The sequence below is a fragment of the Rhinopithecus roxellana genome, chromosome 6 (genome assembly GCF_007565055.1).
Source record: "Rhinopithecus roxellana isolate Shanxi Qingling chromosome 6, ASM756505v1, whole genome shotgun sequence".
Lineage (NCBI taxonomy): Eukaryota > Metazoa > Chordata > Mammalia > Primates > Cercopithecidae > Rhinopithecus > Rhinopithecus roxellana.
Window position 1 is genome coordinate 78401958 of NC_044554.1, and position 72089 is coordinate 78474046.

At 40.5% G+C, this 72089-nt stretch overlaps 3 protein-coding genes and 1 pseudogene across 3 annotated transcripts; 2 read left to right on the forward strand and 2 right to left on the reverse strand.

The window, feature by feature from the left end:
- Positions 1–23581: 23581 nt before the first annotated feature.
- On the reverse strand, positions 23582–26453 carry C6H7orf25 (chromosome 6 C7orf25 homolog). The gene is made up of 2 exons (XM_010381574.2): positions 26205–26453; positions 23582–25228 (listed from the first exon to the last, which is right to left on the reverse strand). The coding sequence occupies exon 2, from the start codon at positions 25205–25207 to the stop codon at positions 23942–23944; it is 1266 nt and encodes a 421-aa protein (XP_010379876.1). The 5' UTR covers positions 25208–25228; positions 26205–26453; the 3' UTR covers positions 23582–23941.
- Positions 26454–31447: 4994 nt separating this feature from the next.
- PSMA2 (proteasome 20S subunit alpha 2) lies at positions 31448–46596 on the reverse strand. Its single transcript, XM_010381575.1, has 8 exons — positions 46491–46596; positions 41822–41898; positions 40979–41111; positions 39528–39650; positions 38292–38373; positions 36496–36569; positions 32361–32418; positions 31448–32273 (listed from the first exon to the last, which is right to left on the reverse strand). The coding sequence occupies exons 1-8, from the start codon at positions 46529–46531 to the stop codon at positions 32157–32159; spliced, it is 705 nt and encodes a 234-aa protein (XP_010379877.1). The 5' UTR covers positions 46532–46596; the 3' UTR covers positions 31448–32156.
- Positions 33041–35410, forward strand: LOC104676703 (annotated as a pseudogene).
- A 121-nt stretch (positions 46597–46717) lies between the features above and the next one.
- Positions 46718–52101, forward strand: MRPL32 (mitochondrial ribosomal protein L32). Its single transcript, XM_010381576.2, has 3 exons — positions 46718–46889; positions 49313–49494; positions 51569–52101. Exons 1-3 carry the CDS (start codon positions 46760–46762, stop codon positions 51821–51823), a joined length of 567 nt encoding a protein of 188 aa, XP_010379878.1. The 5' UTR covers positions 46718–46759; the 3' UTR covers positions 51824–52101.
- The last annotated feature ends 19988 nt before the right edge of the window (positions 52102–72089 follow it).

Below are 72089 nucleotides of genomic sequence, written 5' to 3' on the forward strand. Positions count from 1 at the left end.
CACCACTACACAACATATCCATGTAACACAACTGCACATGTACTTTCTAAATCTATAAAAATAAAAATAAAAATAAAATAAATGATCATTAATGATGGACCAATGGATACCTTCCAGAAGAAATGGAATCAGTCTTCCCCCTTGTGGATAACTAGCAAAAGTACCTTATTTTCCCCACTAAAAGTTACATGTTAGAGTTTTGAGGGAACCACAGGCAATGTGTTTTTTCCTTCTCATCTAAAGGTAATAGGAAGTCATTTTATATAAAATTTGTGAGCCGGACACGGTGGCTCATGCCTGTAATCCAGCACTTTGGGAGGCCAAGGGGGGCAGATCACTCGAGCCCAGGAGTTAGAGACCAGCCTGGGCAACATGGTGAAATCCCTTCTCTACTACAAATACAAAAAATTAGCTGGGTGTGTTGGCACATGCCTGTAGTCCTAGCTACTCAGGAGGCTGAGGTGGGAGTTTCACTTGAGTCTGGGAGGTCTAGGCTGCAGTGAGCCCTCCTGGAACCAGTGCCACTGAACTATAGCCTAGGCCATGGAGTGATACCCTGTCTCAAAATATATATATATATATATATATAAATAATAAATTAAATTAAATTTGTGATAAAGTAACTACACATATCTTTGTAATAGCTAGCTGGCTTTATGACTGGTATTTTAAAATACATAATTTTTTAAAAAGTAAAATGAGTCAAAGAGAACAAAACAGAGGAACATTTACAAGAAAACAAGGAAAGTGTGAAGTGAGGCTTCTATAACCAAGCAAGATTCCTTCACATATCCAAGCTATGGAGAAACAGTTTTGAACAAGCTGAAACTCAGGGGATGCTGTCCCACTGTCCCATGAGCTCTTTTTGAGAAACCTGACACCTGGGAAAACTGGTGAAACAAGATTCATAGTGAGTGTTTAATATATTTAACTGAAGATCTAAGACTAAACCAAAGGTAAGATAAGAGTCAAAGGATGATATGGAAACACGTTCTCTGACAAAGTTAGAAAAAAGCACAACCTAAAAAAGAAAGAGAAGGAAAAGCATAATTAGCTCACTGATTTACTTACAAAAGTTGGGAAATAAATGACATCATTTCAAGCTATAAAAAAAAAACAGAAGCTTAAATATATTTAGGTGCACAGAGTGAAAGCAAAGAAAGAGAATATGCATTATTATAATAATTAAAATTGAATGGCAGAGAAAGGAAGGAAAGAAGAGTTTGCAAAACAACTTATATTCTTGCTTACAGGAGAGCTCCAGTCAATATTATCTAAAGGAAAGAAGGAAGAATGGGTATTATAAAAAGGTCAGTACTAATACAAAAGTTCAAACATTTCCAATTATCAAAAACAAACAAAAAAAAAAACAGAACAGAAAAACTAAGAAAACAGAACACATGGTAAAAGTTTTTTATAACTCTTTTTGAAAAAATGAAGCATTTTTTAATGCCAGAACTGAGTATAAACATGTGGTGAGTGCTTATAATTTTATGTTGCCTTGGCATCCATCTTAAAATATGTTTTAACTTTCTCATACCAGAAGCAGGGCTCAGTCAGCCTTGACACCTTTTCTAATACTATTCCCCACTGGAATGGCTCCAGTCGGTGGCCAGAGATAAAACACAGAAGCATGTTTCTGCCTAGTTGGATGGGCTTCCCACCTTCCTGTTGCTTCCTTTCAAGGGACCACTCAGACATTTGTGTGCAGACTTAACGTGACCGCCTCTCAGTCAGGGGACCTCCTGGAACCAGTGCCTGCTTGCTTTAAATTCAACAATTAAACCTGTTTGGATAACACTCTGAACCCAATAAAGGTATTGGCCTGCGGGTCTCTTCTCTCTCTTTCTCTCTCTCTCTGCCTGTGCTCCTTGGTTGTGTGTGTGTGTGTGCGTGTGTGGTGTGTGTGGGTGTGTGTGTGCGCGCGCGCGCCCTCCAGGATCTGTAAGTACCAAAAACACTTAAACTTTCACACTGCGGTTGTGTCACTGAAGCAGCGCCCGAAATCTAATCCCTGAGCGTGACGCCGCCCCAAAGGGCCCCCAAAGCAGGTAGATCCCATGCTGATCCTCTTTTATCCTGGTCTCTCAGCGGCTGAGGACAGTAGTTGCGGGGCTAAACTGATAAAAAGTTTCATTCCAAACAATTGGCCTAGTCTGCAGGATTGCGGTCGCGGCTTGGACACCATCCCGGTGTCTGTGCCCCGCAGAGGGCTTGCTACCTTGCTGTATCAGCTGACCCAGTAGGTCTGGGGCCGCGCGCTGCTTGCTGGCGCTGGATCTCGCTGCTCGCCGCTACGCGCTACCGGGTCCTGCTGCCGTCCGTGTGGCCTCCGGGACTCTCCGGAATTGCAACGGCTGTAGCCGGCTCTTTGCCTGCAGCGCGGAGGGCAGGTCCCGGTGGTAGGAGGATGTGTTCACTTTGCAGAATCAGACCCCCTCCTGGGACCGTCGGGACCCCCGGTCGCCGGCCGCCATTGGATGATGCGTTGTCCCTGGAGCCGGGTGCGCTGTTGCGCGGCCTAGGGCCTAGGTGGTGGGCGGGCCTGTCCACGGCGAAGTGCACGGCGGCGCGCTACTTCCCAAGAACCCGCCTGCAGGCTCTCGGGAAGGAGCGATTTCTCCTTAGTCACAGTCAGAGAGGGTGATGCGACACTGGGATTCACTGTGTTCGTGAAGCGGAGCCAGGGTGAAAGATCTAATGGCCTAACCCTAACCCCAATAGGATTAAGTTCACCTGCGTCCCACGGGCCCCGCGAGAGTAATGCTGCCAGGCAGGCCCCTCCCTGGTGGGTTCCTGCTGCTGTCGCTCCCCGCTCCCCGCTCCCAGCTCCCCACCACCTCCAGAGCTCCGGTGGGTCACCCTGGAAAGGGAAGCCGCTGCCTGCAAGGCCAGCAGACACAGAGGTCACCCTCCAATTTTTCCAGTTAACATTCTGTAAGGACAGAACACCAGGAGGCTACTCCTAACACCAGGAGCTTGTCAGGTGAACATCCAGAGACAGGAAGGAAGAAAAAATTTTATTTTAGCCACCTAGAAATACAAGCCGTTCTAAAGATTATACTTTTAAAAAAGGGGTGGAGGGGGAGGGGGAGGGGGAGGGGGAGGGGGGAAGGGGGGGGGAAGGGGGGAGGGGTGGGGGAAGGGGGGAGGGGGAGGGGGGAGGGGTGGGGGAAGGGGGGAGGGGTGGGGGGAAGGGGGGAGGGGGGAGGGGGAGGGGGGAGGGGGAGGGGGAGGGGAGGGGGAGGGGGGAGGGGGAGGGGAGGGGGAGGGGGGAGGAGGAAGAGGGAAAAGGGGACTGATTATCTTGCAATCACGGAAGTTGTAGAGAGAGAGAGCTGGCTGCCTAGAGACACTGCGCCCTTCCCTCCTCCCTCTTTTCCTCTTATCAACCAGAGACAGAGACTAAGAATGCCTTCAAGCAACTAAAGCCTAAAATGAAAAAGAAAGAAAAGAGGGAAGGGGGGGGAGAGAGAGAGAGAGAGAGAGAGAACTGTTGCTGTAGGTTATTACAAGTCCAAGAAAAAAAAAAGAAATGAACTTTAAACTTTAAGTACTGCGCGACTGCCAGGTCTAGCAAACATGCTAGCCCTAGATGGCTTACTGATTTATAAACAGACCCCTAGATACAGAGGGGGAAAAAGGTAATTAAATAAAAGTTTTATATAATATTTTAACATAAATATATGTTGATAAATGGTGTCTATGATATACTTTTCATCTTTTGATACAGTTAGAAGTTCGTAATGCATATAGTAATTTATATATCAAGGAATTTATATAACAAAAAGATTAAAAAGGACACTTACTGGCTTTGTGCTTCTACAATGTCAGTTCTAATTTAACTTTAACAATTTGTTAAAATGCACTAACAAAAATTCATGGACTTAATATTGGGGTTCAAATTATATTTATACCTGGGGAATTCCACTAAACTTAAACACTCTTCCCGTGTAATCTTGAGCAGGTAACTGAATATAATATTTTGTAAATGAATATGCCTTGCATATTCATTTGTAGCATTGCCTAAATTTCCCACAGTTATATATCCATTGCTGTAAGATATTCTGTATTAGGCAGACATGCTCTGACACAATAAATAATAAGTGAAAATTAAAGTAAGTCTTTGGCACTTACAAATTGGCTTAATAAAATGGAACCCCTTGTACCCCCAGTTAAGATAGTTAATATGGCCCAATGTAAGTTGAAATGGATTAAGACTAATTCTAAAAAATCTATTAATAAAGGCGTGATTATTCCCACTTCCCCATTTAACAGTCCATTCGTTAGGGCCCCCATGTCCAATACCTAACATTATTAAAATTGCTGATTCTATTCAATCAACAACGGGTAAATATTTTGCTCTTGTGGATTTGGCTAATGTGCTGTTTCAATAGCCTCTTCACTGCAGTTTCCCTGCTCCTCTAAAAGAACACAGTCCTTTTCAGACCTCTGCAGCTGTGTCATCACACACAATCTTTAATTAATCTTAATGACATCCACCTTCTCCAGGAGCACTGGTATGAGAGTACATCCAGGACATTCTCAGCCAAGGAGACTCATTTAATACATACATTAATGATATTTAAGACCAATATTTCTTAGTACTTTTGGGTTTTGGTGGCAACATATTCCTCATTTATAAATTTTACTTCTAAATTAAAGTCTACAGACACTCCTGTAAGTGCTTTCTTCAAAACAAAACAAAAAAAAAATGCCTTTACTGTAGAGTCTTTGCAACCTTCTCAAATGCCTCCTGCAATCTCTGAATCCTTTAAGATGGCCATCAGTTGCCCCAGGATTTCTGATAGAAGATATTGCCCTAGTGGCTTCATGCTATACAGCATTAATACAACAGATGACTGGCCCCCACTAACTGGGCTCTCCCAGAAATAGAGGCTCTCCCAGACCCTGAGCCCATGACTCTCTATACCCAGCTGCCCATTATGCTTTGGGCCATGGAGACAGACCCCACAAGCTCAACACAGCTAATGAGGCTCCCTAAGACAGATGGGACAAACCTGGGTCTTCTGGTATATTCTACCCACAGGAGAGTATGGCTTCTCCTATTCTAAGCCCCTTGCCAGACACCAGGGTGCTGGAGGATGACATCCCTCCCCTAAACCCCTTGACTACTTAGGAAGCCCTGTGGATTAACTGAGTGACCAGTAAAGGGAATTCATAAACTGTGTGAATGGCACTGCCAGTCCCTGTGCATGGTGGGGCCTAGTGGAATGTGCTGCTTTCCATTCCTTAGCCAGGATGTCCCTAATAAAGGATGGGGCCCAAACACAACACACTTGGACAAAACTCCAGGCGGTCATCTTAGTGCTGGATACCCTGGTCAACGACTGGTCCTGTCTTCGTGTTTATTATAAACTATTAGGCCATTACCGAAAAATTGGCCCCTTCAAGGTTAAAAGAAAAAGAAAAAAGTCTCTGAGAATCTCTCACTTCACACTCACCCAAAACATAAATTAGAATCACACTTCTCCACTCAGTTAAGGCCACAATGCAAGGCCTTGCTAACCACGCCTTATTCCCTTCAGAGTCACGGTTGTTATTAATAGTAACCAAGGCACACAATTCACTTCTTAGAACACATCATGCTGGACTCCTGAGAAACATTCAATAGAACTTTCATGTCCATGACAGGTCCCAAATAACTGGTCTCAATAAGAGACATCATAATGACCTTAAACAACTCCTTTTCAAACTTCAATACCACAAATAAACTAAAGTTCTCTAGTTTGCCCCAGGGCTTATCCTACTTTTGTTAACAATTTTTTTAAATCTTGTCCCGCATCCCTTAAGGGCTGTAGGTCAGATCAAGGACATAGACTCTCCTGGGACTCATTAACCATACATTGTCCCACAGGCCTGGCAGCTGCTCATCTTATATGAAACCCATTTGAACCTAAACGTCCACCCAAACAAAACCCTGTCAGGTGCAGCTGCACACCATTTCTTTGATTGTTGGTCTTATTACTACCGGTTTGGGTGCTTTCATCGGTTTACAATCGGACACCCAAACCCTCCAGTAGACCATTGTTTCAACCAGTTATGACAAATGCTGAGGCCCACACCAAATCAAGTGGCTACCCATTAGAAAGAACACCCCAGTCTCACCTCTTGGGGGACACTGCCCCAACTCAAGACAGCGTTGGAGATGACTTTGCTCCCTGTACCAGAGATGGCTTCACTCCGGACACTCAAATCTCCCCCCATTGACACAGACTGCCTCTCCAAAAGCAGAAAATGCACACAGGACATTTATTATTTTTCTTCCTGAACTCACTGTCTGCCTGATCCTGCTATACATCTTACTCTCTGCTACCTCCACACTCCCATACCTAAAGGGAACTCGTAATACAGGTTACTAAAATGAATGAAGATTATTGCCTTTCCCAGGAGGTACCAGCCCCACGTCAGTCAATCCTGTGGCTCCCTGGGGAGATGACCACCTACTCCCTGAAATCTTTCCTACTAAGCCCCTCCAGTTTTCACCACAATCTATCACCCTGCATCTCCAAACATCACCACTATGATCCCTCTCTTCCCTTAATCTTGAGAAATCTCCAACACTCAACCACAACTGCCTTACTTTTGAATAAGATACCAAGGCACCAAGAGGTGAATTGAAGTGAATTTCATTCAAAATGAAACCTAAAGTCATATATGGACTTAACTGACCAATTAAACATCATGATTTTCAAATTTGATCACATAGCAAAACTCAAACCTGTGCTATAAAATAAGAGACGTATTTAAAATATAATAACTCCAAGGACTAGATTGCAGCTTCAGACAGAGCAGCATGCGGAGGCTTGCATTGTGAATTTTAGCTCCAGATCAACTGCAAGTAAAAATCAGCAATCCCAAGAGGACCCACAGACCCTCTGAAGGAAGCAGGCTGCTCCTGCAGGAGCCGGGAGACACCCCAGACACTGTGAGTGCCCCAACTGTGGAGTGGGAAAGGGTGACCCTCCTCTCTCAAACACATGTCCTCACCGGAGAAGCTGAAGTTCTGTTTGCAGAAGTTTCCGACGTTACCTGGAGCTGAGTCAGGTTAGAGAGCTGAGCGAAGTGCAGGGGTAGAGGAAGCAGCAGAAAGGCCCTGGGGAGCTCACTGGGTCCCCAAGCAGCCCATTCCTGCCTGGCACCACAGGGATCCATCGGGAGGGTGGCCAGAGGAACAGGAGTAAACCTCCACAGGGAGAAGGAATTCTCTACCTGAACTTTGTAACAATTTGAATGGTGGAGAAGCCTCCTGGCCAGAACTCAGTGGGAGGGCACAAACTGGGCATGCAGACTTCACAGGCCGGGAAGAACTAAAGTCCTTTTCTATCACAGCTGGGAGGCAGATAGCCTCGGGCAAATTTTCAAGCCAGTCTTGCCCTTCACCTGGAAATGGACTCAGGATGTTGGTGGGGGGTGCTGGTGGAAGTGAGACTGGCCCTTCAGTTTGCATGGGAGCTGGCTAAGGCCAGCCATTGCTGGCTTTCCCCCACTTCCCTGACAACCTGCATGACTCAGCAGAGGCAGCCATAATCCTCCTAGGAACACAACTCCAGTGACCTGGGAATCTCACCCCCTCCCCATCCCCTACAGCAGCCACAGCAAGACTGGCCCAAGGAGAGTCTGAGCTCAGACACCCCTAGCTCTGCCCGCACCTGATGGTTCTTCCCTACCCACCCTGGTAGCAGAAGACAAAGGGCATATAATCTTGGGAGATCTAGGGCCACACCCGCTGCTGGTCCCTCTCCACAATACTACATAGAGCTAATGCTTTCTGGAAAGCGCCACCTCCTGGCAGGAGGCCAACCAGCACAAAAATAGAGCATTAAACCACCAAGGCTAAGGACCCTCAAGGAGTCAGTTGCACTCTTCACCACCTCCAATGAACAGGCCCTGGTATCCAGGGCTGAGAGACTGATAGACTGTTCGCATCACAGGACTCTGTGCAGACAACCCCCAGTACCAGCCTAGAGAAGGTAGACTCACTGGGTGGCTAGACCCAGAAGAGAGACAACAATCACTGCAGTTAGGCTCACAGTAAGCCACATCCATAAGAAAAGGAGGTGAGTACTACTTCAAGGGAACACCCTGTGAAACAAAAGAATCCGAACAACAGTCTTTAGCCCTAGATCGTCCCTCTGACAGAGCCTACCCAAGTGAGAACCAGAAAACCACCCTGGTAATATGACAAAACAAGGCTCTTCAACACCCCCCAAAAGTCACACTAGTTCACCAGCAATGGATCCAGGCCAAGAAGAAATCCCTGATTTACCTGAAAAAGAATTCAGGAGGTTAGGTTTTAAGCTATTCAGGGAGGGACCAGAGAAAGGTGAAGCCCAATGCAAGGAAATCTAAAAAATGATACAAAAAGTAGAGGAAGAAATATTCATGGAAATAGGTGGCTTAAATAAAAAAACAATCAAAGACTCAGGAAAATTTGGCCATGCTTTTAGAAATACGAAATGCTCTGGAAAGTCTCAGCAATATAATTGAACAAGTAGAATAAAAAAATACAATAACACAATCCAACAAAGACAAAGAAAAAAGAATAAGAAAATATGAACAAAGCCACCAAGAAGTCTGGGATTATGTTAAATAACCAAACTTAAAAATAATTGGAGTACCTGAGAAAGAAGAGAATTCTAAAAGCATGGAAAACATGTATAGGGGAAGAATTGAGGAAAACTTCCCCCGCATTGTGAGAGACCTAGACAGCCAAATACAAGAATCACAAAGAACACCTGGGAAATTCATCACAAAAAGATCTTCGCCAAGGCACATTGTCATCAGGTTATCCAAAGTTAAGATGAAGGAAAGAAACTTAAGAGCTTGTGAGACAGAAGCACCAGGTAACATATAAAGGAAAACCTAACAGATTAACAGCAGATTTCTCAGAAGAAACCCTGCAAGCTACAAAGGACTAGGACCTTATCTTCAGCCTCCTCAAAAAAACAATTGTCAACCAAGAATTTTGTTTCCAGTGAAACTAAAGCATCATATATGAAGGAAAGATACAGTCATTTTCAAACAAACAAATGCTGAGAGAATTTGCCATTACCATGCCACCACTACAAGAACTGCTAAAAGGAGCTCTAAATCTTGAAACAAATCCTGAAAACACATCCAAACAGAACCTCTTTAAAGCATAAATTACACAGGACCTATAAAACAAAAATACAAGTTAAAAAGTAAAAACAAACACACAAAAAACAAAGTACGGCAGGCAAAAAGGGCATGATGAAAGCAACAGTACCTCACATTTCAATACTAACATTGAATGTAAATGACCTAAATGCTCCACTTAAAAGATACAGAACCGCAGAATGGATAAGAACTCACCAAACAACTATCTGCTGCCTTCAAGAGACTCATCTAACACGTAAGGACTCACATAAACTTAAACTAAAGGGGTGGAAAAAGGCATTTCATGCAAATGGACACCAAGAGTGAGCAGGGGTAGCTGTTTTTATATCATGTAAAACAAACTTTAAAGCAACAGCAGTTAAAAGAAACAAAGAGAGACAGCATATAATGATTAAAGACCTTCTCCATCAGGAAAATATCACAATCCTAAACATATATGCACCTAACACTGGAGCTCCCAAATTTATAAAACAATTACTAATGGGCTTAAGAAATGAGATAGACAGAAACACAATAATAGTGGAGGACTTCAACATTCCACTGACAGCACTAGACAGGTCATGAAGACAGAAAGTTAAAAAATAAACAATGGATTTACACTATACCTTGGAACAAATGGAATTAACATGTATATATGGAACATTTCATCCAACAACTGCAGAATACACATTCTATTCAACAGCACATGGAACTTTCTCCAAGATAGACCGTATGATAGGCCATGAAATGAGCCTCAATAAATATAAGAAAATTGAAATTATATCAAGCACTCTCTCAAACCACAGTGGAATAAAACTGGAAATCAACCCCAAAAGGAACCTTCAAAACCATGCAAATACATGGTAATCAAATAACCTCCTGCTGAATAAACACTGGGTCAAAAGCAAAATCAAGATGGAAATTTAAAAATTCTTCGAACTGAATGACAGTAATGACACAACCTACCAAAGCCTCTGGAATGGAGCAAAGGTGATGCTCAGAGGCAAGTTAATAGCCCTAAACACCTACATCAAAAAGACTGAAAGAGTACAAACTGACATCCTAAGGTAATACCTCAAGGAACTAAAGAAACAAGAACAAACCAAACCCAAACCCAGCAGAAGAAAGGAAAGAACCAAGATCAGACCCCAACTAAATGAATTTGAAACAAACAAAATACAAAAGATAAATGAAGCAGAAAGCTGGTTCTTTGAAAAGATAAATAAAATCGACAGACCATTAGCAAGATTAACTAAGAAGAGAGAAAATCCAAATAACCTCACTAAGAAACGAAACAGAAGATATTACAACTGAAATACAAAAGATCATTCAAGGCTACGATGAACACCTTTATGCACATAAACTAGAAAACCTAGAAGAGTTGGGTAAAAACCCTAGCTTAAATCAGGAAGAATTAGATACCCTGAACAGACCAATAACAAGCAGTGAGATTGAAGTGGTAATTTAAAAATTACCAACAAAAAAAGTCCAGGACCAGACAGATTCACAGCAGAATTCTACCAGATATTCAAAGGAGAATTGGTACCAATCCTTTTGACACTCTGCCACAAGATAGAGAAAGAAGAAACATGCCCTAATTTTTCTATGAAGCCAGCATCACCCTAATATCAAAACCAGGAAAGGACATAACCAAAAAGGAAAACTACAGACCAATATCCTTGATAAACATAAATGCTAAAATCCTTAACAAAATACTATCTAACTGAATCCACCAACATGTCAAAAAGATAATCAAGTGGGTTTCATACCAGGGATGCAGGGATGGTTTAACATAAACAAGTCAATAAATGTGATACACCACATATACAGGATAAAAACAAAAATCACATGATCATCTCAATAGATGCACAAAAAGCATTCGACAAAATCCAACATCTGTTTATGATTAAAACTATCAGCAAAATCAGCATACAAAGGACATACTTTAATGTAATAAAAGCCATCTATGACAAACCCAGAGTCGACATAATACTGAATGGGGAAACACTGAAAGCATTCCTTTTGAGAACTGGAACAAGACAAGCAAAGTTTCTGGATACAAGATTAATGTACACAAATCAGTAGCTCTTCCAAACACCAACAGCAACCAAGCAGAGAATCAAATCAAGAACTCAACTGCTTTTACAATAGCTTCAAAAAATAAAATACTTAGGAATATGCCTAACCAAAAGTCAAAAGATCTCTACAAGGAAAACTACAAAACACTGCTGAAAGAAATCATAGATGACACAAACGAATAGAAACACATCCCATGTTCACAGATGGATAGAATCAATATTGTGAAAATGACCATACTGCTAAAAGCAATCTACAAATTCAATCCCCATCCAAATACCACCATCGTTTTAAACAGAATTAGAAAAAAAAATTCTAAAATTCATGTGGAACTGAAAAAGAGCCCACATAGCCAAAGCAAGATTAAGCAAAAAGAACAAATCTGGAGGCATCACACTATGGAATTTCAAACTACACTATAAGGCCATAGCCACCAAAACACCATGGTACTGGTATAAAAATAGGCACATAGGCCAATGGAACAGAATAGAGAACCCAGAAATAAACCCAAATACTTATAGCCAACTGATCTCTGACAAAGCAAACAGAAATATGGAGTGGGGAAAGGACATCCTTTTCAACAAATGGTGCCGGGATAATTGGTTACCCACATGTACGAGAATGAAACTGGATCCTCATCTCTCATCTTATACAAAAATCAACTCAAGATGGATTAAGTACTTAAACCTAAGAGCTGAAACTATAAACATTCTAGAAGATAACATTAGAAAACCCTTTCTAGACATTGGTTTAGGCAAGGATTTCATGATACCCAAAAGCAAATGCAATAAAAACAAAGATGAATAGCTAGGACCTAATTAAACTAAAGAGCTTTTGCATGGCAACAGTCAGCAGAGTGAACAGACAAGCCACAGAGTGGGAGAAAATCTTCACAATCTATACATCTGACAAAGAACCAATATCCAGAATCTATAACAAACTCAAACAAATATGTAAGAAAAAAAACAAACAATCCCATCAAAAAGTGGGCTAAGGACATGAATAGACAATTTCCAAAAGAAGATATACAAATGGCAAACAAACATATGAAAAAATGCTCAACATTGCTAATAATCAAGGAAATGCAAATCAAAGCCACAATGTGATACCACCTTACTCCTGCAAGAATGGGCATAATAAAAAAATAAAAAAACAGTAGATGTTGGCATGGATGTGGTGATCAGGGAACATTTCTACACTGCTGGTGGGAATGTAAACTAGTACAACTACTATGGAAAACAGTGTGGAGATTCTTTAAAGAATGAAAAGTAGTACTACCGTTTGATCCAGCAATCCCACTGCTACCCGGAGGAAAGTAAGTCATTATTCAAAAAAGATACTTGCACATGCAGATGCATGTTATAGCAGCATAATTCCCAACTGCAAAATCATGGAACCAACCCAAATGCCCATCAATCAACAAGTGGGTAAAGAAACTGTGGTGTATATATATGTGTATATATATATACACACACACATACACACACACAATGCAATACTATGCAGCCATAAAAAAGGAATAAATTAACACTTATAGTGACCTGGATGAGATTAGAGACTATTCTTTATTTATTTATTTATTTATTTATTTATTTTTGATATGGAGTTTCCCTCTTGTTACCCAGGCTGGAGAGCAATGGCGCAATCTCAGCTCACCGCATCCTCTGCCTCCTGGGTTCTAACGATTCTCCTGCCTCAGCCTCCCAAGTAGCTGGGATTACAGGCATGCACCATCACACCCAGCTAATTTTGTATTTTTAGTAGAGATGGGGGTTTCTCCATGTTGGTCAGCCTGGTCTCGAACTCCCGACCTCAGGTTATCTGCCTGCCTCAGTCTCCCAAACTGTTGGGATTACAAGCTTGAGCCACTATGCCTGGCCTAGAGACTATTATTCTAAGTGATGTAACTCAGAAATGGAAAACCAAACATCATATGTTCTCACTGATATGTGGGAGCTAAGCTATGAGGACACAAAGGCATAAGAATAATACAATGGACTTTGGGGACTTGGGAAGAGTGGGAGGGGGACGAGGGATAAGAGATTACAAATATGGTGCAGTGTATACATGGGTGATGGGTGCACCAAAATCTCACAAATCACCACTAAAGAACTTACTCACATAACCAAATATGACCTGTACTCCAATAACTTATGAAAAAATTAAAAAATAATAATTCAAAGGCTAAAAAGTCAAAAACAAATAAAAAGAATGGAAAAAGGTATACTAGGCAAATTAATATTATATTCACCAGGAGGTCCTGATCTTAATATGAGACAAAATAAAAAGAGTATTAAGGATGACAAAGATAGATACTTTCTAATGACAAAAGCTATAATTCACAATTAGAAGTTAACACATTTTTATATACCAAATAAAAAGCAATTTGCACAAAACAGAAACTACTGAATATTCAAGGAGGTGTTACTATACTTTCTCAATAAGATAGATTAAATATTATATTCACCGGGAGGTCCTGATCTTAATATGAGACAAAATAAAAAGAGTATTAAAGATGACAAAGTAGATACTTTCTAATGATAAAAGCTGTAATTCACAATTAGAAGTTAACATATTTTTATATACCAAATAAAAAGCAATTTGCACAAAACAGAAACTATTGAATATTCAAGGAGGTGTTACTATACTTTCTCAATAAGATAGATTAAATGAACCAGAAAATGAGAATATATAGAAGAAATGAACAACATAGGCAGGATGCAGTGGCTCACGCCTGTAATCCCAGCACTTTGGGAGGCCGAGGCGGGCAGATCACCTAAGCTCAGGTGATTTGAGACCAGCCTGGCCATCATGGTGAAACCCTGTCTCTATTTAAAATACAAAAATTGGCTGGGCGTGGTGGTCAGCACCTGTAATCCCAGCTACTCAGGAGGCCCAGGCAGGAGAATCACTTGAACTCGGGAGGCAGAGGTTGCAGTGAGCCGAGATCGCACCATTGCAATCCACCCTAGGTGACAAGAGCAAAACTCCATCTCAGAAAAAAAAAAAAAAAGAAAAGAAAAATAGATGAACAACATAATCAAAAAGGTAGCCCTAAGAACACATGAAATGTTCACAGACAAAAATAAAAATGCAAATTTCCCTTAAACACAGAAAAAGTTTCTCAAGTTCATTCTTAAAAGGGAAAATGCAAATAATTAACTAATTAAATAATGCCATAGTGAGACAATACACTCTACTGATGAAGCTATGGAAAAACAGTCACTCTCGCACATTACTGGTGAGAATGCAAACTTAAAATTCCCAGTGAGAGACATTGGATAATACCTGGCTACCAAGACACCCTTTGATAACAAATTCTCACTTGTATAGATCCACTTTCACAAGGACAAACAACAACAAAACAAAACCACAAACGACGCACAAGCTATCCTACTGGCTTTATTTGGAAAAGCAAAAGATTGAAAACAATGCAAACATCCATCAAGATGGGGATAGTGGTCTACACTGTGGCCGACCCAAACTTTTGAGTACTATGCCCCTTTCATAGGCTTGATGAGGACCACTATCTCGAGGAGTGACCTCGGGCTTGTATTTTTAAATGAAAAAAAAAAAAAAAAAAGACAAATTGCTACCTCTTCTGAAGAAAAGGAATGGGGAAAAAAAGCTATTTGTATGTATGTGCTTTATGTGAGAAAGAAAAGAAAAAAGGAAAGAGGGAGAAAGGAAGAAAGAGAGAGGAAGGAAAGAAGGGAGGGAAGGAGAGTGAAGGGGCGAGTAATGAGTGCAGAGGGAGGGACATATAGAAACACTACATTTGTGACGGCAATTTTTATATAGTTTTTGCTTTTGAGCCACAAATTTTATATCCTTACATTTTAAAGAATAAAATTAAGTCAAAAAAGAGAACTCTAAAATTGAAAATAAACTAGAATAAATGAAGCTCACTGTATATCAAATCAGTAACATAGCCTCACCAAAAAAATACAAACCATATGACTTTAAAACAGTACTTGAACCTTATATCTGGGCTAAAAGGACAGAAGAACCGCAAATAAATATTCATATTGATTCAGGGACTTTATTGTAAGCCGTAATAATCATATGTTGAAACATTTTCATGTACAGCACAGCGTAAAGCAAATAAGTATGATAGGAAAAAAGATTTGAAGAGCAAGAGACAAAAGTTTGAAATTAATGTTAAGTAAAAATCTGGGAATGTTATATAATGTTACTTTAGATCTTCCCCATCAGTTGAAGATATTTTAATTAATTTGAAATATGTAAACATTTCCATTTTGTGCATTGCAAGAGCCCGGGATCAATGACAACTGAGTGGCACTGAGTACCCCTCGCCCTTGGACTTTTCTTTGGAAATGCCACAAACTAGGAAAGGCTCCCTGAAGAAATAGTGGATTCCAGGTCTCCGGCAGAAAGTACAGGCAACACTGAGACATCTTGTTCTGCCAGAAAGCATGAAATCAAAGAGCATGGGATTATGTGAAAAAGACACAGGAGACACTTGAAGGCGTTTCTAATGGCCAAAGTTTGGACAGTTAAAGCATCAAAAAGAATAATAAATAAAAGGGCAACATGAGAGATCCTACAGTGATGGAAATACTCGGCATCTTGACATAATCAACATTAATATCCTTGTGATATTATACTCTAGTTTTTCAAGATGCTCCCACTAGCAAAAACTGGATAAAAGGTACATGGGTTCTCTCTGTATTATTTCTTACAACTTCACATGAATCTATAATTATCTCAAAATAATAAGTTTAATTTAAAAAAGTAAGGTAATTGATGTGGGCATATTTGAATGCATAATAATTCATGAGTCCAATATAGTATTCACAAGATACAATCTTCTTCCTAAAAGGTTCATTTGATATTATTGGAGGTGATCATAACATGAATCCCTCACTCTGAAATCATTAACTGGAGAGAAAGAATCAAGGATACATACTACCATTCCAGAAGGGGAGCCAAATGGCCCCAGTTCCTAAGGGAAAGCTCTTCTTTATTGAAGAATGATAACTGATAAGTGTAAAGGAAATGATAGAATTGAGGAAATCACCATTTTGTCACTTGAATGGAATAATTGATTAGGGTTATAATCATCAACGCATGCTAAAATCTTAGGCAAAAGGGCAATGGGTAACTGAACATTCACAGTGGTGCCAAAGCATACTTCACAGTTTACTTACTAGTCACGAGGGCAAAAACGTAACTTCACAATGGAGAGTTCTGGCTGTTGCCACCTTATTCAAGGAACAATACTTAACATCACCAACAGTGGAAAAACCAGATATTATGTGCCCCCTGGTGTAACGAAAATGAGGAACACAGTATCAACCACAAAGTATTCTTGCCCAAAATGTTTAACCAGAATTGAATCCAGCCTTTAGATCTCCTTTTCAGTTTACAGGAAATCAAACTGACCACTGGAAAATAACCAGAGAAATCAAGAATATAGGATATTCTGTAAGACAACTGTCCTGGTGTCTTCAAAAAACTCAAAGTCATAAAAGGGTAGGGTAATACCACAGATTGCAACAGAATTAAGGAACGCTAAACCCAAATGCAATATCTGGTGCTTCACTGGATTCTGATAGACAAATCCCCTGACATCTGAATACAGATTGGGCACTAGATGATGCTCAGAATCATTAATTTCATTAGATGTACTCATGAAATCATGGTTGTCTAGAAAAATGTTCTTTTTAGAGCCAAGTACTGAGGGATATATGTTAAATATCATGATGTCTGTAATTTATTTTAAAATAATTTCAGCAAAAGAAAAACCTAGATAAAGCAAATAAGGCAAAATAATGACTCTGTTTAAACCTAGGTGAATGGTACACTGGTGTTCGTATTCTATTCTAATTTTTTGTCTGTGTGTTTGAAAAATGAATATGTTCCCTCTTCCCCATTCTGTCTATTGTCTCTTTTTGGAACAAATAAACTTTAATATCAGCTAGAAATATTTTCAAGTATGTAATGGAAAAACCAACTACAGTGGCTTAAATAAATTGGGATTGATCTTTCCACATAGCAAGAAGTCCTGCGGGAAGCATATGTCAGCACCAAAGCCTACAAGCTGCACTTGGTCTTTCTCTCTTCACCATAACACAGAGGCAAGTACAACCATCGACCATATCCAACCCTGTGGTGGAAGGAGAAGGCAGCACTATTGCACTTCCACTCGTGTCTCAGAGGCAAGGAATCTGGCTGCCCCAGCTAAATGCAACACTGGGAGTGTGAGGGTTTTAGTCTCCAGCCTCCACGGCACAGGCAGGCAAAGGCCGTGAGGACGGGAATCCGGCTTTGTGCACAGTCCATTTTGTCTGCCAGAACCTTTGATGGAATGGACTCATTTTTTCTTCATGTCTCAGCATCTTGTTTATATTTTTCATCATTTAATTTATTTGTTGAATCCTGGGAAATTTACTAAGATCTATTCATTTCAGAACTTTTTTAGTTTATCTTACCTACTATTTGAAACTTTATTTCTGAGATTGTAATTTTAGTGAGTTTTTCTATTTCCTAAAGTTTTATTTGCTTGTACTCTTTCCTTATAGTTTCTTTTTCTTTTTCTTTTTTTTTTTTTTTTTTTTTTTTTTTTTTTTTGAGACAGAGTCTTGCTCTGTCCCCCAGGCCGGAGTGCCGTGGTGCGCAATCTCAGCTCACTGCGACCTCTGCCTCCCGGGTTCAAGCGATTCTCCTGCCTGAGTGTCCCTAGTAGCTGGGATGACAGGCGCACACCATCATGCCTGGCTAATTTTTGTATTTTTAGTAGACGTGGTTTCACCATGTTAGCCAGGCTGGTCTTGAACTCCTGACCTCAGGTGATCTGCCCTCCTTGGCCTCCCAAAGTGCTGGGATTACAGGCGTGAGCCACCACACCTGGCCCCTTATCATTTCTATGCCTTCTTTTATCCTCTTTAATCATTTGTTATTTAGGTGAAGAGGGAAATGCCTTTTTTCCCCATTCTTTCTTGCATGATGGTGGGGAAATGGAGGGGTTATACCCCACAGTATACTCCTGGCCCTTCTCTCCGGGGAATATAGAGAAATATATTTGATTGCAAGTTTGAGAGGAATGCCTGGAAGCTTGGCTTGGCTCATCTCTGTGCTTTCTCCTCTTGTGAATAAGCTTGCCACAGACTGAGGTGTTCTCTGCAGCCCTTTTGGGACAAGCTCTTCCTGACACACGCCCCAGAATTACCTGCAATCAAGTGGTTAATGTCTGCCTAATTCTGGGCTTCAGTGTTAGGAAGCATACTTGCTGCACATATAGACCACATCCTCCACCTGAGCTGTGTGTGCAATGTTTGATTGCAGGTGGTATTTTCAGCCTCCCTCTGCCACTTTGAATTACTACTTTTTTTTTTTAACAGAGGATAGATAGGGAACACCTAGAAGATCCCAAACTTACCTTATATTATATTTTGCTATTATATATTTTACATATATATTCTATAATATCATATATTTTATTTTAATGTATTTTGTTATAATCTTAAATTTTTGAAGAACTAATGCTCCTCTTTCTGTGTTGCTGACTCACTGGTGATGAAAGGTTTCCTTCTACGTGTTGACAATTTCTCACTGTAAGCGCATCCAATCAAAGCTCCGTTTTTCTATAGAAATCTATGTAGCTGGGAAACTGAAATGTCTCTAAGTCCAGAATGAGGTTGCCTATGTTGTTCTCAGGTGTCTGAGAGATAGTACTTGCCAGTGGCCAATGTTTATACTAATTTCACATCTCTAGGTTTCCCCCACGGTGCTGTTAAAAGACTTGAACTCTGTGTGGGGCACAGTCTGGGCTTTGATTTTCAGATTTCTTCCCCCTACCCCTTCACCCCGCCTCCGCAGAACCACTGGAGTCAAACCCTTGCTGCGTCCCTGCACAAAGTTTACAAGATCCTCTTTCATGGGCATTACACCCTTAAGGTTCCGGTTCAGTCAGTGGGGGTCTTGGGGTTACCTCTTTACCTCAAGCAGGGCTTATGCCTCTGATTCTATCCCAGCATGGAGGTTAATCCTCACAGTCCTACTATTAAGGTTGGGAACTCATCCTTGTCTTTCTTCCTCTTGGGAACAAGATTCTCGGGCGCAATGGCTCACACCTGTAATCCCAGCACTTTGGGAGGCCGAGGCGGGTGGATCATCTGAAGTCAGGAGTTCGAGACGAGCCTGGCCAACATGGCGAAGTCCTGTCTCTACTAAAAATACAAAAGTAGAGAAGTCCCATCTCTACTAAAAATACTGTACTAAAAACACCACTGGCCGTGGTGGTGCATGCCTGTAATCCCAGCTACTCAGGAGGCTGAGGCAGGAGAATCAATTGAACCCATGAGGTGGAAGTTGCAGTGAGCCAAGGTTGTGCCACTGCACTCCATCTAGGGCAACAAGAGTGAAACTCCATCACAAAAACAAAACAACAACAACAAGAAGATTCCCACAGCATGAAATGTTCTCTGCCTGAATCCATTTTGTCTGTAATGCCATTTTGTCTGGGATGTTTATGTATCTTTTTAAACTGAAATTTTGTTCCAGCTTCTTTTTTATGCAATCTTGTCAGGTTTTAGTATCAGAGTTATACTCATGTTCTGTAAAATGAGTTTGAAAACATTTCCAATACAATGATGACCTGAGACAGTCAGCCTGTTATTACATGAGTCAAGAAACACCCCATGGGCTTCAGTCCCATACCCAGGCCCTGTTCTCAAACAGGCGAGCAGGCCAGAGTTCTCCTCTTGGGGCAGGAGACAGGGAGTAAGTGGAACAACACATCTTACCATGTTACATATTTCAACCCCACTTACAGGATCATGCTGCATATTACCTTTTAGAGCATGGGAATTATTCGGTATTTTAAAGTAGGTAAAAACTTGTCTAATAAAGTTAACTGGACCTGCACATATTTCGGAGAAATTATTTAACTACTTGAACAATGTTTTAAATGGTTATTGCTTATTTAGGCTTTCTATTCAATTCTAATTTACATTTCCTAAGACAGTCATCTGTTCCAATGAGATTTCCCAGTATATCACAATTGTCTATATATTTCCCTCTAAAGCTGTTTTATATCCTCCTTGTGCTTGCAGCTATCACTCTTATTTTATGCTTCCTGCTTTTTATGCCTCATTCACAATTCTTTTATCTTTTTCTTTTTGAGACAGGGTCTCACTCTGTTGCCCAGGCTGGAGTGCAATCAAAATTCACTGCAGCCTTGACCTCCCAGGCTCAGGTGAGCCTCCCACCTCAATCCACCTTGTACCTGGGACTACAGGAGCTCACTACCATGGCCAGCTAATTTTTGTATTTTTTGTAGAGACCAGGTTTTGCCATGTTGCCCAGGCTGGTCTTGAAGTTCTGGGTTCAAGGGATCCGCCCTGCCTCAGCCTCCCAAAGTGCTGTCATTATAGGTGTGAGCCACAGCGCCCAGCCTGACTTGTCTTTTTCTACATGGACTGCATTTATTCTCCATCCTCACCTTTCGTTTGAAATTTATTCAGCTATTCAGCTTGGTTTAATTTATACTATCAGTTATGTTTCCTGTTTGACACTCAAAACTAAATAGCTCTATTTTTCAATAGCAAAATTTCAAAGCGTCTGTTGACTCTAAGTAAGATGAGGATTTTTAGCATGCTTTTACTTTCCTCAACCACTTCCAATTTCCAGGCATAATGATAGTATATTACATATCTTCACTCTTTAGAACTATTTGGATATTTGCTTTTTAGCTATAGCTATGTGATTCCTTTGACTTGCCAGTTAACTGATATTTAATTGAACATTCCTTTTATAACTTCCCTCATTTTTTTTTTTTTTTTTTTTTTTGAGACAGAGTCTCTCGCTCAGTCGCCCGGGCTGGAGTGCAGTGGCACGATCTCGGCTCACTGCAAGCTCTGCCTCCTGGGTTCATGCCATTCTCCTGCCTCAGCCTCCTGAGTAGCTGGGACTACAGGCGCCTGCCACTACGCCCTTTTTGTATTTTTAGTAGAGATGGGGTTTCACCATGTTGGCCAGGATGGTATCCATCTCCTGACCTCGTGATCCACCCGTCTTGGCCTCCCAAAGTGCTGGGATTACAGGCGTGAGTCACCGCGCCCGGCCCCCTCGTTGTTTTTATTGAGATGGAGTCCCGCTCTTGTCACCCAGGCTGGGGTCAATGACGTGATCTCGGCTCACTGCAACCTCCGCCTTCCAGGTTCAAGCGATTCTCCTGCTTTGGCCTCCTGAGTAGCTGGGATTACAGACACCCACCACCATGCCTGGCTAATTTTTGTATTTTTAGTACAGACAGGGTTTCACCATGCCAGCCAGGCTGGTATCAAACTCCTGACCTCGGGTGATCCGTCCGCCTCGACCTCCCAAAGTGTTGGGATTACAGGCGTGAGTCACCACATCTGGACTTTATTGTCTAATTTTTTACCTTTATGAAAGGAATGTTTTGGCCAGCTGGAATAGACCTTGGGATACAGTGGTTTCTAGGGAAGGTGCTATTTCTTACATTCCAGGATCCAATGCCCTACGACTTGAGCATATGTACTGCTTGCGTTATTTATTACATTGTTAAGGAATTGTAATCACTGGAATGCTTGAAAAAACATCATGGTCTTTGGCAGGGCCACAGCTGTGGTCACTTCACAAAGCACTTTCCTAAAGAGTGCTGTGGCCTGTCCACTTCCTAGTTGGCAAAGATTCCAAGTTCTTAGGTATTGATTGATTCATAGGGAGCAAGGATAGAAATCTACCTTCTTCCTGATGCCCCATTAAAAAAAGTCTTTTATATGCCATGCCCTTTGTACTATGTCTGACACATGGCTGTGACTCAATGCTTATTAAATGAATGAGTACATTAATATGTCAATTCTGCCTCAAACAAATCCAACATGTATCCATGACTCTACAGTCCATCATTCCTGCTCTAGCTAAGGTCATTATAGTCCAAACTTTCCTTCCTTTAATTCTTTATCCACACTACAGATTTTTGTGGTTTCCTTAAGAGACCTGATCATAAGCCACACACTTTCTTAAAAATCACCAACGACTCTCTAATGCCAAACTCTTTAGAGAACTTTGACTTTTTTTTCTAGCTCCATCTCGTTTTATAAACTGTCCACTTTAGCCTGGTCCCTGAACAGGTCCTCATGTTCACAGTTCCAGTGCTTTTCTAATCTCACTTCTCCATGTACTTTTGAGTACCCTTTCTTACACATCTTGTGAAATTTCACACCCCAAACCCTCAAACGTCACTTCCTCTCTGACTTCCTGACCCCATAACAAGTACTCCCTTACTCTGTCCCCATAGTATTTTCAACATATCCTAGAGAATTTAGTACATTTAATTGCACTTCAGTTGTTTACTTCCACTTTAGACTTAAGAATTCCTTAGAGCAAATATTCATCTTTTCATACCAAACTATCATAATGCTTGGTACTTAATAGTACCAAGTACTACGTGACCTTAATAGGTGTTCAAAAAGCTTAAATTCAATTTCTAACACTAGACATACACCACTCTACACTAAATTGGAAGCAAATCACAGCCTTTCTGCTAGGAAATGTATTCTGAATTAGCAAAACAATCTCTCCCCAGAGAACCACCCCCATACACTTAATTTTGCATTCATTTCAGGGTGTTCATGAATGCCAATAACCAAATTCCACCCCCTCAACAAACACTGTGGCTGTAAACTGAGATTCTCTTCTCAAAAAATAGGACATCTGGCATGGTAGAAAGAGATCAGGCTGTGGCTAGAAACATCAAGTTTTAATACCAGCTCTTACACTTAGCATGAGTTAATATTTAAGCTCCAGGGCTCAAATTCCAAATTTTTTAATGTGGTGAATACATATCGACTTTGCTAGTTTTGCTTTATTGAAAACTGATAAAGTAGCGCAATGTAGCCACAGAAGTGTATTTTTAACTACAACTTGTGTCATGCAATTGGCATGGAATATTGTGTCACAATCTCATGAAAGTGAGGTAATGCAGTTGCCACTTGCAAATGAAACATGAAAATAGTATTCATTGTTCAAATACTTACAATATGGGGGCTTTTTGTATTTAAAAATAAAATTGGAATTTTAAAAATCTTTTACATAATCCTTTTTCAATTCATTCAAATTAGTATTTTACCTTAAGTGTCCTGGGTTTATCTTATAGTAGTAAGATTGTTGGCTTTCTTTTCACAAAGGTCTACCAATGGGTTCATGGTACTCAAATAACCATAACTCACTTTTTCATTTCTTCTGTATTATGTACTTTTTGTAAAAATACTTATCAGACTGCACCTGACATACAGCAATCAAGTAAGATTTTCATTAATGGTTATTAACTTTAGAATCACCATATAAAGCAATACAATGAAAAACAGGTTTGAGATTTCTCCAGATATTTAATGCAAGATGCAGTGTAGCCATATTCCATGAAACGTGGTTAGCAGTAGGGAAGTTGTAGCCCTACCGAATCAAACAAAGTATTACAATACAGCTGAAAGCTTTATATAGATATATTTCTGTTCTTAATTGCACTAATGCAGACAGTTTGATAGATAAGCTTGTCTCTTGTGCTTTTTCTACTTTGGGAGGTTATATACTTTAGATGCGACACAAAGAAACTCTACTGGTTTAAGAGTTCTAAGTTTTACTTTTACTATAGACCTTTTTTCCCCCCAGTTTAGATGGGAAGACCCAGCCTTTGGTATAAATAACTTACTTTCACGACAATATTTAAAGGGTATCTTTAGTGTTCACTGTCAGTTGTGTAGTCTTTTGGTAAGGGGGTGGCTAAAGCCTCTTTACTCTCAGTAAGTGCTCTGGGCTGATGGATAAACACACTAAATTTAACACCCTGGTTGTTTGCAGCTCTGACAAAACCACTATTAGCAGTCATTGTGATGGCTTTTAGGGTGTCTCCTGTCCCAAAAATTGTTAATGAGCGGCTATTAATTTTCGAACTGGCCACTAGTCTCAAGGCTCGCTCAGAAGGTTGGTCTGGTACCACATTAATTCGCTTAATTAACATAGTGGCCCTCTCTCTCTCCCCAGGTCCTCCTAAGGTATCTAAAATAGACTGAAAGTCCTTGACAGCAGATTCACAAGCAAACAACTCCTTGTCCTTCATAAAGGCCTCCAGCTGAGGTAGAACCTGCTCTTTCCTCTCTTGCTCTGCTTGTTCTGTGAGCACTTTTTCTTTGAAAATAAAGTGGCAGCCTCCATAGCTGAGGGCAGATACATATGTAATTAAAGTTGTAATGTCCAGATTTACTCTTTTGCACACATCGACCTTAATTTCTGTTGGAAACGCAACACTTGCTAGTATATTTTCTCGGTCGACTCTGGTCACCTGCAAAAGTTCAGGGCCCTCATCATCTGATTCACTCTCACTCGGTTGGAGCTCTTCAGGGTGATCTAACAGAGCGTTGACTGCTACTATGTCTCCTCTCACAGATATGCCCATTTCTTTCAGCTTCTCTGCCATGGGGCTGGAGACACTGTTGTAAAACGCAAAGATGATGTGAGGGTTGCTATATTGCACTGGCTGCTGGTGACTGGCCTGGAGGAAGTCTTCAGCCTGCTCAATGATGCTTTTGTCACCATATTGGCCCCTGCCCAGCCAGATGTTATGAAGAGCTTCAGCCTTCCGGCCAATGGCTTTCACCCAGGTATGACCACCATTTGCAACTACATCTACCACAAGGGTTTGCTTTTCTCCAAAGGTATCTGTATAACCAAAGACATGAAGAACACTAACAACTTCTTCCAGGTTTTCTGCTGATTCCACAATGGCTCTCAGGTGTGTTAGATTAGTGCTTTGTAAATGAGATTCTTTAATAGCTACTTTCCCGGCTTCTACTTTCTGTAAGAATTTTAATTCTGCCTTCAATTTGCTGCACAGCTTTGCACCACCTTCTATGCCACCTTTTCTTGATCTAGAAAGTGATTCTGCTCTCTTGATCAGTTCCTTGGCTATGGCGATTCGTTCACAGAGCATGGAATGTGCAGACATGCTGTCAGCATTATTCCTTTCCTAGGGAAAGAAACAAGGCAAATTTGAGTAGTCTCCTAAAATTATGACAATCAATTCTTCACTGGTGATTAAAAACTTCAATCTAGCAACACAGCTTATGGAGGCTGAGTCTATGAACCTGGGCTTGTGTATGTCTCATTTTGGAGTGGCTCCTTCCTCTGATAGCTAAGGGAAGGACGGAAGCTACACTTTTGAACTCTTAATGTCTGACCTAAGACCTTCATTTCTTCGGCTTGAAAGCCATGGGGACACAGCATGATCCTAGGTTAGGATACAATGCAAGAGTTGGGCAATCTGCTATATAAATAATTCCCTTATGTCTATCAGCGGCCTGTTTAACTGCTGAGAAATTTTAATGAAAGGCTTGGACAGTCAAGACAAAAATGCTGCAAACAAAAATACACCCAGACTGGCTACTTAGCAAACTGTCCAAAGCAAGTGTGTGTCCTAAATTGAGCACCTCGGCCTCCCTAACCTTTTCCTCCTTCCTGAGTTGGTCTCCTTCAACCGGCTGCCTCATGATTTCCCCCCAAGGCTCGGGGTACTTACGCCAAAAAAAAAAAAAAATCAACACTGCCTCATTTCTGCATTTGACGTCAACCCAGACTATTTTAAAAGATCGAAGAAGACCACCAACTTGCGCGCCACTCCCACTTCGAAAGAAAACCCGAAGATGAAACTAAACTCCAAGGCTGCACCTCGTGGCGGCCGTGCAGGCGGCCACAGCGCAGGTCGCCGGGTGGGCGGGCCAGAGGCCGGCTGGGCCTTCTCGGTGGGCTGCGGGGCCCTGGGCCCTGCCCGGCCACCTGCACAGCCGGGCCCTGCCAGGAGGGGCCGGGGCCGAAAAGCCCCCACCGCTAGCGCTGCGGCTCAGGAGCGACCCCCCTTCCCGCCGGGTCGGCCCTGCCCAGCCCCCTCTGGCCTCAGAAGGGGCGCCCAGCTCCCAGCCTCCCCGCCTCGCTCCCCGGCTCCTCACCGGCAGCGCCAGAACCGCGAGCGCGAGCACGCAAGCGCGTGCAGGCAGAGGCCAGGACCCGCCAGGAAATCTCAACCGGGTAGCCCCCACCCCACTCGAACGCCGAGGCGGCTCCACCGGCGCGAGCCCCGCCGCCTCCGGCGCCTCCTGCGTCACGTGGTTCCGGGCCGGGTGACGCCAAACCTGCGATTCCCAAGCGGCAGCGCGGCCTCCTGAGCCGAGTTGACGCTGGCGCGGCGGCCATGTTTGTTGAGGGCACCTGGCTTCTCCCGCTTGCGCCGCCGCGTGAGCCTGGAAGCGCGCACCCACCTGGCTCCAGGAAGGAACAGGGACCGAGCTCGCGTGTTGGGCCTCACTCCCAATGGGGGCGTCGGCCACTCCATCGCAACCGGGTCCTAGGCATTTTGGGGGCTCATTTTAACAAAAGAAACACGCTGGAGAAGCTTGTCAGAGGTGACAGCTGAGAAGTACTGCTGCTGGGGCTTCTGCCTCCAAACCAAAGTACTTTCCACTGCATTGTCCTGGGCCCTCCATAGAAGATGTGCTGTCCTTCTGAAGAGAAAAAATGATTGCATGGCTTCTGCATATTAGCATATTAGCCTAGTAGAGTGTCCAGAGTCACCCAGAAAGATTAGGGCTGTAAGAAAGTAAAGCTAATTTAAAATATTAAAGAGGACTTCCAGTTATAATTAATCCTGTGTATCCTGCTCCTTCTCCAAACCTTAAATAACGGTAAAGCAATGACAAAGGGAACAAACCCACAAAGGCAAAAAGAACGAGAAGAGATGACTGCAGACCGGTTATACCAACACATTTTTGGAGGACAAGAGTAATAACTTACTCATTCCTTACAGCGTGGCAGACATTGTTCTAAGTGTTTTACACATTGTTCAATCCTTTAAACAACCTAAAAGGGAGATATTAAGTATACGTTACAGATAAGTGAGCCATAGAGAGGTTCCTGAACACAAGCACCCTCTCTGCAGATGGAGGTGTCAGGAGAACTGAGGAAACTGCCTGTAGAAGAGGATATTTAGCCAGTGATTCACAACGCAGAACCCCAGAAAGCTTCAGGTGCCTTGAAGGTAGAAGGGAGGGCAGGCAGGATTGAAAATGTAAATTGTTCAGGCAGAATACTAGTTTAAGATGCTAAAGACAGGGCATCAGAGGGATTCCAGACACACAGACTAACAAAGGACGAGAGGTGCCATCATGAAGTTTTCCTACTGAATAGAGCAATGCTAGCAGCCACCTTCTCTGCCCCTCCCATAATGCAGGCACCCCTCCACCACTCCCCACCAACTCTCTTCCCATAACCCTATTTTTCTCTTTTTTTTTTTTTTTTTTTAGGCGGAGTCTCGCTCTGTCGCCCGGACTGGAGTGCAGTGGCCGGATCTCAGCTCACTGCAAGCTCCGCCTCCCGGGTTTATGCCATTCTCCTGCCTCAGCCTCCAGAGTAGCTGGGACTACAGGCGCCCGCCACCTCGCCCGGCTAGTTTTTTTGTATTTTTAGTAGAGACGGGGTTTCACTGTGTTAGCCAGGATAGTCTCGATCTCCTGACCTCGTGATCCGCCCGTCTCGGCCTCCCAAAGTGCTGGGATTACAGGCTTGAGCCACCGCACCCGGCCTATTTTTCTCTTTAGAAATGAGTAGACGAAAGACCCTAGAGAACTGGCTCGACGATACCAACATTCAGCATCCCCTGGTGTGAGCCTCACAAACACAGCATTTCCCAACATTTTTGTTTGGTATTTGAAGGAAATGGAAAACGGGAAAAAACGGTCTCAAAAAGTATTCTATAACTAGCATCTTCAAATAAAAGATATTTCAGCTATGAAACAAGAGGTTTTCTTTTTTTAAGAGGAGACAGCAGAGCACAGGAAATGGTTCTTCTATAGTAAAAATGATATCCCCAATTTTGGAAAAATTTAGAAAGTAGAAACAGATGAAAAATGGTGCAAAAACAAAAGGATCCAGTATCCAATTAACAGGAGTTTAGAAACAAAAACAAAATGAAGAGAAAATTTTTCAAAAACCTAATACTAGAAAATTTAGTAGACAGAAACGTTTTTCACAGTGCAAGGGCCCAGAGTGCTCACCACAATGACTATTAAGAAACCCACACAAAGGAACATGGTTGTTAAGTTTCAGAACACAGCAGATAAGAGAAAAACTAAGAGCTGCAGAGGGGAAAACTTACAAAGGACTTGGCATCACATACACAATAGTATCAGGCTTCCTATCAGCAACACTGGAATTTAGAAGGGAGTAATGCTTTCAAAATGTGGAGATAATTTATTTCTAACTTTGAGTTTTAAAACCCAGCCAATTCAGAGAGAAAGCAAGGAGAATAAAGATAGTTTCAAACAAGCACCTAGCCTGGATTGGAACAGGAAGACAGGGGGTTCTAAGAGAAACTTCTCTGAGGTGTGGGGAAGAGAACTGATACAGGCTGCCTGATATCTGACTGATGAGGACAACAGTAAGCAGAACGTGTTAAATTTCTGTTGGGGGAATCTGGCAAGAATTGGTGACAGCTACACAGAAAATAAAGTAACCAAAAAAGTGGGCTGGGCGCCGCCATGGTTCATTTGTAATCCCAACACTTTGTGAGGCCAGGACAGGAGAATCACTTGAGCACAGGAGTTCAAAACCAGCCTGGACAATGTAGTGATGAGATCTGTCTCCACAAAAAATAAAAAAATTAGCTGGGCATGGTGGCTGACATCTGTATTCACACCTACTGCAATGGCTGGGGTGGGAGGATCGTTTGAGCCCAAGTCAAGGCTACGGTGAACTGATTTGTGCCACCTCACTCCAGCCTGGGTGACAGAGTGAGACCGTCTCAAAAATAAAAATAAAAAAATAAAAGCAGTTATCACCCCCAGGAAAGTTGTTCAGAAAATGTAATAGTAGTACACTTGGTCATAAGAAAAATCTTCAACATGATTTAATTGAGGTAGGGAGAAGGAAGTCAGTGTGGTATGAGGATTCTAAATTCTCATCTTGCACAATGGGAAGTTTGGCAGCTCAACTCCAAGAATCCAAGAAAAAGGCATATAATCTGACTATTTTGAAATACGGAGGCAAGTACCTGATGAAATACCTAAAAAAGTCAGAAGTGATGGCTTTCAGGGAGTAGCACTCACGTGTTAACTTTTTAAATATGCTCATGCTTTGGAAGTTATCAGTTAATTGGCAGACAGATATTGCTAGTTCCGTTAAGTTTCTTGAGAACAGGGTAGAGGGAAGAGCTCTAAATTGAAGGAACTGTGTGAGGCAATGTGACTTTCATACAGAACCACCAGGACTGGTTTTCAGGAAATTAGGATTCTAATCCAAGGGAACTCTCAACTCCTATATGTTCTTGGGCAATTCATTGAACATCAACTTGCTCTTCTTTGCAATGGGGGGCTCAGAGAGCTTGCCTACATGGACGAGTAGACTCCTGAAAAAAAGGTGAGGTAAATACTAAGAGTTGGCAGTTTCATTCTATGAAGAAAATTGAGCAATAGATGAAAACCCTTCAGTGTTCATTTATCACCTACTTGATGTCTGAGAGACTGTGCAAGGTAATTATCTCAAGGTCGGGTTTTTTTTTTTTTTTTCAGGGATGCTTGAGTGTATCAGCACTTGATAATTATAAGGCTCTGTATTAGTCTTCTTTATTCCCCATGTATGTGAATTTTAAACATCTCCATGTTTCATTGCTAATAACTGCTTTGCAAATTTAAATTCATGGTTCAGTAGGGAACTGGGAAGAAGTAGAACAAATGGAGTTAAAATGTCTTAAGGGTTAGAAGATACAAAAAGAACCAAAAGAAGGGAGAGGCTGTGAACATTAGGAACATTATGATACTTAAGCTAAAATCCACAGGCTGGAAATGGTTCAAGAGTTTTGGAATGTTTAGGGATGCAGTGGGTTGCTACATCAAAGAACTCTTTCCTAAGAACTAGGACAAAAACTTAATTTTAAGGTTCGTGGAAAGAATACACAGAACAAAGGAAGAAGTGTTGTAGGCAGCTTGAACTGGAACTGGGCTTTGCATTTAATGGGGGCAGGAGGCAGAAAACAGAACCTGGATCAAATCTGGTTCTGCTGATTTCTCCTCCCTTTATTCTTTAGGACTAATTTTGTTGGCACACAATAAAAACCTACGAGTCTTCCTTACCTCTGAAATATTATATGCCTTTAATTTTCCCTGCTTTGATTTGTAGAATTTTGACATTGCTTTGGTCTTTTGATACTGGACATTACAGAAGGACTAAACAAATTCAACAGCAGCTAACAGAGTAATTAACTATTAACCACACCAGGCTTTAACTTGTGTTATCAAATTTAGTCCTTAGGAAACCCTGAGATATGGCCAGGCAGAGTGGCTCATGCCTGTAATCCCAGCACTTTGGGAGGCCAAGATGGGTGAACCGCTTGAGCTGAGGAGTTGGAAACCAGTCTGGGCAACATGGTGAAACCCCGTCTCTACTAAAAATACAAAAATGAGCCGGACATGGTGGTACATGCCTGTAGTCTCAGCCACTCGGGGGGCTGAGGTAAAAGGATTGATCACCTGAGCCGGGGAGGATGAGGCTGCAGTGAGCCAAGATCATGCCATTGCACTCCCGCCTGGGTGACAGACTCTGTCTCAAGAAACAAACAAACCCTGAGGTAATTACCTCACATAGTCACTCAGCCAGTAGGTGGGACAGCTGAGACTTGACTTCAAAGACCCTTTTTGCTACTATGTCCACTTTCTAGTGTGCTAAAGTGAAAATATTATCAGAAGCCCATAAGAGAGATTATTAGACGAGGCCAAGATAAACATCTTGAAACAGGAAGTTAAAGTTACCATCTTTCATCTCCTATAATGCTTTTGCCACCTAAAACAAGATATGGGTGTTATAGTGATGGTAGGTAACAGAACTGGGGACCCTGAGAAAAATCTCCAAAATAAGATTCTTTTGCCCTTAACTAAATCTTAGAATATTTTGAGCTACATTTAAATCATGGAATTGCCCACTATACTTTCACATTGGTAAGAATGATTATGCTTATAAACTCTCCCTATGTTCTGTAAAGAAAATTAATGATTTTATCCTAAGATGCCTTAAAAAAATTAAAAAACAGAACAAAACTAAGCACTGCCTTCACATGAGTTCAGATACTTAATTATAACTTTCATTATAGTGAAGGTACTTATTATACTGAGATTACATTAATGAATTAACAAGTCTTAAGCCATAGTTTTGACACTTACGTATTAGAATTTTATTTCAAGCACTTATGCTCATCCTTGAGTTTAAAAAGTCTAACAAAATCTAAGAACCCAGGTTCCTTTAAAACCTACTTGTGATGGAGACACCAACAGGAACCAGCAAACCATTGTTTATTTACTTACATACGGTATCTCCCATGGAGACCTATTTGGCTTACCACTCTTCACAGGCCTAGTACGATCTCATAGAGCACCCTAGGATTTCACTGATCAATACCTAATGGCACCTAAAAGCACCTATGCTGCTTTTCTTGTCCTATGAATCTGTGAAAGTCTGCAGATCCTCCCAGCTCTAGAAGCAATGATGTTTTTCACCAAAATCAGCATTTTGCTTTATGGAAACTCAAGCAACATCTGATAGTGAAGAGGGCAATAAGATTTAACTTAACCAAAACTGCTTGACAACGAAAAAGTGATTTCATCATTCTGCTTCGCAATGTAGTCTTCAGAAATCAACTGTGATAAAAAGCAGGAAGTAACTGTTAAAATTTTAGCAACTCCTAAAAGGCTGGAAGGTGGGTTTAACAGTTTATTAGGATTTATAAGTGTCATTTTAAAAACAGTCGATTTAAACCATGTAGAAATAAGTATGCAAAAAGTCTGCAAAACAAAACATACTTTAAACATGTTTAAGTAGACAGATTATCTGAAATTCTGGATTTTTCAGTCACTTCACTGTTATGCTATGGCAGCCAAGTAATCCTTAACTTCAGTTGGAGTAAGTCTTCTAAATCCAGCTTCATTGCAGATTCCAACTTCTATGTTATCCTCTGTCATTTGCCCTTCAAAGCTTTCCTATTGAGGACAGAGGAAAAAAGGTCAATTTTCTAAGCAGTTAATCATGAAATCATTGTAAATCCAGTTGTTGAATATTGAGCTAACCTTTAGGGTTAAGATGGCTGTATGAATGGCATCTTCAAGTTCCAGATCTTCATTATACCTGAAGAATTAAAAAAAAAAATTACTTATATCATTGTTTATATTCTTTATTTAAATACAATGACAGCAACAACGTAAGTTTTTAAAACTCTAAACATCTTAAAAATACTAAATTACACATTCTTTTAATCACCTCCTTATAGCTGTCCCCAGATAAAAAAACTGACAATATCTGGTGCTCAATTCCCAACATCATGAAGGGTATGACCCTAAAATGAGTTTAGTTTAGGAAACTTTTTTCTTTTTCTTTTTCTTTTTTTTTGAGATGGAGTTATCTTGGCTCACTGCAAGCTCCACCTCCTGGGCTCATGCCATTCTCCTGCCTCAGCCTCCCAAGTAGCTTGGACTACAGGCGCCTGCCACCATGCCCAGCTAATTTCTTTGTATTTTTAGTAGAGACATGTTTCACTGTGTTAGCCAGGATGGTCTCGATCTCCTAACCTCGTGATCCACCTGCCTCGACCTCCCAAAGTGCTGGGATTACAGGCGTGAGCCACTGCACCCAGCCAGGAAACTTCTTAAGTATAAATATTTTAACAATCAGGATGGGGTGGCATTATAATTTTTAAAACAGAAAAATCAGAACTTTGCTAAAATCTCATCTTCTTCTTATAAGCTAAAACATGTCACTTCCTGCCGATACCAGTGTGGACGGTGTGAATAGTGGCTGGCTCGTTTCTTTGGTTCTCCCCATCCCCTACTTTCCTCCCTCCATTGTCAACTGTTGCTCACCCTTCCCCGACTCCCCAGCCCCTCCCTAGCTCCTTCCTAATCTCGGTGCCACCTTTTCCTGTTTCCCTGCCCAGCCCCAGTGTTAGGGTGAGGCCTGGAGGAACCCCGGGTGCTGTAGCAGAGAAGACAAGACAAGGATGACCCTCAGTCCACCAGCCCAATCACTGGGTTCACCACCTCCATAGCAATGAGACTGATGCTGCTCACCTGTTCTGGCCACACACGGCCCATGGCTGACTTGGCCTTCAGTGGCATCATGCTTTAGGGGCTTTTTTTTCCCTCAAGACAGAGTCTTGCTCTGTCACCCAGGCTGAAATGCAGTGGTACAATCTTGGCTCACTGCAAACTCCACCTCCCAGGCAGGTTCAAGCGATTCTCCTGCCTTGGCCTCCCGAGTAGCTGGGGTTACAGGCGCGTGCTATCACTCCCCGCTAATTTTTGTATTTTTAGTAGAGACGGGGGGGGGGGGGGGGGGGGTGTTCACCATGTTGGCCAGGCTGGTCTCGAACTGCTGACCTCAGGTGATCCACCTGCCTCAGCATCCCAAAGTGCTGGGATTACAGGCACAAGCCACTGCGCCCGGCCAGCCTTACGAGTATTTCTAAATCAGTGCTTGCAAAGATGGCAAACCTATGCTATGCCAGGGACATACAGGAGACTGATTTGGAATCCTTTTGGGTCATAAAGATGCTGTTTGGGGTGCAACACTGAATAAGGATGCCATCAAAGCTGCCACAGCAGCTGCAGATTTCACAAAGTGCGGGATGCTATCCCAGGAGATGAACTGATGACCCTGGCTCATAAAAACATTGTCAAGACTATGGATTTCACGGAGGATAGTAATTATTTGTTAACCAGGAAACAGGATAAACTGTTACGCATATATGACTTGAACAAACCCGAAGCAGAACCTGAGGAAGTTAGTGATCACAGCTCTGATATAAAAAAGGCCCTATGGTGCAGTGTGAATAAACAGATTCTTTCTTCTGATGACACAACTTTAGACTCTGGGATCATGCTACTATGACAGAAATGAAATCTCTAAATTTTAATATGTCAGCCAGTAGTATGGAATATATTCCTGAGGGAGATTTTGGTAATAACTTAAGGCTGATCCAGTGCTTTTGACAGTACAGTAAGTTTGGAACCAATTAAATCCTTTCAAGCTCCTGTAACCATTAACTCTGAATCTCTTCACCTTAAGAATTTCTTTTTGCAGGTGGTGAAGATGTTAAACTTGTCACTATGATGACAACAGTGGAGAAGAATTAGAATCCTACAAAGGACACTCCAGTCCTATTCACTGTGTGAGATGTGGTCCTGATGGAGAACTGTATGCCAGTGGTTCTGAAGATGGAACACTGAGACTGGCAAACCGTGGTAGGAAAAACATACAGCCTTTAGAAATGTGTGCTTCCTGAAGAAGATAGCAGTGAGCTGGAGAAGCCAAAGACTGGTTTTGCAGAGACAAGAGAAGAGGAGCTAGAAGAAACTGCTTCAGAGAATTCAGATTCCATCTATTCTTCAACTCCTCAAGTTAAGGCCTGAGCATCAAGCATGTGCCACAAATAATATACAACTGGACTAGAACGAGCAAGCAGAGAAAAATATCAGCTTTCCAGAGTTACTCTCTGCTTAAGGCAAAAGCAGTAATAAATAATAAGGAATATGAATTTGCTCCATTGCTGGAACAACTAACTTGGTGTTACCTGTAAGTGAAATCTCAAGAGGATCAGATGAAGGGAGGCTGAGTTATCCTCTTGTAGTACAATGGCCTGTCATCTTTTTAATGAATATGTACAAGACAACATCTGACTTCTCTTATTACAATTAAAAGTTCTTGCAGCTGTTTATATCATTATGGAGAAGAAAAATATATTGGCTTATTTGTCTGACTTTCCCTTAAAGCAGAATGTCTTTGTTGTTGTTGTTTTTTGCTTTGGTTGTAAAGAGGGAATACATGATAAAGTAACTGGTTTAATTTCTCTTTTATTGTACACTGGTTCTGAACATCTAATTATTTTTAGTTTTCTAAATAAAATGCCTCTGAAACAAAAATAAAACAAAACATATCATGTAATAACAATGTGAAATATTCGGAAGACTCATTAATATAAAAAAGAAAAATGAAAAAGTACCTTAAGAGCCTAAGATTAAATTTACCATTTAAACCCAGGCCTAAGATTTTTAATAACCTTAACATGAAAAATGTACTGTGAAGGCTCATCTGGTAAACGGAGTTACAAAATTTTTTATTATTATTCAGCCATGAAAAAATGAAATCCTGTCATTTGCAGCAACATGGATGGAAATGGAGGTCATTATGTTAAGTAAAACAAGCCAGGCATAGAAAGATGAATATTTCATGTTCTCACTCATATGTGGGAGCTAAAAAAAGTGGATCTCATGGAGGGAGAGAGTACCACAGTGGTTACCAGAGGCTGGGAAGGGAGAAGGGAAGAAGAAATGAAGGAAGTTGGTGAAGCGGTATAAAAATGCAGTCAGATAGGAGGAATAAGTTCTGGTGTCCAATAGTACAGTCAGGAAATTATTTTTCTTCTTCCTATTTCAGAATAGCTAGAAGATCTGCAATGTTCCCAACACAAAGAAAAGATAGATGTTTGAGGTAACGGATATCCAATTACCCTGATTTGACACACTGTATACACCCTGATTTGACACACTATTAAAATATAGTATACAGGTATTAAAATATCACATATACTGCAAAAATATGTGCAACTATTACATATCAAGAAATAAAACATTTTCCTCTTCAAAAGCTTGGAGAGTTTTGAAGGACTACAGTAACACTGAGACTAGAATACGGCTGGAAATAAGTGAGAGCAGCTTGTACTTGGGCACCGACAGATTTTTACATAGTGCTCCACTTTTTATCAAGCACACATATCAAATATTTAATATACCTTCAACTCCAGGCATCTGGTTTCACAAATTTTTTTACTGTCGTAATGTAAACTATTATCATTAAATCATTTAAATATCTGTCTCCCCAAATTTTTTATTCCAGATTCAATGTTCTTTTTCTCCCTCCTAAAATGGCAGAAAAAGTGAAGTAAAAAGTAAAACAAACAAACAAAAAAAGCATTTAGGAAACCACAGAATGTAGAAAGAGAACTCCTTAGGAAATGAATATTAATTACCACTTGATATACTGAAGGCTAGGAAACTAGGAGGGAGATAAGTTTTTGATTTATCTGTAACTAGATTCATATACAGAGTAATACAGCAAGTTTCTTTAGTCCCATGATATTAATTACTTAAAGAGCACCAAAAACCATAAAGTGAGTTTGCTAATGAATGCAGTTACAGTGAGTGAGCCTACCTTTTCTCAAGGAAAGTTTTCCCATTCACATAGTTCTTTCCCATTGCTGTAGCTTTCCAGGCAAAGTAAGCTCCCTAATCAGGACAGAAAGAGTAAAGAACCATATTTTAAAACACAAATACAATTATATTGCCCTGCCATTTAATTTTTAGCTTTATTAATTGTTCTCTAACTTTGAAGGTCACAGAATATTATTAGAATGGAAAACATCACAGAATAGGTTATTTTCTTAAGAAGGCTAGAAAGATGGAAACCAAAGAGGCATGAAGACACTTCTGGAGGTTCTGGAAATTTCTGATATCCTCATTGTAGTAATGGTTTCTTCAGACATTTACATATATCAGAACTCATCAAACTGATGAGCTGGTGATGATGCAATTAAGTGTACATAAATTATGTAACAAAGCCAGTTAAAAGAAATTGAGGTTAACTTAAATAATCAAGAGTAGTATTTTAGCTTCACAGACTGAAGCGATTTAAAAGTCTCTCGTATAAATCTGAAAAATGGTGACCAACTCTTGATCATTAGTGAATAAATTAAAAAGAGAGCATCTCATCAGAAAAAATACCAAAAGAAACATAATCCATGTTTTAAATGAAAACAATTGTTTTTTAGATACAACAGAGGAAAATAGGACAAAAGAAGACATCTGGATTCCAGAAATGGTGGCTTCTGCTACCTTCTGAAAAGGAAGATAAGAGGGCTTGTCATTTAGCTTCGGAAACTCAGAGATGGAGTAACAACACTATCAAAGTTCCCCAAATACTTATTTTTTCTGATTTAAGTAACAACCAAAATATTTTTCTTTTGCCATCTCAGATTTTAAGAGTAGATCATAAGGTCTGCATTGAGTGAACTCGTAATTATCTAATAATCCATAAAACATGAAAGATCATTTCCTAATCTTGAATTTTGTCTTAAGGTTCTCATAGCAAATGGGACAGATGTGGAGTAGTATTATCCTTTACAAACCCCTTCTATTCAGATACCATTCTTCTGCATTACAGCAGACAACTCACCCAAGGTACCAATTTCACAATCATTTTTGCAAAACACTGAATTCAAGATAGATTAATGTTTTTGCTGGAAGTCACTCAATTCAACCCCAAGATTCAACTGATGGCAAACACCAAAACACTGTCCTCCAGATCCACATCTTCAATTGCAATATTTCCCAAAGTTACAGGTTTAAATACATTTGATAACAACTATTTCAACAAATCACCCAAGTGTATGAAGTTAACGAACATGGCAGAAGACGGTAGAACTAACACAGCTTCCTTATCAGAAGACCAAATTACCAAAATTTTAAATATACACACAAAAATGCACGACCTCATACTTTCTAAAGCCCAAGTGAAAAAGAAGAAAATACTGCTAAATTGTAAAGTTTTTTTTTTTTTTTTTTTTTTTTTTTTTTGAGACGGAGTCTCGCTCTGTCGCCCAGGCTGGAGTGCAATGGCCGGATCTCAGCTCACTGCAAGCTCCGCCTCCCGGGTTCACGCCATTCTCCTGCCTCAGCCTCCCGAGTAGCTGGGACTACAGGCGCCCGCCACCGCGCCCGGCTAGTTTTTTGTATTTTTTTAGTAGAGACGGGGTTTCACCGTATTAGCCAGGATGGTCTCGATCTCCTGACCTCGTGATCCGCCCGTCTCGGCCTCCCAAAGTGCTGGGATTACAGGCTTGAGCCACCGCGCCCGGCCCAATTGTAAAGTTTTTATGGCTTCTATTTCTGTTAGATATTCAAAGAGCACTTTTAAAGACAAATCCCTCAAATACATCTACTGATACTTACAGATGGATCTGACTGAAATAAATATGGTCGTCCCTCATTCCAACCACAAATAAGTAAAGAAACTCCAAATGGACGAACACCACTGCAGACAGGAAAATGAAAATTACTTGGCATTTTCATGAAAGTCATCCTCAAGAATTTATCAGTGCTCTCAAATAAAGCAAATTATCAGGCAAACTGAAATCAGACTTGTAAGTTCCTTAAAAAGTATTTAACACCTTTCTGAATGAATCAATTCAAAACTAATTCTCTTTACAGTAGTGAGGAATGGTAGCCAAACAAAAAAAAAATTTGGATTGAACAGAGTGTCACCTAAGACACTGGGGTTAATAAGTGTGGAGTAACATTTAGTGTCCTAACAAAATAACAACTTTTAATTAATGCAGCTTTTCCACTAGGTTTACTTGTCACAAAATGACAACTTTCAATTGATGCAGCTTTTCCACTAGGTTTACCTATTACAAAATGACAATTTTCAGTTAATGCAGCTATTCCACTAGGTTTACATATCAACAACTACCTATATGCTATCTCATCCACACCCAAAGAAGCTGGGGAATGAAAAGAAATATGAATGTGTCAAAGAGCTGCTTTCATCATGTGCTTACAATCATTTCTGGTTAGAAACAAATTTGAAAGTAGAGGCCAGGCGTAGTACCAACATTTTGGGAGGCCAAGACAGGCAGATCACTTGAGGTCAGGAGTTTGAAACCAGTCTGGCCAACATAGTAAAACCACATCCCTACCAAAAAAATACAAAAAAAAAATAAAAAATTAGCTGGGCATGGTGATGCATGCCTGTGGTGCCAGCTACTCAGGGAGGCTGAGGCATGAGCATCACTTGATCCCAGGAGGCAGAGGTTGCAGTGAGCCAGGATCATGCCATTACACTCCAGCCTGGGTAACAGAGTGAGACTCTGACTCAAAAAAAAAAAAAAAAAAAAATTTAAAAGTAGCAATGATTTTCTGCCCATAAAGTGTTTTAATCACTGGCAAAAGAACTTTGTATATCTAGAAGCTGCTTTCTGCTATTATATGAGCAACAAGAAAACACATTTTTTTTCCTTAAGTAAATATTCTAGATCCAGATAAGATCAGAAATATTCATCATAGTGATTTTGTCCACTTGTTAGGCAAATATAGGAATGGTAAGTCCCATTCTATGTATACATCTACTCTTTAAAATGACTTCCCCCTACAATTCATGGCACATTTCAAGTAAAAAAAGCAACTTACCCTGACTGAGTATATTCTTGCATCACAGAAGCTACTCTCTGTACCAGCTGAGCTGTAGGAATGGGTTCTTGGTACACAAGATAGTACTGTTGAGCTAGCTTTCGAGCTCTGTGCACAAGCACTCTAACAAGGAAAAAATAAGATTTAATTACAAGGAAGATGCTCTACTACCCAAAGACTCATTCTTCTTTTACAGGCACGTACCTGCAGCACCAGTTTACATTGCTTTAATGGTGGCTACTGGATCAAAGCTAGTCTTACTCTAACATTGGATTCCAGTTGATATAGAAGAAAGTATCAAAGCATCATAGAGTACCAGTTAGCTTAAAAGTAACAGCTTTAATATACAAAAATGAGAACTTCATCTCACTCCATGACTTCTTCAAGACTATCCCCCTTATCCAAGGGCAGCCACTTGTCTTTTTATAGCTCACCCCAGTCCACACACGCATACAAGCACACATAAACACACATGCACACAATTCTGGGCATATTTTTCTCACTTCAGGTCACTACTTCCTGCAGACTGTTTTAATCTCTCTGCCTGTGCTTCAAAGAGTACCCTTCAGAGATTAAGAAACAGTAAGAAACTACTTGTAACTAAAAATGTAAAATTCGGCTGGGTGCAGTGTTTCACACCTGTAATACCAACACTTTAAAAGGCTGAGGCAGGAAGATCACTTGAGGCCAGGAGTTTGAGACCTGCCTGGGCAAGACCCTGGGTTACTTTAAAGAGAACAACTCAGATGTGAAATAGGAGTGAAACTGAAGTGAAACTTTGCATCTACCTATCTTGCTCCACAAAATCATGAGCAATAAAGTAATTCTCCTTTTACTTGTTTAAATGACAGACACAGAAAGCTGTCCATCTCTTTCAATTTGCTGGTACCCTGAGTAACAAGATTATTCTCTCTTCCTGTGAAATATAAAGAGGTGATTATATGAGCACTGGGATCCTGGTTGGCTGCCACACTCAGTAACTTGCAGTGGTGTTTGAGAATTTTGTTCCTTTGTGGAGAACAGGAAAACAGATAAGGATAACTCTGGATGGCGATGCTTTCTTTTGTTGCCTCATACTTTTTAGAATATAGTTTATTATAACATAAATTGCTCTTATCATTTTTAAACTGCACTGGCGAAAACTAAAGCCCTTATGCCCAGTTCCTGGATAGTAGAAGAGGAATATGTCAGAAGGGAAAGTCCACTAAACAGAGAAAAGAGGAGTTATGTAATCTATCTACCTCCTCTTTCACATCTGAGTTATTCTCTTTAAAGTAACCTACACAGGCAAACTAAATTCAGCTCTCAATGAGGCTGCTATTGCTAAACAAAGCACACAAAAAAAGAGGAATTGGAAGATAAAAGGAAAACAACCTTGGTTTTTCTCCTGAAAATACAGATTACAATCAATTCATGAGATGGTGAGAAACACTATAAAAAGTATAAAGTACCTGTAATCAGGGCCCATGCCACTGTACACCAAACCTATATGCTTGGTAATTGGTTCCACTTTGTGTACACTTCGCTCATCATACAGAATGGATTTCTGTTTTTTCTCAGTTGCTAATACCACACCATTTGCAGCTTAAAAAAAAGAGAGAGACCTAAATGTTTAATCATTTATAAGACTGTTTTAACAGCTTTCTATTATGGATGCGCTAAACTCAAAGTCCTTTATTTCCTTTAATTTATAAAACCTTTTCTTCCGGAGTCCTATTACCAAAATTACCTAAGAAATGGTAAGTCCGTGTTTCCCTCACTGGTCATTAGTACTACACAAAAAAATCGTCCCTACAGCTAAAGGTATTACATAACCTTTTGTAAGCACTCTAAGGATACCTGAGAGTTCACGTTTTAAAATAATGGATTTCTGCCTACTTGTCCCAATAGTCTCATAACATGAAATTTACAATAAATGATACAGCCTTTTAAAGTGAAACACAACATGTTTAGCTTATGTTTTATAATTAAACTTTCCTAAATTATAAGGATAAAAACTGCCAGCAAGGAGTGACATAATCAGTGGGGAAAAAAAAAAAAAAGACTCAGTTTTCTGAATGAGAAAGACTACTGTGAATATTACAACTAACAGATAAAGGTGTTATTATTTACTTTGAAAAGAAATTTGAATGATCTTAGACTTCTTACTATTTAAACTCCAAAACACTGTAAATTAACAAAAAATTATTAAAAATCATACTACTGCAGCTCTGTATAAATTAATTACTAATTAATTCCAAAATAATTAAGATAACTACTAACAGGCATCTGAAATGAATGAAGCATTTAATTACCTTTAATTCCCACTGACGGGGCTCCTCCAGCTACAGCAGCCAAAGCATATTCAATCTGGACAAGTTTACCAGACGGGCTTAAAAGAAACACAGGTATTTGTTAAGTTCACATATCATCCAATATTTATTGTAAGAACATTTCTGAGATAGTACAGACATTCAGGTCAAAGGAGTAGCTGGCCTTTGACCTCTATCATGAAGTGGCACAGAAACCAAGTTTACAGCTGGGCACAATGACTCAAGCCTGTAATCCCAGCACTTGGGAAGGCCAAGGTGGGTGGATTACCTGAGGTCAAGAGTTCAAGACCAGCCTGACTAACATGGTGAAACCCTGTCTCTACTAAATATACAAAAATTAGCTGGGTATAGTGGCGCATGCCTGTAATCCCAGCTACTTGGGAGGCTAAGGCAGGAGAATCGCTTGAATCCAGGAGGTGGAGGTAGCAGTGAGCCGAGATCGCACCATTGCACTCTAGCCTGGGCAACAAGACCAAAACCTCATCTCAAAAAAAAAAAAAAAAGAAAAGAAAAGAAAAGAAAAAACGAACGAAACCAAGTTTACAAAGCAATCAGAACATACTCCTACTGAAGCACTACTTTCTCTTTGTTTTTTGTCTGCCACATGGAGCAGTGGTATTACTGTTGCTTCTTTTCACCCTAAGTTTTCTGTGCTTGTTTTCTCATCTGTAAAATGAGGACACAGTAACCACAACTGGTTTTCCGTATCAGTGGATTCCACAGGGCTGACTATAGAACCTGAGTACGCCTTGACTTGGTATTTGTGAGAGTCCTGAAATCACCATCCCCTACAAGGGTCCTGTACCTATTTCAAAACATTGTTGTGATTAAGTGAAGTAATTCCTATAAAACTGTCTGGCACAAAATCAGTAACAAGCACATACTGAATAGTAATGTTATTAAGAACATGTATGTGTTTGTTAAAAACCAAATAGCAGCATATATTTCAAGTAGGGGGGTGGTTTTAGAACACAGACATGGCCTAAGACAAGAACACCTAGATATCACTCACAATTAAGTATTCTCTACAAAATATACAACTATTTCTAGAAGCCACGTGATGGTCACACTTAACAGATCTGGTTCCATGGATTTGGTAGCTAAACACAAGTCTTAAACTGGCCTTTTAGAGTTATACTTTATTTCAACCTAGTTGTTTAATTAGAATCATCACAAACCAACCTAATTTCATAGATAAAGTCTGAGTGAAAGTAATTTGTCCAAAGTGACACAGCTAGATCCTTATCTCCCATCTACTATTGAAAATTTCAGAAGCCCATATTTTCTCTTCATATAATTACAAATATTCCCTTGCTCACCCAAATCTCAACTCCATCCCTCCTTGCTCCAAACACATAGACTACTCTCAAACTTCAAAAACCTCACTCACAAGCTAATCCCTCCATCTGAAATGCATTTCTCTATTGCCCTGTGAACTCTTTTCCTTCAATCATGTCCTAACGGAAGTTGCCCTGACCCCTCAGATTAAGTTGAATACCTATTCACTGATGCCTGTGATGTCCTGTACTTCCTCTTTGCCTAAGATGCATCATATCTGAATTATTATTATTATTTTTTTTTTGTAGAAACAGGGTCTCGCAATGTCGCCCAGGCTGGTCTCAAATACCTGGTCTCAAGCAATCCTCCTGCCTTGGCCTCTATTATTTTTACAATATTTGTCTTCCTCAATAAAGTCCGCTATGTTCAGTCAGGATTCCAGCACATAACCTAGTACCAGGAATCTACAATCATTTGGCTGATAGAGACACATCTAGACCAATTAAAGAAACAGACCTAAGGGTGACAGCTCTAAGGCTCTTGATATAATTAGTTAATTTGAGCAGAACAACATCAACTGACATTTAAATTAAAAAATTAAGCTGAACTTTTTTTCCTTTAATAGTCACTATTTCAATAATCATATCACAACTTTCTGGGTCCATCCAGCTTTCAATTATTGTTCAATACCTAATTCATATACCCCTGGGTAACATTTAAAGGCTCATATAAACTTAATAGTTACCTTTTCTCTGTTCCTATTAACTGTACTTACCTATCTTTACCACTACGTGATTTCACTGCATGAAAGCTCACTGACCTGTGAGCTGGCTGAGCAATCAACCATCTTTATATTCCATAATGCCACTGTCCCATTCCATAGCATCAGCATCCCTACATGGAATAACTGAAATAGCCTTCTATCTGGTTTTCCTTTCTCAACCTTACTTCTACCCCTAGTCAAAGTTACCTTTGTACCATGTCACCTCCACTTAGATTTTGTAAGAACCTCTTTGTTCACTTAAAATAAAATTTTCTTCTCTGGCCTACAAAGCCCTACACGATTAGCCCTCTCCCACATCACCTCCTTGCTCACAATAGCACATTTGCCTCATTTTCATTCCTTTAAGAGCTCAAGCTCCTTCCCAGTTTCAGGGCTTTCAAACATGCTGTTCCCTCTGTCTACAAGTCTCCTTATTTCTAAATCTTCAAATAGTTGGCTACTTTTAATCCTCCAGTCTCAAAAATCACCCCCAAGCACAAGCCTTTCCTGATTACTCAATCTAAAGTAATATTCCTTTCTTCACCCTTTTTAAAATAAAATTCCTTAGTAAGAGAATTTATTAGTAGGCACCAATTTGTTTACTCATTTATTGTCAATTCCCCAACCAAATGTACTCCACAAGAACTGTTTCATCCTGTATGGTCTCTAGTCCCTTCCACCATTAGTTTAATTCTGATTACAAGAGGCTAGAAACAAATATTTTCTTTTTATTTAAAACAGCTGAATCCACTATGTTTAAAACAAACAAACAAAACATAAGTTTGGTTTTTTTAAAAAAAAATTTTAGATATGGGGTATCACTTTGTGACCCAGGCTGGAGTGCAGTGGCAGAATCACAGCTCACTGCATCCTAAACTCTTGGACTCAAGTGCTCCTCTCGCCCTCAGGCTCCCAAAAGCTTGGATTACAGGCACATGCCTGGCTAATTTTTTAATTTTTTCAGAGATAGGGTCTTGCTGTGTTGCCCAGGCTAGTCTTAAACTCCTGGGCTAAAGTGATCCTCCTGCCTCAGTCTCCTGAGTAGCTGGGATTACAGTTGAGTCACCCTGCCTGGCCAAAAGTTTATTTTAATAAAGAAATTTGTTACAAAAAGATTGAGTCCTGAAGGTATATGATTGTTTTATGTTTTCGGCTCCACTAGGATTACAATTTCTTCGAGATAAAAGACCACATTTGCAGCCTGGGCAACATCACAAGACCCCATGCCTTTAAAAAAAAAAAATATAGCAGGCAGGGTGGTGCACACCTCTAGTTCCAGCTACTCCAGAGACTGAGGCAGGAGGATCCCTTGAGCCCAAGAGCTGGAGGCTGCCGAGTCCCTGTCTCTAAAAAGAGGACCACATTTGTTTTCTTCACAAATATGAAGAGTGAATACATCCTGCACATACTATTCTGTCATATGTGAGACTTTTTATTGCATAATTAATCTTGTTCAAGGGTTACAAGAAAACTATTACGTGCACTCACTGCTTATTGAAAACTGCCAAGAGAAAGGTACTTTTGGAATTTAAGACATTATGTAATAGAAAGTGTATTATTTTTTGTTATCAGAAAAAAATCCAGTTTGAATGTCAACCTCAGCTATTCACCGATGACCTCAGACAAGTTATTTAATTTGTACAAGCTGTGGTTAGTTCATCTGTAAGAAGCTGAGATAACATTTATCACAGCAGTGGAAAGAGATGAAGCAGGTTAAGGTTAAGTTGTACCTATACAGAAAGTACTCAACAAGTTAGATCCTGCCTGCCTTCAGTTGTCAGGAGTACATTTGAAGTAAACTGGGCATTACTGATCCTTAAGAAAATGGGTTAGTCAGAAAACTTCCCCAGTCAATTTTTAAAAGTCTTCGGTGATGGTTTTCTCACACTGGGAGCTATGGTTCGCCTCAACTGTATTTTGGAAAGTAAACTTATTATTCTAATCCCCTGTTCTACAATAGAAAAGCCTACAATCTTGTTTAAAGTAAACATCCCCCTCCACGTTCCCCCTCCACACACCAAAAAAAGGCCAAAACTCAAACTGTTGCCTCGTTGCTAGGGGTTCACAAAAAAGTGACAGGCGCTTTCGGTTTTTACTCCTTATGTTTCTAATTCGTGCATCGACGAAACTGAGAGCGGGAGGTTTTGAAAGACACTAGTGACAAACGGAGACCAAGACTCTGACTTAACTGTAAAGCTGAGAGTTTTCCAAGAAAAGGGGATCCCACATATTTGACCATGATTCCGAGTTTCAGAAACCACTGCATCAGGTCCACTTGAGCCAGGAAAAAAAAATCCTGGGTTCGGAACAGGCCACCCAAAGATGGTTAAGCTAAAATTGCCTTCTTTTCTAGTCTCCAAAGTGAAAGCGAATCCTTGGCTATGTGCCTCACCGTCCCACAGCCCCCCGATCCTCCAGCAGCCTCCGACCAAGGAAGCTCCAGGAATCCCGGGCCGGCCTGGCAAATGACTTTGCAAAGCCGCATTTCCATCTCCATTCTCTACTGGACCCTCCAGAAGCACCAATCCCGACGTCAGGATGGGAAAAACTAAGTCGACAGAGCTCCTGCAACCTCGACTACGCTGAGGACCTCGAGGGCCCCTTCCATACCTGAATGTAGTCAGCGAGAAGCTGTACCCGCGCTCCGCCATCTTTACCCGAAGAGCCAAAGCACATCCGCATACATGCGCACTGTGCCCGATTTTCTTTCATTTCCCCGCCCCTCGCCTTTCCTTTTCTATCTATGATTGGAGGAGAGTCAGAGCTGCTCCAAGAGCATGCGGGGTGTTGTAGTTCTAGAAAGGGAGGCTTGCCCGATTCTGTGCCTGTGCACATGCTGAAAGCAGGGGCGGGACCGGGGCGGTCTTCCAGCAGGGAAAATGGCGCTGGCCATGCTGGTGTTAGTGGTTCCGCCGTGGCCTGCGGCCCGGGGCCTGCTTCGAAACTACTGGGAGCGACTGCTGCGGAAGGTTCCGCAGAGCCGGCCAGGCTTTCCCAGTCCTCCGTGGGGTAGGTAAAGAAGGGCTCCGTGGGAGAGGGGACTGATGACGGGACCTCGGGCAGCGTCGGAGACGCAGCTTACAGTCTTAGCCCTCTGCCCGGGTTCTGATCCGCGGCCGCACGTCCGGGACGTAGTTCGTGACATTCACATATTAGCGAGAACACAACGGCTGTTTTTGCGCTCCTTCCACCGCAAAAAAAAACCAACCAAACAAACAAAAAAACTCTGCTTGTTCCATTCGTACACAGAATGTAACCCAAGCTTGTGTCAAAGATAAATCATAACCAGCTAGTAATTAAAGTGCTGAAACGGATTTTATTCAGTAACTACTGCAGGTAAAGAACTGAGCTCCATCCCGGTTCGTGCAGAGGTGACTTGGGCGTTTTAAAGGGAGAATGAGCGAGGCGGGAGTGTAGGGACTCTGTAGAGTCAGAGAAGTGTAATACGGTGAGGTCAGTGCAAATGTGATTAGCCGGCTGTGTCTGCTAGCTCGCAGTTATCTTAGGTAGGATTCCATCTTCCCGCAGAGACTGGGAGACAAAGGCCCTATCCTTCCTAATGATTAGATTTCGAAGGAATGGCTCTCAGGGCCTTAAGAGAAACGCTTCCGAGTTAGTTGCAAGGGATACTTATTTACAATTATGTGCCCTTTCCAGGAAATGCTCGAAGGGAGTTCAGGGACCTACTATCAGGGGTATGTTGGCTAAAATAAATAGGAAATTTTCCAGGCAGCGTTGAGCTTTCTCAGGCAGGCACTTTAAAGGGGGGCCGAGGTCATCCTAGGATACAGCGTTATGCTGCTAGAAACTGTGCTAGAGTTTGGTCAAGTCTGTTGAGTTCAGGGATTTGTACAGAGTTGTCCTGAGAGGACAGTTCTGCAGGTCTCACTTGGCATCAAGGCCCACCACTCTCTAGATCTGTCTTTCCTTTCTGGCCCTGCCCTCACCTCACTTCCCCCTTCCCCTCTCCCCTTCTACTCTTCCCTTCCCTCCGTTCCCCTCTTCCCTCCCTCCCTCCCGCGCAGTACATGTTTTCTGTGGTGTTTGAGCTCTGAGGAGATGAATTCTGTTTCCCATGTTTCACTTGGAATTAATCTTAATTGGAAGTATCTTGGATGTTGAAACTGTCATTGCTTTGGCATTTACATTCTACTCCATTTCTAAGCAGCCTGAAAGTGATAATATCCAGAAATATACCAGGAAAATATATGCCACTATATGCCAAGCAATGTGCCAAGCTTTCTACATGTACTTCCTGGGATAATCTTCACAACAGTCGCATTAGGTGTATACACTTTCCAACGGAAGCAGTAGGCTCACAGTGGTCCCAAGTTCACATTCCTGAGCCTGTGTTGTTAATCACCGGGGCATGCTTGGCAATACTTGTGGACATACTGAAAATAACTGCCAGTTGTTAGGTGTTAGAGAGCTTTGTGCATTCTTAAGAGTTCTTAAAATCAAAAGAAGTATGGCGGCCGGTCGCGGTGGCTCACGCCTGTAATCTCAGCACTTTGGGAGACCAGGGTGGGTGCATCATCTAAGGTCAGGAGTTCAAGACCAGCCTGGCCAACATCATGAAACACAGTCTCTACTAAAAATACAAAAATTAACCAGGCCTGGTGGTGCACACCTGTAATCCCAGCTACTTGGGAGGCCGAGGCAGGAGAATCACTTGAACCTGGGAGGCAGAGGTTGCAGTGAGCGGAGATCATGCCACCACACTCTAGCCTCGGTGACAGAGTGAGACTCAGTCTCAAAGAAAAGAAAAAAGAAAAAAGTATGGCATGTCTAAGAAATGGCAAGGAAAGGGTAAAGGAGTCTCTTGATTTTTATAAGCAATTCATAGTCACATAAATACGGCCATACAGAGAAATGGTGAGCTGGCTCTTTAGAGAGCAGACAGGAATCGAGATCAAATATTAAGAGGAATTAAGTGACTTAAGGGGTTGTATCATAGAGGACCTGACTCAGTTTGAATATAAGAAAGGGCCAGTTGACAGTTACATCAGTGCTGATCAGAAGTTTATTCAGGAAATCTGTCTAGATTTACTTGTAAATTAATCAGGTATTTACTACTCACCAAGTATTAATAGAATGTGGACAGTTGAGTGATTCTTTGCTTGTTTTGTTCAAGTTAGGTGCCTATCAGAGTCCTGTATTTTATGAGTTAAGAAACTTGATGGAATTTCACTGATCTCTTTTCAGCAGGATCCACTAAGAAAAAATTCTGTGTTCCTTAAAATTGTATTGTATAAGCTTTAGTGTATTTTAATAGCTAAGGTATCCCATTATTGAGTTTCACATTCTCGATTTTATATGTAGTCTCTGTGTGTGTGTGTGTGTTACCATTGATTGTTAAGGAAAATGATATCTGTAAATAGTAATTTAGAAGCTAGAAACTAATTCTGTATCTCTTATGTTTTATTTCCTAGGACCAGCATTAGCAGTCCAGGGCCCAGCCATATTTACAGAGCCAGCAAATGATGCTAGCGGAAGTAAAGAGAATTCCAGCCTTTTGGATAGTATGTTTTGGATGGCAGCTCCCAAAAATAGACGCACCATTGAAGTTAACCGGTGTAGGAGAAGAAACCCGCAGAAGCTTATTAAAGTTAAGGTAATGCATTGATTTTTGTGGGTGTGCTTTTCCTCAGGTCCTCCATTGAATAAGCTCATGGTAGATTCCTATAGCCTAGGAATAAATTATTCTCAGATTATATGTGTCTACTTTCCTCTGGCCTAAATGAAATACAGTATTCTCATTATATATGCCTGCTGTCCTCTAGCCTGAGTATTAGAAACACAGTCAAGGAAGGAGTGAGTTTGGAGACTGGGCAAGGAACGAGGCTGTGAGGTGCCTACATGACTTTTGAATTTTGAGCTGTGTCAGTCTTGAACTGTGTGAGTTTTGAACTACAGATGAGTAAACATCCTAACTATGGCAGAGCCTAGAATTAAAGCTAGAAGCAGTAGCTATACTGAATCTTGGGTTTTACAAGCCCTTACATATTTATTTTTTTAATCATTTCCCTAAGATAAGTAATAAAATAGCTAACAACAATTAAGTGTCTATGATGTATCTCAGTGCCTTATGTTTATTATATCTCATCATGTCTTCACAATAGCCCTCCAAAGCAAGTAAGATATTCTTCATTTTTACGATGAACAAACTGAGGCAAAAAGAATTTGCCTGTGGTCACACAGTTAAGAAACAGTAGATTTTCGAGCTCTGATTTTTGACCTCATGTTCTTTTGAAGATTTTCTTTGTGTTCTCCTATCCTCAGACAATTTCAGATTCTCCTCTCTGACAACATGGATGTACTGTCTTCACTGATCTAGTAAAAAGAAAAATTACAATGTGTATTACCTCTGATCTGTTCGTGTATGGTTTTAACAGTTAGGATTTCAGTTGCTGTTTCCTTCATGGCGTTCCACAGCAGCAGCACCATACAGATGAAACTCAAGAACAGAAAACTGACTTTCATAAGCGTCCACATTCTGTTAAGCAAAACCTTAGAACTTAAGCCAGAAAGCATTATTGAGTGATGGGTGGGGCTGAACTTAAATGTAGAACTGAAAAACACTTTATTACTTAAGACTTAACAGTAATTCATAAATTTGCTCAAGAGGACGTAAGATTTTAGGACTGAGATCTTGCACTGTTCTATTATGTGACTTTCCTGATGCATTTATTCTGAGGGAATAGTTCTTATCCTGTGCATTTATTTTCTTCCTTGAATTATTTTCTGTTACATACGCTATATAGTGTGTTATGTTGGGTACTTTGATCATGAAAAGAAGACCTACTAACTGTGGGTGTCTTCATACCTTCAGTTGTACATGCAATCCAGTTTCCAGTAGTGGAGTAAAATGCGAATATGGTTAGGCAAGTAATATGCAAGCCTCTTTCTTCCTTTCGGAAAAGGAAATTCTTTTGTTATCTGCCTCACAGATGTTAGTATATTAATCTTGTCAAGTGTTTAAAGCTTCTTTAATGTTCCTGTTTAGTATTTTTCTTTGTATTTTCTTTCAAACCTATGTCTAGAATAAGTTGATAAATCTTTTAGTGGTTATAATTATTTTAAAGTTGTAAAAGGGTATTATACATTAAAATACCCTAAGACTGTAACATAAAATAATTTTACATTAAGGAATAATCAGTGTTCATTTTTAAAAAGAAAAATTATACCATATACCAAACCTGTATTCTATACAGGAATTTGAATTACACCGTGATAAAAAGAGAAAGCCGAGGAGGTCAACTTGTAATGTTCTTATCTTGTTTTCCCTAAGATAGATTGAAAGACAAAGGGAATTCACTTTTCCTTGGTGTCTTATTTAAGATGCTGAGTGTATGGGTCACTTAATTATGTTGGTGAATTCCTTATTTGATATTTAGTATTTGGAGTTAGGGGAAATGAGTTTTGTTTTTTGTTTTTTACATAACTACAACTGCTGTGTTTACGTAAAGATGTACTAGATTGGCTAAATTCTAGTTCTAGTTTTTCTCTAATTCAAACTCAGTGTTGCTTGTCTTCAGTTAAAGCAAGGTGGAACTAGATGATGTGTGATGACGTCATGTAGCCTGAACATTCTAAGAAAGTTAAAATACAAGCATTGCTCCTATCAGTGGTTATTTGTTCGTTATATTGCCTCTTGTTAAAATATGTTTTTGTTTATTGTTTTAAAGAACAATATAGACGTTTGTCCTGAATGTGGTCACCTGAAACAGAAACATGTCCTTTGTGCCTACTGCTATGAAAAGGTGCGCAAGGAGACTGCAGAAATCAGACGACAGATAGGGAAACAAGAAGGGGGCCCTTTTAAGGCTCCCACCATAGAGACTACGGTGCTGTACACGGGAGAGACGCCATCTGAACAAGATCAAGGCAAGAGGATCATTGAACGAGACAGAAAGCGACCCTCCTGGTTTACCCAGAATTGACACCAAAGATGTTAAAAGGAGAACTTCATAGTAAATCATTTCTCCTGAAATAGAGGAAGATTCTTTATGTTGTTGTGCTTGTTTTTAAATCATCAATATAGTTTAACACATTCTTCCTAAGCAGTTTTGTGTGGGATAATTTGGAGAATATATTATGAGTAAACTCTGAAAACTTTGTTTATCCAAAGGCTCAATGGATTATGTTTCTATTATATACAAGGTTTTAAGTAAACCTAAAATTTCCAGAACAAAAATAAAAAAATTAAAATGTATAGCAAGAATTCTGTTTTGGCTTTGGTTTTGTTTGCCAGTGCTTTTTCTTAGACACAAATACTTAACACAGATAACTTCATTTAAGTAAAACATGGAAATAGGTTATTATTTGCATTTTTGGTATTGTTTTTTTTAAGATTGTAGTTGTGGCAGTAAGAAAAGTTTTGTTCTTATTTTTGTCTTAGCAAATTAAAATTGCTTTTGGAGGAAATTACTTCTATGGAACATACTAATTTACTTAGGTGATAGAAGTACTTCTTTACATTTTATATTAAAATCATATTCCGAATATATGAGATAGCCCATGGTTTGGAAGAGAGATTATTAGTAAAGATGTGAGCAGATTCCATAGCACATTGAAAATGTGATAAGAATGTTCTTTGCATTTTTCTTTTAATATGTCCTTTTAGTTTATTTTACATTTTATCAATTTTATCTCATTGTAACAAGAAGCTCTTTAACTTAACTTTTTGTTTTTTTTTTTTTTTTTTTTGAGACGGAGTTTCACTCTTGTCACCCATGCTGGAGTGCAATAGCCTGATCTCAGCTTCACTGCAGCCTCCGTCTCCTGGGTTCAAGTGATTCTCCTGTCTCAGTCTCCCAAGTAGCTGAGATCACAGGCGCCCGGCACCACACCTAGCTAATATTTGTATTTTTAGTAGAGACAGGGTTTCACCATGTTGGCCAGGCTGGTCTCAAACTCCTGGCCTCAGGCGATCCTGCCTTCCTCAGCCTCCCAAAGTGCTGGGATTACAGGCATGAGCCACCATGCCTGGCCTTTAACTTTCTACAGTTCATTTCTTATTTTCTTCTATGTCTCTCATTCCTTTGTCCACCTTGAGCCCAAGATTTGCTATTTTATTTCCTGCCTCATTCAAAATGAAAAAAGTGAGGTAGCTATATAAAACACGATGATAAGCAACTTAGGGAATTAAAGGGAACATCGGTAGACAAGAGAAAGCCCAGGGAAGTATTTACAGCAAAAATACATGCCACAGTATCCTGAACACGTACTCTATGAGGCAGCATATTTGACTCAACATTTTTTTTCTTTTTGTTTTTTGAGATGGAGTTGCACTCTGTCGCCCAGGCTGGAATGCAATGGTGTGATCTCGGCTCACTGCAACCTCCACCTCCTAGGTTCAAGCAAGTCTCCTGTTCTCAGCTTCCCAAGTAGCTGGGATTACAGGCACCCCCTACCATGCCCAGCTAATTTTTATATTTTTAGTCCTGACCTCAGGTCATCTGCCCACCTTGGCCTTTCAAAGTACCAGGATTACAGGCTGAACTTTTTTTTTCTTTGGAAAGAAGGAAGATTCACTTGCATGGATCAGTCTTCACAAAGACAGACAGATAATCTAGAAGATGCATCACTCTCTTGGTACTAAGGCCTGAAGTATATTTATCTCATGGGGCTTCATAATGAAAATTGTATAATGGCGCAATCTATGTTAACATTCCTAGAGGTAAAATCACCAATTTCATGGGGTACAGTATAGGCCAGTGTTATGTTGAAGTGCAATTCAATAAAAAATTTCTAAAACTTCCAAAGTGTTGGAATCCCAGCAAATAGCTCTTTCAAGGCTGAGCTTAAACCAAGCATTAAAAAGTTGAAATTCCAGAGGAATTGGTTATCTGCTTATTATTTAGACAAACTTCTACAGATAATTAATTTTTAACCCTGAGAAGTCATACACATGCTATGTGTCAAAGATATACTTGAGGTGGAATCAATGGTTCATGAACACTGGGGCTGAATATATTCAACTGTCTACTCAGTATCCTCAGTTGACCAATAGGTTGCAAAGTGTATCTCCAGGTAACAAATTGTCCTTTGATAGTCCGGACTGAATGTATTCATATATTGATCTGACTGCTACAGATGTGAGAAAAAAAAAAAATCTTATATCGAAAGCCTAACCTCCAATGTGATGGTATTAGAAAGTCAGGCCTTTGAGCGGTAATTAGGGAATAAGGGTATACCCCTTATGAATAAGATGGATGCTCTTAAGAGACAAGAATTTGTTCTCTCTGCCCTCTGCCATGTGAGGCTCCAAGGAGAAGGCTGACTACAAATCAGGAAGCAGGTCTTCACCAGAGCGAAATCTGCCAGCATCTTGATCTGAGACTTTCCAGCTTCCAGAACTGTGAGAGATGAATCGTTTAAGACACTCTGTTAATTTCTTAACAGGAGCTTGAGCTAAGACAGAGGCTCTCTATGCAGGTTACCTAGTGAGAGTACGTGGGCAGAGTGACTGTTTATTCTATTTTCGATTCATGAACAGAGAAACTTATTATAAATTGCATCCCCAAATTAGGCAATTATTAGATAGCAAAACCAGATATCTAGTTCATGTCAGAAAACCATGTCATAAAGGAGAGTACTTTCACTTTTAGGAAGGGGTTGCCCCTTCAAAGTTTTCTTTATAATACACTCTATCACTTCATGCCTCCAGTTTTTACTATGGCAGAAAATCATGAGTTGGAATTAAACCAATTATGTAACTGATTCAGGTTTTGAATTAGAAATTAATTCTCTTGTCCCTACTCATTCCCTACAACATGAAGATGTTGAGACACTTTACTAGGTTATTTTGGAAGGAGTCGTCCTTGATTCTGACATCCCACCTTTTGTCCCTTTCACATCCAACCTGCGAGCAAATCCAAAAATCCCATTGACTCTACCCTCGATATACACTTAGAATCTGACCATGTAACATGAAGATTTCTGCATATTTTTTCTTGGAAAACCAAAAATAGTTTTGGTGCACTATGGATGACCCCAATTTAAATAACTTGTGATCTTTTAAAAATACGATATTTTCATAATTTGTGTAGTGTGACTTTTAAGCTAAAAATTTATTCTTTAAAGTACAATGAGTAGAGGCCTTTGTAATATTGGTGATATGGCGATTGCCCTCCCACTCTCCTCAGAGAACTGTTTTCTACACCACCCTCCCATATGCAATTATGTTTCAGGGGCAGGATTTTCCCCTCAATATTTCTAAATCTGTGCTAAGGAATTCTGCTATGATTAGTGTTTTTCTGGCAAATACACATAGATGCTCTGTCTTCAACTGCAACTCTTAGGGAGCAGTGCCATTCCATGGTCTAGATGAGTGAATAACATTTCCATCTTGCCTTTGTAAACAGGATGGTGTCGCTTACCACCTGCTGTCCTCTTGTTTTTTTCCTCAAAGGGTATCCAGAACAGCAACACCTAAGGCAAATAGAGAGATGTTCCCTGGTGCTCAGTGGAATGTCCTGGGCTACTCTTTACCTTACTTCCAACCTTTGTGTTACCCTGCCCCTGTTTTCCTCTGCTGGCCCCGGTGACTGTCTGTGCACTCACCTCCTCCATGTTTGTGGAGTCTCTAGTAAGCATTAGGCATGCAAATTGGAGGAAGGACAGGAGGAAAGCTAGAGGGTTAACGAGTTCTAGTCTCTGGACCCTAGTGTTCAAGCTCAGAGCCAGCTTGACAGTTTCAGCCTTTAAACGCACATCAGGAACTGCTACAATTTACTAGGCATCACCAAACCGCTCCACTAGGGGGCAGCAGGTGAATTGCACTGAAATTCTCAAGTGAAATAATAAACCATGAGGTCCAGCAATGCTGGGGACATTGTCTGTTTCTGCCAAAGCCAAAAGCCTGTGGCTAGCAGACAGGATTACTGCAGGGGGAGAAAAGGCGGTCGGCAACGCTGAGTGAAAGCTAGAGGCTGCCAACAAAACTGAGCCTCCCTACCACTGTGTCCAGGGGCTTCTCTTCCTCTGCCCTGGGTCAGTTTGCTCTCTGCCAGTGTGCCCTCCTTGACCCACTTCTTTCCCAATCTTACATCCTTGGGTACATGCATCCAGCTTAATTCTAAAATCCCTTCCAAGAGCATTTTTCAGGATAAAAACTCTTCTCCAGTATTCCCCAATATTACATTTCGGTGACTAAAAAGAAGTACTGATTTTCTCATTGACATTCTTCTAATCAGTAGTTCTCAACCAGGGATGATCCCCCTTCCCATCCCAGGGGACATTTGGCAATGTCTACAGACATTTTTGTTTGTCACACTGGGGTAGGGGGTTGAAGGATGATGAGAGCTACTGGCTTCCAGTGGGTAGAAGCCAGGGACGATGCTCAATATTTTCCTCTATCAGACTCAATAAAACTAATTTTTTTGAATAAAAAATGTGACATGAAAATATTTTAATTTTCTAGAAGTCTCAGTGAGCCATCTTATTTTCTTCCATAATTTAAACATGCAGTGATGACCCTCAGGTCTATGTATCTAGGTCTCATTTTTCTATTAATCTTCAGACCCATGTTTCCAAATAATACGAGATTTCCTTTAGAATGTCACAGAAGTCTCAGTAGATCATAGCCTAACTTTTCCAAATCTCTCCCTGTAAATTTGCTTCTCTGATAACCTAGCTTGGTTGGCTTATTCATTCAACAAATACGTCTAACATTTCTCCTACCATAGACCACCCCTGATTGACTAATGAACATTTTGGGGTTAACATATTGAAGACGGAACTGCTGATCACCCTATCCCTTACCCCACTAAGCCAAACTTGTACCTCATCCAAACTTTCCCACCTTGACAAAAATGAAATTGCTCCAGCAAAATCCTACTCATTCTTGGTTTCTCTCTTCGCATCCCACATAAGCAACTCCTTTGACTCTACCCCCATAACATATCCTGAGTCCCAAGTGGCATTCAGTTTGGAGTGACAGGAAGGGATGCCAGTGTAAGGAGAATGTGCTGGGAAGGGGCAAGAATGGATCTAGGGAGTCAGGCTAAGGGTCTCTGGAAGTAATCCAGGCTGGAGATGATGTAGCGTAAACCAGAATGGTGGCCAAGGACAGAAAGAACTAGAGGAAATAGAGATACATATTTCAGAAGAGGAATTGGTGATGACTTGGTTGTAGAAATGCAAGAGAGGGGAAAACAGGATCATTCCCAGGTTTCTAGCTTGAGTAACAGAGAGGATGTGATTAGGAAGCCTGTGAGAGGTGAAGGCAGATTATGTAGGAAACTCAAGATACCCATTTTCGAGCTATATTTGAAATACTTATTGGACATCCAAACTGAGATGGCAAGCAGGCTAATGGATATGTGAGTATGTAAATTTGGAAACAGTCAACAGATGGAGTGTATTTAAAGCCATTAAAATGAATGAGATTATCCACAGCAAGTACTTATGAAAGAAGAGAGCCCTAAACTGAGCCCTGAGGCAGGGTAGCCTGTCGAGGAGGACATTAGACTGTCACGCCACAGATTCCAAGGACAGCATTTCAAGAAGAGGAAACCAGCCACCCTGTCAAATGCTGCTGGGAGGTGAAGATGAGGACAGAAAAGTACCCAAGGATTGTGGCAAATGGAATTCATCTGCAAGATGACAAAAGTGATTTTATTTCAGTGTTGATGGCAGAAGACAGATTGGAGTGGGCTAAAGAGAAGATGTTTGCTAAGGTGGTACAGGCAGTGTTCCTAGACAGTTCTTCCCGAAAGTTTTCTTCTGCTAGGGAGTAGAGAAATGAAGCAATAGCTAGAGGAAGATAGGGAATTAAAAGGCCACTGTGTGTATGAGTGTCTGTAAGTGTGTGTGCTGCAAACTGAGAGATCAACATGTATTTATGCTGCTAGGAATTATCAAGTAGGAGAGGAGACTGTGGATGCAATGATGCCAGGTTCAGGGGAAGTCTTTAATGCAACTTCATCATGAGAGGATAGGCCTCAAGGCTTGCGCTTATTAGGAAGAGGAATGCATTCTCTATTGTTACACCTGAAGGTTAAACCAGGAGTAGGACCTAGGACAATATCCTAGAAGCCTGGTTCATTTTGATACTTTTCTGGAATATGTTGATATGGTTTGGATCTGTGTCCCCACCAAATCTCACATTGAAATGTAATCCCCAATGTTGGTGGTGGGGCCTGGTGGGAGGTGATTGGATCTGGGAGCAGATTTCTCAGGAATGGTTTAGCACCATCTTCTTGGTACTGTCCTCATGATAATGAGTGAGTTCTCATGAGATCTGATCGTTTCAAAGTGTGTGGCACTTCCCTCCTCGCTCTCTTGCTCTTGCTTTAGTCATGCGATGTGCATGCTCCTCCTTTGCCTTCCACTATGATTGGAAGCTTCCTGAGGCCTCACCAGAAGCAGATGCTGCTATGCTTCCTGTACAGCCTGCAGAACCATTAGCCAATTAAACTTTTCTTATAAATTATTCAGTCTTAGGTATTTCTAGCAATGCAAGAATGAACTAATACATATGTCTAGAAGCCTGAGTGTCTGAACCTGCCATCACCACAGCCCCAACTATAATTTTGCTTTTCATGTTTTTCTGCCACTAGATTTAGACAAAATAAAAAATTCCATTCAGTCAAATATATTGATGATTTCATGGCCAGTGTCATATGTCATATGTTTTTTCAAAGGTTTAATGGTTATTTTTGCTGATTTTGTCTTGCAGAGTATGAAGGCCAGGGAAATCAAAGTATGTACTTCTAGTTAGCATAGGATGTAGTTTATAGGGGGTTAAAGACAGCAGTAATAGGTAAGACACATTCTCAAAGCTTTTGAAAAAGTTATTGCCAGTAAACTTTCTCATTCAAAAACTATGTATTTATTAATATATGTACAGATATTTAATATTTTAAAAATAATATTTTTATTAATATATTGTTTACATTGAGCTCAAAATCATTTTTCTTCAATATGATGGGTGGCATTCACTCAACACCTATTATGTGACAGGCATTCTGCCTATGTTAATCCTTAAAATAATATTATGGAGCAGATAGTAATAATTGTGGTCACTATTTATTAGTGTTTACTATGCATCAGGCACTGTGCCAAGAGTTTTATATAAATTATTGTTTACATAAAGAAAAAAACTGATACTAAATTAGTATTAGTAGAGAGTTTATTTGGGCCAAGTTTGAGAACTGCAGCCCAGGAACATAAATTCAAGTTGCCCTGAAACTACACTCAGATTAGCAGCAGTTACAAGCAGGTTTTCTTTGTTTGTTTGAGACAGAGTCTCACTCTGTCACCCAGACTGGAGTACAGTGGTGCAATCTCAGCTCACTGCAACTTCCGCCTCCCGGGTTCAAGCGATACTCCTGCCTCAGCCTCCCGAGTAGCTGGGATTACAGGCGTACGCCACCACGCTTGGCTAATTTTGTATTTTTAGTAGAGACGGGGTTTCTCCATGTTGGTCAGGCTGGTCTCAAACTCCCTGACCTCAGGTGATCCGCCTGCCTCCGACTCCCAAAGTTCTGGGATTACAGGCGTGAGCCCCCGCACCTGGCCACAAGCAGGTTTTTAAAGGAAAAAAGAAGCAGCAGCTTCTAAGTTGTTTACCAGGAATTTGCATTAAATAACACAGACTGTTGATTGGCTATACATTGTTCTTTGTAATACATATTCCAGGAACATGAAGATAATGGGTGAGGCAGCAAATCAGGAACAAAATAACCTTAAACAATTGCCCCAGGTATGGGGGTGTGACTGAAGGCCCATGTTCCTGTCTCTCTGGGCCTTTCACAAAGGTCTGCAAAGGCTCTCTGAGACTTTTGCAGTACTCACATAGCTCAGGCTGCTCAGAGCTATTTTTCTTTTTTCACTACTTGTTAAATTTTTATATGGCACAATATTATAAAATTTTAACAGGTATTTTTTTCTATGACATTTTCTTGTGTCTTTTGGCCTTCATCTGATTCAGAGAGCCAGAGCATTTTATTCATTTTCCCAAGGAAGGAAAAGCAGAAAGTTGGGGTGGGAAACATTTCAAAATCCTAGCCTTTGGGGGAAAAAGCAAAGAACTAAAGTTTTGGAAAAATGATTGGGGAAAACACATGTTTATTTAGTAGCTGGGCTTTCCTGCCCCAAGAACTAGACAAAAATGCCCTGGGCCAGAGGAGGGTGAGGGAGGTTGTATGAGGGAAGCTAGCAAGCTTGTCCAACCCACCTTATTTTGTTGTTGCTGTTCAGTTTTGTTTTGTTTTAGGCTTTTAGCAGCCTGAAGCGATGGTTTTTACTTTCTGTCTCTAGTGATGAGCAGAAAAGAGGGATGAGGAAGGGGCTTTACCGGCCCAACCAGAAACAGAAACTAAGAACCCATGACTGTATTCTCTCCCCTGGACAACCCTGTCAAAGAGCAGGAGTCTGAAAAAGATCCCTGTCCTGTCCACCTCACCCAGTCCCCAGCCACAGTCCACCCCTGCAGGGAGGGTTGCTTGTAAGCTTTTTGGATGGAGCCCCAGGGAGGCAGAAAGACTCCCAGGAAGAAGTGGATGTGTGGTGTTTTTAAGTGGGTGCAGCCCTTTGCGGTGTTTCAGAGAAGTAAAGGACCACAGCAGTCTCTGGTCCTGATGAGGTCATGCAGACAGGAACCAAGGATGACCGTTGAGACTCTAGGTATGTGAAGACTAAGGGCCAGAAGTTTGATGACTTCTCATTGGATGCCGAGAGTCCCCATTCTCTCTCTCCCTTATCACTAGGCAAGCCCTCCAAAAATTAAAGAAAAAAAGTAAAAGCATCTGTGGGAAAGACAGTGTGCTGTGTGTGTGCATGTGTGTACATGTGTGTTGGGCACAAAGGGAACCCACTGTCCCGAGCTGGCAGTTGTGTCCTCTGGTGGAATAGAGCCTCACAGTAGGAATTAAGTAACCCTGTGATGTACACTTGGGTGTCGAAGCAAAGTTTTGCCAGTGTCAAACCAGCAAAGGGGCTAAGATTTGAGCCTAAACTGACTCCAGATTCTAATCCTAGGGAGTCTAACACTACGCTAGATTGCCTTGGGATTTATAGATGGTGAAGCATGACTCACGGGAAGATGAAAACACTTGCCCACAATCCAGAGCTCATGGAGGGAAGTTGGTGTCTGAACTCAGTCTTGGCTCTTTCTTCACATTCCTCACTGCCTCCTTAGAGTTAGTATGTACTAATTTTAAAGCTGCAATTTTTCTTTTTCTTTTTCTTTTTCTTTTTCTTTTTTTGGAGACAGAGTTTTGCTCTGTCACCCAGGCTGGAGTACTGACGCCATCGCAGCTCACTGCAACTTCTGCCTCCTGAGTTCAAGCAATTCTCATGCCTTAGCCTCCCAAGTAGCTGGGACTACAGGCAGGCACCACCACACCTGGCTAATTTTTGTATTTTTAGTAGAGACGGAGTTTCACCATGCTGGCCAGGCTTGTCTGGAATTCCTGACCTCAAGTGATTCGCCTGCCTTGGTTTCCTAAAGTGCTGAGATTACAGGCATGAGTCACTATACCTAGTCAGCTATACTTTTAAAATTCTAAAACACTGTATTGGTCAGTCTCTCTAATGGAATATGGATATTTACAGCAGAATAGGTAATAATAGCTTGAAAGGAAATGTCTAGTCTAATGATTTCGTTTTGGAGTAAGAGATATTCATGGAGAGGGCATAGAAGATGCAGTCCCCAGAATTTATTCCCAGGAATAGACTAAGATGGCAAAAGATTCTTGTAGCTAAAGACAATTAAGAATGGTGTTTGTGCTTATGTTGCTCTGGGTATCTTACAAATTTGTGGGGGGCCACCGGTCATCACAAACCCATTAATTCATTGCTTTGGATATCTCACAAATTTGTGTGGGGCTGCCAGTCACCAGACGGTCCCTCCTAGGATTGAATCTCCCCAGGATTAACCAGGCAACCAGGGTTGAGACCACTTACAGATGGAACTACTTAAGACAACCTATCGTGAAGCCTGACAGGTTTGGAACAAAGAGTGTGCTGCTTAAAATATTACTTGTCTTGGGGTTTCTATTTTGTTTAGTCTGGCCACTGAATGTGACCAGAACATCATGCCTCTCAGATGGCAGAGACCAAAAGAGAGCACTCCCACTTGGTCACGACTCAAACTCTTAAGGATATAAAATAAGACGAGAGGGGAACCTCATCCGGTTTTATTTTGGAGACTCACAGCAAAATTTGTCTAAATAGACAAAAGTCTGGTCAAAACCACAAAACTGTCCAGTTTGCAAGGCCAGCTTGAACAACAGGCTTATAGAGATTTTAGGCGCATGTTCTACCCTATGGTACTGTGAAAATAAATAATTCAAATGCTAAGCTGCTGAAACTCTAAATTATGTTTGAGCCTTAAAGGGATGTGATTATGGTACCTGAGTCACATGACAGACAGCTGTAACCTTTGTTTCTCTGATAATAGATTAAGCCTTCTTCCTTACCTGCCTGGTTTTATAACAATTTTAGTTTACAACATTTTAGTTGCAGATGACAGAAGGGCACCAAGGAAGACCCCTTCCCTCTACTCTGTTGATCTTCATGATAGATTAACCTCCCTCTTACCTTTTTCACACAAAGACTTCATGGCTATCACATTGTCTTAAAGTGGAAGGTGAAATTCACTCTTTCAATTGGAAAGGAAATGAAAACCAGCTATAGAGAAAACAAGCCATACTGAAAAGAAACAAATTGTACCTAATTAATTTATTATAACTCTATAACTTTATAGAAAATATGGAAATTAATCCTATTACATTTCTTTGTCTTCTTCCTATATAAGCAAAAACTTAACTTTTAACTTCAGAGCATTGATCCCATTTCTCTGGAGTCTGTGAGTCCCAGAATGGCCATTCCTAGCTTTTCACTTGAATAAACTCTTTAAAACTAGATTCTGACCCTTTTAATTATATCATTTCAGGTTGATATATCTGGCTACCCAAGAAGGGACCCAAAATGAATCTTGCCTTGACCGCTGCTGCTTTGCCAATCAACACCTGGTACCAGCAGGACTGTTTTTATCCAACTGACTTTTGCCAAAGTTTGCAGGAGCCCTTGGCAAGGCCCCTCCTGGGTTCCAAACACTATCTCTAATATATCCCACCTTATTACAAGGTCCCATTCCTCAGAGTAAACACTTGGTCCAAATGGTGGGTGTTATAAATACTCCTGTATGAGCACATAAGTCTCAACCTGTAACTTTTCGACTAGGTCCCTTACAAGGGACACATGTTTTACTTTTGGTTTCCTTAGTTTCCATCCAATAAGAAAACTTCTTAGAACTATGTAGTACCCATATTTCTTTCTGTTAGAAAGGTGAAATGTATTTAGAATTAGATGCTATACATGATAAAACAGAATTAACAGACAGAAAATTTTTCAAACTCAGCTGGGCGCCTGTCATCCCAGCACTTCGACAGGCGGAGGTGGGTGGATCGCCTGAGGTCAGGAGTTTGAGACCAGCCTGGCCAACATGGTGAAACCCCATCTCCACTAAAAATACAAAAATTATCCAGGCATGGTGGTGTGCACCTGTAGTCCCAGCTACCTGGGAGGCTGAGGCAGGTGAACTGCTTGAATCTGGGAGGTAGGGATTGCAGTGAGCAGAGATAATTCCACTGCACTCTAGCCTGGGCAACAGACTCAGACTCTGTCTCAAAAAAAAAAAAAGGAGAAAAGGATTTTTTTCAAAACCTAATCCAAGTGCTATCCATCTTGCCATCAAAGACACTGACCTAGGCCGGGCGCGGTGGCTCAAGCCTGTAATCCCAGCACTTTGGGAGGCTGAGGCGGGCGGATCACAAGGTCAGGAGATCGAGACCATCCTGGCTAACACGGTGAAACCCCATCTCTACTAAAAATACAAAAACTAGCCGGGCGAGGTGGCGGGCGCCTGTAGTCCCAGCTACTCGGGAGGCTGAGGCAGGAGAATGGCGTGAACCCGGGAGGCGGAGCTTGCAGTGAGCTGAGATCCGGCCACTGCACTCCAGCTTGGGCGACAGAGCGAGACTCCGTCTCAAAAAAAAAAAAAAAAAAAAAGACACTGACTTACTAAGTGATGAATTACAAAATGCAATAAGGCAATAGCTGATCAATTGTGGTCAAAGTCCTGCATTGATACAGGAAAATATTGTTTTAACTACTTCAATAAAAATTTAATTAGACTCATTGGAAATGGTTTCCAAATAGCAGACAATATCCCTTGAGAACTGAAGCCCTAGGAAAAAAAAAAAAAAAAAAGCAACGTATAATCTTAGATTATATAGAAAGAGTACTGGTCATTCTCTGTACAAGTCCTTGTAATGCACTGATTCTCCTGGTAAGAAAACCAGGAGAGGGTGGAGGTTTATACAGGATTTGAGAGCAATAAACAACACAGTAATTCCACGGCATCCAGTTGTGCCTAATCCTCACACACTGCTCACAGCCACCCCATCTAATGCAGAAGTTTCCGGTCATAGATTTTTTTTTTTTTTTTTTTTTTTTGAGACAGTCTTGCTCTGTCACCAGGCTGGAATGCAGTAGCACGATCGCAGCTCACTGCAACCTCTGCCTCCCAGGTTCAAGCGATTCTCCTGCCTCAGCCTCCCAAGTAGCTGGGTTTACAGGCATGCCCCACTGTGCCCAGCTAATTTTTTGTATTTTTAGTAGAGAAGGGATTTCACCATGTTGGCCAGGATGGTCTCGATCCCTTGACCTCATGATCCACCCGCCTCGGCCTCCCAAAGTGCTGGGATTACAGGTGTGAGCCACTGTGCCTGGTCAGTCATAGATTTATGTAGTTGCATTCTTCAGTATTCCTTTAGATAAAGATAGCTAATTTCTGTTTAACTTCTTATGGAAAGATAGACAATATACCTGGACAGTCAGGCCCCAAGGATACACTAAAAAGCCTGACTTACTTTTTACAAATATTAAAAACAGACCACTCAGACATTCACTTCATTGAGAAGTCTGTCTTAATATAATATATAGATTATTTACTTCCTTGATTAAAGAACAATGGGCTTTCATGTACAACAATTGGCCCTAAAGAGTGATAAGGTTTATAAAGGAAAAACTTCAATTCTGTCAAAATCAAGTAAAACACTTAGACCATCTGATAAGGTTTGGCCCAGTGTCCCCACCCAAATCTCATGTTGAATTGTAATCCCCATTGTTGGGGGAGGGACCTGGTGGGAGGAGATTGAATCATGGGGACGGACTTCCCCCTTCCTGTTCTTGTGATAGTGAGTGAGATCTCATAGATTTGAATGTTTAAAAGTGTTCAGCACTTGCCCCTTCACTCTCTCTCTCTCTCTTCTGCTCCACTGTGGTAAGACGTGCTTGCTTCCCCTTCACCCTCCACCACGATTGTAAGCTTCCGAGGCCTCCCAGCCATGCTTTCTATACAGCCTGTGGAACTGTGAGTCAATTAAACCTCTTTGCTTCATAAATTACCCAGTCTCAGATAGTTCTTTATAGCAATGTGAGAACAGTCTAATATACCATGTAACAGTCAAGGAAGGACTTTCTATTAATCCAGCTAGGTTGAAAGGAATTCTAGCTTTTCCACCACCGAGAAGCAAGAAGAATTGAGAGGGTTTTGGGGGCTGACAGGCTATTGTAGAAATTGGATCCCCAACTTTTCTTCAAACACCCAGCCCTTATATACTCTATTATAACTGGGCATTACAGACCTTCTAGACAGGACAGAAAAAAATCAAATAACGTTAGAAATTATCAAAAATGACTTTGCTAAATCCTCAGCTTTGGTACATCCAAATTATTATATAACCTTCAATTTTCAGTATTCAAACACTAAAGTGATGGAAATGCTTTGGGATTCTAACTCAAAAACATGGAGATCGAAATAGACTTGGGGGTATTACAGCTAATAAAGAGCCTGTAGCAGGAGGATGGCCACCTTGTATGCAAGCCATTAACAGCTAATGCTTTGCTAATTAAGACAACTGAAGACATTGCAATGGGAACACCCCTTACCATCTTCATCTCTCATTCTATGGAGGCACTGCTGAACTCACACCATATTCAGTATTACTCAGTTCTCAGACTGGCCTCACATGAGGTCCTAGTTCTTTCAGCTCCTTATATCACCATATCTAGGTGTAACAATGTAAACCCTGCAACTCTTTTGCCTTTGTTTTAAGATGAGCTGCTGCACAACAGCATAGCCCTAATTGATCAATGTCTTTCTCCCAGGTCATATCTATGAGAAATCCCCCTTGCAAATACTGATGTTGTTGTTTGGCTTATAAATGGACCTTACTTAATGGATGAATCTGGATTCTATAGGGCTGGATACACTATAGTGCCTTTAACTGAAGAAACAGGAAGTGCCTATCTTCCAAAAGCCACTTCACCTCAACAAGTAGAATTAATAATATTAATTAGGTCCTGTCAATTGGCAGAAAAATATATTCACTAGTATTTACACAGACAGTAGATATGATTTTGGAGTAGCCCACGATTTTGATATGTCATGGAAACAAAGAGGATTCTCAATTTCTTCAGGTCAATCCATTAAAAAAAGACATCTTATTTCACAACTACTAGAAGTCATATTATTGCCCAAATCATTGGCCATTATTAAAATTCCAGGTCATTCCAAAAAAGATACTCCAGAATGCAGAGGAAATTAGTGATCTGATAAGGTCACAAAGAGCGCTACTCTAAACACATCTAAACAGGAAAATCTACCTGTATTAACTTTTAAGGAAGCACTTGAAACTGATATAAAATAAACTCAATCCAGAGTCCCAAAATGCGCGCAAAAAGTTTGGGACACAAAACGGGGAGAATATTCACCAAAAGATGAAGAATGATGACTTGCCCATACTTCTTGCTGAATTACAGCCATCATATTTTTAAAGACAGGGTTTCAGTCTGTCACCCAGGATGGAATGCAGTGTCATGCACATGGCTCACTGTAGCCTTGACTTCCTGGGCTCAAGCCATCCTCCCACCTCAGCCTCCTGAGTAGGTGGAACACGCCACCATGATGATTGGCTAATTTTTAAATTTTTTGTAGATATGGGGTCTCACCATGTTGCCCAGCCTGGTCTCAAACTCCTGGCCTCAAGCAATCCTCCTGCCTCAGCCTCCTGAAGTGTTGGGATTACAGGTGCGAGCCACTGTACCTGGCCTACAGTTATCATTTTTAACATATATGCATGACCTAACTTACTGGAGTCCTGCCAAAATGGTTGCCTTGGAAAAATAATATTACTGGAAACCATTTCCGACAATAGCCCATAAGGTACACAAGCGGTCATATTTGCCCAAAATATAATCCAGGAAAAGCATTACTTACTTCCCAAAGATACTTTCCTTTATCTGAGACTCCCTTTGAAATACAGCAACTAGATTCTGTTCTAATTGCCACTTTCATAAGGCTACAGATATGTCCTGGTAATTATTTGCATGTTTTCTTATTGGGTAGAGGCATTTTCATGAAGAAGAGCAATAGCCTTAGCAGTAAGTAAAATTATTGTAGAAAAAATTATTCCAACCTGGGTATTTCATTGGAGCTTCATAGCAACAGAGGTACCCACTTCACTGGAGAGATAATTCAATCAGCCTGTAGTATCTGGCCTATTTTTCAGTATTTCCATTGTGTTTATTACTCACCATCATCTGGGTTAGTAGAATGCACAAACAGAGTAATAAAAACCCAACTGACAAAATTGACTGAGGCCTTTAAAATTCCTTGGCCAAAATCCCTTCCATTGGTTTTGCTAAACAAAAGATTTACTCCTTTTGGTAAATACCAGTTATCTCCATTTAAAATAACAGGCAAACCTATGAAAATGTCTCCTAGAAATTGTGCTTCCTTGTGACTTAGTAAAATAATCTTTTCACAGAAAGCTTCTTGGAAACATAAATCTAAAGAACCACAGAATTGTACCTGGAGATTTTGTCTATTGGAAACATTTCTTAAAAGACTCCAACCAGAATACAACAGGCCTTACCAGGTACTTCTTCCTAATCCTTGTGCTGCTAAATTAGAAGGCATAGACTCCTGGATTCACATCTCATATTTAAGGAAAGCTGAGCCTCCTGAATAGACTGTTTCACCAGAGAGTAATCTTCTACTTAAGATAAGGTGACGCCCAATTGAGAAGAAGATGGCAGCAGACGTGGTTGGGTGTCCCAAGACCTGGACCAGGTCTGTATGTAAATTAATGCTTAATATTAACAACCATTAATAGATGGAGAATATTTTATTTTACAAGCTTCTATAAACTTCTTTTTTTCTCTCCTTGGTTCTCATGCCTTGGTACTACTATACCACTTGTTGCCCACAAAGCAACCTCTTTTTGCAGTGGGCCCAACACTATGCTAATAGGTTACAAAAGGATGCTCATTGGGTATGTGGTCTCATGTCCCTTTCCAGTAGTTCTGGATTTCCCATGGTGGAAATCTCTTCTTTAAGGGCAAGATTGGATAGAATATCAGAAATATTGTATATCAGTGTTTCCCCAGAACAGTTATTGGTACTTAACACTAGTATGACTAAACATAATAACCATCACTGGTCTATTACCGATACCTTACAAAATAAAGGGTAAGGGAAGAACTTTTCTGTAAAAGAAACTAATTCACTAGCTTTAATGCTGTGCTGCCCCAATTGAGAGATGAAACAGACACTGCCCCAATTAAGAAATAAGACTGTAACCAAATGTAGGTTCAGCTGCTCACCACTTTCCAAACTGAATAACAAGGGCAAGGTTCAGTGGAAGGAAAGTGACTTCATTTTCCAAAGCTAACAGTGGGGAAGTGGTTCAGGCTCCTGTCTTAATGAAACTGCTACAAAATTCTTGGGCAAAATGCTAGGGTTTAAGAAGGGGAAGTTTGCTCTGGAGGATATGTAGTGGGTGGGGGTAGGGTAAGGGGCGTGCAAGGCGGTGCTGGTCTACGTGACTTGTTTTGATGACTTATCTTGAGTTATTGTCCCATCTTGAGAATAATGGGTTGGCACCATCTCAGGCTTGACCAGGTTGTACATTAGCTGCTGCCTTGAAGTAATCTCCTGGTGGGGGATAATTCCATAGGCACCTGGATTGTCTCAAGATTCAAACCCTGGAACTTCTAAGCAAACATAATTAGATAAGCTAGCAATGCAAGGAAGTACCTGGTAGAAAGAAGGAGAGTAAAGCTTATTATTTTATTACTAATAATTTGTACAAAGGACTGCAGAAGGAAAAAGAAAAAAAAAAAAAAAAAAACGGAGTCCTTGGTTACAACACCTCACTGTCAAATGCCATTCTATTTCTATGGAACATAAGTGACATATTCATTCTAGCGACTTCCTACTGCAAAGGGGTGTAGTTAAAAGGTATTGGAATGGAACTAATCTACTTGGAGGTGAAAGTGTTCTCAAATACCTGGGCTCACAGATGAAACCTGTTGCAGCATTATGGTGAAGACCCTTGAAAGTCCCTGGGAAAGTCTATCTTGTATCCCATGCAAAAGGTATAGCAGCAGTAAAATCCACAGCAAAGAAGTATCCCTATTTCCCACAATTATAGTGAGAATTACCAGTAACTGTTCCCATCAGGATGGTCCTGATCCAAACTAGGATGTAAACCATCTAATGACAATGTAGGGTCTGGGTCTAATATGACTTGATGTAAACCATCTAATGACAGTGTAGGGTCTGGGTCTAATGTGGCTTGAATTTTATGCATGTCTTATGTATATATGTATATATGTGGTGTGTACATATATATGTATATTTAACAGATTACAGGAGGAACTATGAATATTATTGAAGATGGTGATAAACCCTGTCTAGTTCTTAAGAATAGATCAGTTTAGTTAAACAGCTGTTTCCCATTCCAGGAGGTGCCATTGCAGATGGGCTAGGTCTCAATATGTGATAAAGGTGAATAAGAGGCATTTTTATGGAAACAGAAGAAGAACAAAGGTTGATATTGGTCACAATCTATCTTCAGTTTCAAAAGAAGGCAGTGACAATCCGACACATTTTTCTCACTTGTGTCTCAAGGAGTAAGCTTTAGCTTGTAGGGCCTCAGTAAAAAGGTAGCAGCAATTTTATTGAGTCCAAGTCAAAAAAAGGGAAAAATAAATTTAAAAGCATTAGTTTGGGAAATTGTTGCCTGGAAAAAATCAAGATTCAATCCAAATTGCAGAGAAAAAAAGAATCAAAAACAATGGACAAGACTAGGCTCTAACAATAGGTATACTACAGTTTTTTTTTTTTTTTTTTTGAAATACAAATTTTCTTTTTTCAGTCCCCATTTTTACTACAGACAAATCATAGAACAAATTTATTTGTAAAACAAGTTTTAGTATTATTATATTTGGCCTGATTAGCCTCATTATTTGTATAAAGTGCAGCAAGAATAATTATTTGCCGTATAGGCCCTTTTAAAAAAATTGACTTTGCTGGAATGCTATTTTTTCATAAGAAATCTCAGATTAGACTTTTTAAAGCCCCGAGTTCAGCCATGGATTTATCTGCCTGCAAATATCTGTATGAATTGGGTAAATTCTTCTCCTTTCAAGATCCCATAAAAACTTGGAGCTCCTAGAACTGTCAGAAAGTGACATTTTTTACTTACCACAGGTCAGGAAACCTATATAGGGACTATATAGACAAGAGGTGAGGCCAGTTTTACTTAGCGTTCTTTTATCAGTTCTATAAGTCAACTTTGATTCCTTAAAGCAGTCTGTTTATAACTGAAACCATGCCATTCCTGTCAATGCCTTGTTAAAATGACCAGTGCCTCCAATGGTGTCTTGTTTAAAAAAAAAAAAAAAGACAGATTTTTATTGAACTTATACAAATAATCATACTGCCATAAATTAAGTATACTTACAAATAGTTTTCAAATTCTGGAGATCTCAGGTAAAGGACAGAAATGTTTCAAATTTTTTTCACACGAACATACTCTGTAAATCACTCAAAAGAAAAACAAAGATTTTCTGGACTCTGAAAAACAAAAGAATTACCAATACTTTAAACAAAAGTCATAAAAAGATTATTTTGGTCTTCCATTAGTTCAGTCTGTGTAACTAACTCTTGTTCTGCTTGATATTCATGAACACATTAGCTCTTCATGGGAGTCTTGGAAGTTTTTTACTTTATTCTAATGTCATAATCTCAAAAGTTATCAGAAACCTGCATTCAAGAGCACCTACCTATAGGATCAGAGTCCTATAGCTGATTATAAATCCACATTTTGAAAAGAATCAAAATAAAGCAACAATTATGGATGAAACAATTTCAGAGCAGCCATGGTTGAAGATACAATTGACAAGGAAATTTCATAATCTCTGTGGCACACAATAATTTAACATAGCAATCATTATTACTGACAGCATATACTGAGACATATCAGAATTATAGGAACCTTATACAGTTTTGAGACAGATATTAGTAATACATTTATATGAATGTGTAATGAATCCAAGAAAGTTAAACATTATTTTATATTTCACAATGCTTCCTGCATGATTTTAATTTCCAAATAAGCCAAATATGTCTCTTTTAGACTTCAGGAAATGTAATATCTAAAAAGGTTAATGAGATCTAAAAAGGCTTAATTTAGAACTTAGAATTTCAATTTTGGAAGGTTTGTCAAATATCAATGGCTTAAAACATCTGATAACACAAAATGGAATCACAGGTTATTCATTTAGCTGAAATGACAACTCAAAATATCAAAAGACAAAAACCTTTACTCACTGATAGAGGGGATACTCAGTTTTCTAAACAACAAACTTATATAGTTTGTATATTTGTCCCCACCCAAATCCATGTTGAATTGTAATTCCCAGCATTGGAGGCGGGGCCTGGTGGGAGGTGATTAGATTATGGAGGTGGATTTCTCATGAATAGTTCAGCATCATCCCCTTGATACTTTTCTCACAACAGTGAGTGAGTTCTCATGAGATCTGGCTGTTGAAAAGTGTGTGGCACCCACACTCTCTCTTGCTCTTGATCTGTGAGATACCTCCTCCCCCTTTGCTTTCTGCCATGATTGTCAGCTTTCTGAGGTCTCCCTAGAAGCCCAGCAGATGCCAGCACCATACTTTTTATACAGCTTGCAGAACCATGAGCCAATTAAACCTCTTTTCTCTACAACTTATCCAGTCTCAGGTATTTCTTTATAGCAAGAAAAGCCTAATATAAAGACCAAATAAAGAAATCACCAGGCCAACTAAATCTGTCTCTTCTCTCTTTCTGTCTTCTTT

Coding starts and splice junctions, on each gene's coding strand:
- C6H7orf25 (XM_010381574.2), bottom strand. CDS start 25,207: ATGTCTGCACATTCCATGCTCTGTGAACGAATCGCCATAGCCAAGGAA.
- PSMA2 (XM_010381575.1), bottom strand. CDS start 46,531: ATGGCGGAGCGCGGGTACAGCTTCTCGCTGACTACATTCAG. Junction 41,112..41,821: donor CCCGTCAGTGGGAATTAAAG/GTAATTAAATGC, acceptor CTTTTTTTTAAG/CTGCAAATGGTGTGGTATTA. Junction 36,570..38,291: donor TATTTCAGTCAGATCCATCT/GTAAGTATCAGT, acceptor TGTCCTGATTAG/GGAGCTTACTTTGCCTGGAA.
- MRPL32 (XM_010381576.2), top strand. CDS start 46,760: ATGGCGCTGGCCATGCTGGTGTTAGTGGTTCCGCCGTGGCCTGCGGCC. Junction 46,890..49,312: donor CTTTCCCAGTCCTCCGTGGG/GTAGGTAAAGAA, acceptor TTTATTTCCTAG/GACCAGCATTAGCAGTCCAG. Junction 49,495..51,568: donor AGAAGCTTATTAAAGTTAAG/GTAATGCATTGA, acceptor ATTGTTTTAAAG/AACAATATAGACGTTTGTCC.